This window comes from Zingiber officinale, chromosome 1A, assembly GCF_018446385.1.
Source record: "Zingiber officinale cultivar Zhangliang chromosome 1A, Zo_v1.1, whole genome shotgun sequence".
Taxonomy (NCBI): domain Eukaryota; kingdom Viridiplantae; phylum Streptophyta; class Magnoliopsida; order Zingiberales; family Zingiberaceae; genus Zingiber; species Zingiber officinale.
In genome coordinates, this window is record NC_055987.1 from 168,774,256 (window position 1) to 168,846,344 (window position 72,089).

At 39.1% G+C, this 72,089-nt stretch overlaps 2 protein-coding genes across 3 annotated transcripts; both read right to left on the reverse strand.

Moving 5' to 3' along the window:
- Positions 1-239: 239 nt before the first annotated feature.
- Positions 240-28,296, reverse strand: LOC122038369 (plant UBX domain-containing protein 8-like). Of its 2 annotated transcripts, none has more exons than XM_042598087.1 (11): positions 28,074-28,296; positions 25,441-25,502; positions 24,797-25,331; positions 24,634-24,708; positions 24,462-24,559; positions 19,367-19,616; positions 19,113-19,280; positions 18,877-19,041; positions 13,357-13,500; positions 13,215-13,271; positions 240-502 (listed from the first exon to the last, which is right to left on the reverse strand). In XM_042598087.1, the coding sequence occupies exons 1-11, from the start codon at positions 28,155-28,157 to the stop codon at positions 395-397; spliced, it is 1,746 nt and encodes a 581-aa protein (XP_042454021.1). In that variant the 5' UTR covers positions 28,158-28,296; the 3' UTR covers positions 240-394. The 2 variants fall into 2 exon arrangements, with proteins under 2 accessions (XP_042454021.1, XP_042454022.1); XM_042598088.1 differs by lacking the exon at positions 240-502 and adding an exon at positions 7,180-7,322.
- Positions 28,297-60,472: 32,176 nt separating this feature from the next.
- Positions 60,473-64,681, reverse strand: LOC122038370 (ORM1-like protein 3). Its single transcript, XM_042598090.1, has 3 exons — positions 63,703-64,681; positions 62,930-63,078; positions 60,473-60,911 (listed from the first exon to the last, which is right to left on the reverse strand). The coding sequence occupies exons 1-3, from the start codon at positions 63,886-63,888 to the stop codon at positions 60,779-60,781; spliced, it is 468 nt and encodes a 155-aa protein (XP_042454024.1). The 5' UTR covers positions 63,889-64,681; the 3' UTR covers positions 60,473-60,778.
- Positions 64,682-72,089: the final 7,408 nt, after the last annotated feature.

Consider the following 72,089-nt stretch of genomic DNA (forward strand, 5'->3'; position numbering starts at 1 on the left):
AATGCATAATGACCATCCGTTTGCATGGAACTTGGCCACACACAAGATATTATCCTACAATATCCAAAGAAAAACATATTAGTTTCTTATTAATTTCCTCTCCTCTTAATCACACTATGGGTAGCAAACCTGGTCCAGTATTTTTTGTGTTTTATATAGAAGGAATTCGATTTCAATTTAAAAGCAAACAAAGCCAAGTAATAATTCTGGAGTAGCATTCGCACGAGTGAGGCGAATCGAGCAAAACATAAACAAGGGACGATTGGGAAAGACAGCTGAAGTATTAACAAGGAGCAAGCTACAATTTTAACAAGATGTTTCTTTGTAGCTATCAAACGCGATATTCAAGTGCTGGTTGTTGAAGTTATTCCCAACATGTTATCAAGAACAGTTTTTAGATCAACTCTAGGAATAATGCTTCTTGCTTACTGGTCAGACCCAGCTCACTTAAAGAAAGTCCGCTGTCTCCGTCAGTGAAGGCACGACGAGGGTATGGTCTAACCTGTCAATTTGTAGGAGTAAATTGAGTCAACAACTTTCAAACTGGCATTAAGCAAATAAATGAAAGATCCACGTATCAATACAATAATACAAGTGTATAATAATAGCATAACATGGTAGAGATAAACGGGAAAGTTCCCCTTCCAATATGCCAATGATTTTTAACTTAAAACACATACAAACAGATACTTGTGAGCCCATAAAATGATGGGCATATGCAAAATGGCATTGCAAAGTTCAAAATGACCCATACGATGGCGGGGCATATGCAAGATAACATTGAAAAGTTCAAGAAAACAAAGCAAAGAGAACTGCAGAAACACCACCATGAATACACATAGCAGAATAACAATTCGTGTAACTATCAGTAACATGCAAGAATATGTAAGCCCGCACATTTGAATGATCATCTTGGACTTTCAAATTTGCTAGGAGTTAGATGAGCCCCCTTTTGTGACCCGGTTATGAATACTGAAACCATACCAACTCAATTGCATGCCTGATTATTTACTTTGAGTTGACAACAAATTTTAAACTTTCTCCGGCATCAAAAGTCCCTGAATCTACACAATGACTAAACCTTCACAACTCTCTATAACAATTCCTTATGAGCTACGCACCATTATATTATACATTTTCCGTATGCTTAGCCATTAACAAAAAATATAAATCCCAGTATTAAAATGTCCTGAAAAATCAACTTCAATATTGCACATGGTAAAATAATTTATTCATTTAGTAAAAGATAATAATTTATTCATTATAGTAAAAGATAATTATGCTCACCTCAAACGTCCCTCACAGTATGTCCCTAGGTTATGTGAAGGGAGGTAAATCACGGAGTCAGCTTATTGCCGACCGCCAAGCATAAAATAATTTATTCATGCTAAGACAGAATAGACATCCATCAAACGTCATCAGTAGTCACTTCTATGGTTTACCCACAAGACGAATAGTTTACCCCCTTAAAATCCTAATATCAATTTTTATGTAATCAGTCATTGTTCAAGTATTCTACTAAAAATGAAATCCAGAACATAATACATTGCACTTAATGTTGATTGCTAGTGTCACCAGTATTCACTGGATTCCAACTTGATTTCAAATCTGGCGCACTAGGAAACTAAAGAAGGCCTGTTTTTTTCAGCTAGATATTATGACACTGCAAGGTTCAAATAGAAATTTCAATAATTTAGCATGGGTCGAAAATACAAAGTGAAACAGCATTGAACAAGAAGAATATGACGGACAGTTAACCTATGTCAACTACCAAGCCAGTTATAGTTGTGATTAGCTGATCTATTACAACCAAGTAGATAATGTTTGATTATCTGTATTATGAACCTAGGGACCAGATTATAAATACCAGATGGTATAGGATATATAATATAAATTGTAAAATGTATAGTTACAAAGATGAATATACATACAAGTAGTGGGGACTACTTAACATTGTTTCCCCACTATCTAACATAGTATTCAAACCACCACCATTGTTATACCAATCCATGCTGGCTTGATTTCCATTCAATCAACCTCCGACAGTGATACTTCAGCTTTGATTTGATCTCCATCTGTAAACCCCATGCGCAACGACTGCTCTACAATACAATCCTACTTGAGGTTGCCACATGATGCTGCCCTTTGCATGAGATGTCTGCCACTTGAGACCCTCTGCACTGTAACTCCTACACAATGTTCTTCTATGCTGCTTCCGACACCTCCCATCCTCTGTGCATTTGCATCCAGTCGAACAATTGTGCTACACCTTGGGTAGCTTCCAGCAACACCTCTCATTATCTGCTGTCCTCCCACAGAAATGGATGTTGCCTCCCATTCTCTCCATGCAGCTACATCCTACCAAAGCTCCTTACACTCATCCAACGTCATCTCCCATCTAGCATGACTTTTTTTTCCAATGTCATTGCCCTTTCTAGCATCGACTACAAGCCTTCAGGAAATTAATACCTAGTTATACTTGGTCTCTTAGCAGTTCATTCATTCCAGCCTCATGAGAATCTTTCATTGTTTCCTCTCCTACTAGAAGATTTAATCACAAGCTAGGCATCTATGTGCAAGTGACATTTCTCAGACCTATGACATGACCAATAAATTGAGTAAACTCTTTGAATAGTCGCAATCAAACACCGAGATGATACTCAGATTGGTGGATTCCACACCCACCTGACCATGTAGGATTGCACTAACAATGACCTCACCATCATGTTCCTTCACACTATCAATTCTGAGTAGAAGCTAGTAAAAACTTAGGTTTGGGGCAGTGGCCTAGTCAAGATTTTCAACCAACGGGAGTAAATTCAATAAATTAAAAAAAAATACAACACATGCTTTGAAAATGTTGAATAGTAACTTCATTATCAACTATATCAAACACATCTCGCTCAATATATAGTACCAAATAATCATTTATCATATCATCTCCCAACCGATTACGAAGTGAGGTTTTGATTATTTTTATTGCTGAAAACACTCTTGACATTTGCAATTGAAACAAGTAATAGCAATACTAACTTCAAAAGTAAATATATCAAAGGATACTTATCATTTTAGCAAGCTCGCTAATCCCCACAACCTCATCGAATTGATTGCTACTTCGTATGTCAAAAAATAAAGTTATCAAGTTGGTATCCAAGATGAATTAACTCCATCGAGGAGAAATCGGATGGATAAAACTTTCACCTAGTTGAAGCTGTGTTGTTAGAGGCGCGAGGCGCACCGAGGCGCAAAGGGCTCCTAGAGCCTAAGGCGCGCTCGGGGCACGCGCCTCTCGAACATGAGGTTGATTACTATTAAACTACTAACACACTCATATAATATGTCAAATATGATAACTATTAATATTCCACACACAAATATCAAATATGACAAGCAAAAGAACACCATGATAAAATTAATAAAAATTTTAAACTTTCAAGTTTCAATTTTCTAATTTAAACTAACAAAGTTCATCAAAACAACTGTAATAAGTCAAATTAATCATCATCCGCATTGTATTCTTCTTATTTATCTTCATCTTCTTCAAATTCAATTTCTTCTTCTTGTTTTTCATCTCTAAGTCTTAGAGATGAGTGTCTAATAGAGGAAGATATATTTTCCTTCTCGATTTGTTTAGACCTAGCATATGAACTACAGGTCATAGATGCAATGTTTTTTCCTCTAGTACAATATTCAGGCTCTTCAGCTCCACTAGCCATAGCAACGACATCCCATGTCAAGTCATCACCTTCAAAAATCAACTCATTTCCTTTATTATCTCTTTCTCCATCCATTCTAACCATCAACTATTCATTCCTGTCATCAATATCTATCAAATAGATGAGGGCAATCTTATCACATGCATTATACCGAAGTTTTAAGGCACGATTGTATTTCACAAATACTAAATCATTTAAACGTTGTTGAGCTAACCTATTCCCTATTCCTTTTTTTATACTGTGAATCTACAAAATGTCAAAAAATCACAATAAGTATAGTAAAATAGCCAAGAATATTTTCTACTTATAAAAGTAGCATACTAATAGTATTATACATTTATATTTATTACATACCTACTCAAATACACTCTAATTGTGCTCACAACCGGAAGTACTATAAGTGAGGCTAAGCACTTTAATAGCAAACTTTTGCAATTCTGGAGTATTTGCTCCGTAACATTCCCACCATTCTGCTAAAGATAATGCTCTTCTATGTCTAATTGTCACATTCCTCCCAAATAGCCCTTCTTCCTTTCGATATATAGAGAGTTAGGTAGTGATTTTATCTTGCTCGGCAGCACTTGAAACCAATCTCTCCATAGTTTCAAACAAACCATTCACCACTTCTCCACAGATATTTGAATCTGTGTATGAATAAAAATATTCTGGATTCAAATAATGTCCTGCAGCATGTAGAGGCCGATGAAGTTGACATTCCCATGTCGTATTAATGATCTCAAACACTTCTTTGTATTTCTCTTCTTTCTCCTTAAAGGCCTTCATAATTATTTCTTTTGCCCTATCCATAGCCTTATAAATATAGTCCATTGCAGGTTTTCTTTCGCCATCAACCAGTCTCAGAACACAGGCAAAAGGGTCATATATCCTTAAAATATGCACAATACTGCTCCAAAATCTAAGTGTCATGATGATTTTAGCTACCTTCTTCCCCGCCGCTTCTTTTGCCCATTTACTCTCTGCCCAATCTTTGAAATAAACATTTTTCTTAAATTTTACTTTTGCAGGTGCATCCTTTCAAGAGTGAAAAAAGCAGTAGCAAATCTTGTGACGCCTGTCCGACAAAACTCCTTTTGTCTTGTGAATTGCCTCAACATATTTACCATGCCAAGGTGAACATAAATGTAAGCATTCACACTCAGTGTCTTCTTTAATGTTGCTTTAAAATAAGGTCATTTCCCAATATCTTCTAAGATCAAGTTGACGCAGTGAGCAACACAAGGAGTCCAATACAAGTGTGGCCTTTTTGCTTTTAATAATTTTTCTAAAAAAAAGTTAGAAAAGTAGATAAGTTTACCAGCAAGCACATTGTTACTTGCACTATCCATAACAACTTGAACATTTGCTTCTCCAACACGCTCCACAAATCGATCAAGCAACTAAAATATTTTCTCTCCGGTCTTTGCATAATCAGAAGCATTAACCGATTCGATGAAAACTGAACCTTTAGGAGAATTCACTAAAAAATTAATCAATGGCCTCTGCCTTTTGTTTGTCCACCCATCTGCCATCAAACTACAACCATATTTGGCCCATTCTATTTCACACGACTTAATGTAATCATTTGTCACACTATCAACAGCCTTTTTTAGAAAAGGAACCCGCACCTCATGATAACTAGATCCTTTTAGACCTATACCATATTGGTCAACTAAGTCCAACATTCTTTTAAAGCTTGAATAGTTAACTGCATTAAAAGGAATTGCCGCATCATACATCCACTCAGTTATGGCCATACTAGCTTTCTCCCTCAATTCTTTCTTGCATGCCTCATTTATTGTAATTTGTCTTTCTTTATCCTTTCTATTTTCAACATTTTTTTTTTCACATTAGGCGCAAAATACGTATCCATTGGACCTATTTGTCTTAACCTTTTTTTGCATATTCACTGATCTAGAACTTGTACTTATAGGCGGCACAACTTTAGCTCCAATATCATCCATATCAATATCATCACCAAGAGGGTCTACATCCTCAAAGTCCAATGTCGCAAGTTTAGAAAGATTACTTTTCTCCGTCTTTTTCTCCATGAAATTTTTAATTTCTTTCACGTACATGAGGCGGACATTTTTTGCAAATCGTAGTATTTCGAAACCCTCCAACAAGATGTTTTGCACGATAGATATCCCCTTTTGTAACTTTTTGACTAAAGTTACAAATCAAATCATTTTTGTTATCCGGATTAACTCTTTGAAAATAATTTCATCCCGAATCTTTTGATATATATGTTAGAGTATCACTACTACCTTCCATGATAATTGAACAAGAAAATAGTCTGAAAATCAAAAACAAAATAAAAAAAGAACTTTAATGGAAAGTACTGTACTGGCAAAAGAAAAGCATTATACCAGGCGCTTACAAGTATAAAAGCAAATCATTAGTCCGAAACCTTCTAGCCTAAATGCACTGTCAAATATTAAACACATTGATTAAGGCCAATCAAAAGGGGAACTAACATGATTGACCTTGAATTTAGTGTGCACAATGGAATAATGCAATCTATTATCTATGTCACCCATGTTCAAGTTCAACTATCCGATATTAATCTTGCTATCAAGTGCAGTATTCTGAAGTGAGACTTGATGACAAAGGGGATATAGATCTAGTTATCAATCAGATGACTCAGATCATATTACAAAGTGAGAAATAAGGTTAAAGGTACAACTATGGATCTATCTATCAAATACATCAAATCATATGATGAAGTGGGAATATAAGGCTAATGAGATATAGGTGTCAGAACACTAAACACGGGACAAAAATTTGGCAGAACCGAATATTGGTACCAGCAGTCAGCAATAGAAAAGAAACCGGCAGCAACACAATCTGCAAAAATCGGACAAAGAAAAAAACAAAAATAAAAATAGGAAAAAAATATGAAAAAACACGACAAAGAAAAAGAAAAACCGGACAACAGCCAGCAAAACCGGACGACAGCAAAACCGGCAACAACACAATATGCAAATATGAAAAAAAAAACAAACAAAACCGGACAACAACACAAACACGAACCAACAACTCAACAAAGAAGAAAAAACAATGAAAAAGATGAAGAAAAGAAGATACCACAATAAAGAGAAGAAAAGAAGAAGATGAAACGAAGAAAAATTGAACAGTGAAAACGAAGAAGAGAAAAAGAAGAAGATTTCTTCGTGAAGAATAGAAAAACAAAAAAAAAAGAAAAAAAACTCATACTTGGGCGACACGCGACTCAACGACAACGGCAGCGGCGGTGGAAGGAAATACCTGGGCGACGGCGATGGTGCGACTCTTCTTCAAATTCAGGTTTCTTCTTCTTCTTGTTGCGTTCTTTTCTTCTTCCCGTTTATCCTTTTCTTCTCCGTGCCCTAATTCCCAACCAAATTGGTTTGAAATGGTTTTTTGGGTTAAAAATTCAGAAATGGTTCACATTCGCGATCGTACCTCGATCGCGCCTCAATTAAGGTGCGAAGGCGCCCTAGGCGCGCCCAAGCGCGCGCTTGATGAACAGCGCCCGCCTCGCGTGGGAGAAGGCAGTTTCCCCATCGCCGTGTGCGCCTAGCGCCTCAGGTGCGCCTTTAACAACCCGACGTTAAAGTGGCTGCTCAACTGAAATTGCAAATCTATCAATTCATAAAACAGTTCAACGCGGTAATAGTGAAGATTTGTCATTCTTTCAATATTTCATCGTGATCTCCCATGAAAGGCGAACAAGTCTTCCATGTGTGGGGTGACTACCTCATATTTAACACAATAAAGAAACTTCATTCAATAACAAATCCCAACCATCATCTCTCATGATTTGCAATTAATGTTTACTTGATCTTACAAGAATCGACAAATCATTCTAATTGAAACAACGATCCGTCGATCCCTAAGCTATTTTCTTCAACACCTATTTAAAAACACAACACAACTCAATTAATCAACCAAAGCTCAAAATTTTCAACCCTAAATGCCTAAAAAACGAACCAACAATTGAAAAGTGAGAAGGGGTTCCACTTCCACTCACCGTGCGCCACAACTTCCGAAATTGCACTCTAGGTACTGAAATCGAGCCTAAGCTTCTTCAAATCACGATTTTGAAAACAACAAGAAATGTGTCGCACGACTCATTCCAAGTCGCGATATACATCTATTACTCTTTCAATCATGGTTACCCACCTGGCATTCCTTCCCACACAACACGACTCAATTAATCAACCAAAGCTCAAAATTTTCAACCCTAAATGCCCAAAAATCGAACCAAGAATCGAAAAGTGAGATGGGGTTCCACTTCCACTCACCATGCACCACAGCTTTCGAAATTGCACTCTAGGTACTGAAATCGAGCCTAAGCATCTTCAAACCACGATTTTGGCGACGACAAGAAATGTGTCGCATGGCTCATTCCAAGTCGTGATATACATCTATTACTCTTTCTATCATGGTTACCCACCTGGCATTCCTTCCCACATAGCTATTGTGGTTTGCCAAAAGCCTTCTCCAAAGGATTCATCAGCCCACATCCAAGTTTTATTCTACTATTGCAGTTCTGCTGAGGCATATACTCATACTTCCATCAATTCCAAGTTACAACAAATATTTCATCTCAATAAAGTTGCATCTATAGCAGATGGAGATACATCGATTGACTACTTAATACATCCAGATAATTCCCCTCAATTCTTCACTAATCTTCTTGCCCACATATCCAACGATAGAATGATGTACAAGAAATTGTCTCTTCTTAATTGTGATAAGTCATGCTCTGCTTCTACACATGTATATTCCATTTTTTTCCTTCTAAGGTGATGCACTTCTTACTACTTACCGGTTGCAACATCCCCTTCATAGTTCATTTTCCTTGGGATATTCTATATCTTATTCCTTGTGGGTGTTCAACAGTACGTACTTTGGCATCTATTATCTCCTGGACAAATTACCCCAATGGTGTCCTAAGCATGTCTTTCATGGTTACTTTGCCTCAAAATGATTACGCCTTCATCTATTCACTCTTTCCAAGTCAACATAGATGCTTCCAGTTGTTACTCAATTGTTCATTCCCACATCTCTTCCAACCATAATCTGCATTCCCAACAACACACCTATGAAGGTATATAACCAAGGCCAAGACCCAAACATCCTTCAACACTTCCTCTAACTCTTTCTACCATCATCCTGAATCATGCCTCTGATTTGAATCGTCCATTGCTCTTTATCAAAGTACTCAATGATGTTCTACTTCACACTTACTTTCTCACCATTATCATATTCTACCTTTCTCTCAATTTTAGCTTCATAGCCAATTCATCTATCATGCCCTTTCAGGTTTGAGTATACGACAAGGCATGATAGACGAATGCTCTCCACTCTAATGGTACATAAGAGCTAAATCCATTTTCTCTAGTGAAGTTTATTGTTAAGCTACAATTAACTTAGAAGTCACTTGATGACTAAAGGATACACTTGGATTTGTGGAATGAATACTAATCTTTCACTAACCCATTTACAAATTCAATATCAAGAACCTTCATAATTATCATTTCACTGTGAACTGAATGGAGATACATTCTCCATAGGTTTTGTTTGGAAAATTTGACTCTACACTTCTTCGATTTAGGACTAAGAACATGAAAGATCACTAATTAGTTCACCTCACCTCTTAGGCAGACACATCCTCATTGTCTAAGTAGATCACACCATCATCACTACTGATGATTTCATCTTGCACTATACCATTTACCAGTTTGATATCAAAAGCATCTTTCATGATTATTATCTCACTGAGAACTTAATGGAATTACAATCTCCAAAGGTTTTGTTTGAAAAATTTTACACCACTTTTTCAATTTAGAAGGACTAAGATCATGAAAGAAGACTCAATAGTTCACCTCACCTCTTAGTTAAGAAGGCACATTCTCATTGTCTTAGTAGACGTCACCATCATCACTAGTGATGATTTTATAAGGATCACATCTAAGGCTACGTTTGGTTGGGTGTAATGTAATCTAACTTGTAATGTAATCAAATTTGTAATGTAATGTAATGTAATCTTGATTACATTACTACGTTTGGTAATGTAATGTATGTAATCTTTGATTACAAAGGTGATTACATTCTTTTGTTTGGTGTCCATTATTTTTTATAAGGAATGTAATTCATATTATTATAAAATGACAAAAATATCCTGTGACCTCTATCGGCGGTCGCCACACCTCTGCCAGAGTTTGCGGTAGCCATCGGCTACCAACAGCAGGCGACCGGCGGCGGCCGGAGGCCGACCGGCGACCGGCGGCGGCCGAAGGCCGACCGGCGACCGGCGATGGCCGGCGACCGGTGGCGGGCGGCGGTCGACAACAGACTAGGGGTATATTCGGCATTTAAACTTTGGTGAAACAATGACCTCGTAATGTAATCGGATTACATAGCATTTGCTTTGTAATCCAGATTACAAATCTTCACTACCTTTTGTAATCCATATTACATTACATTACAACTTTTAAATCAAACCAAACAAAATAATCGACTTTGTAATGTAATCTGGATTACATTACAAGGTAAATTACAGGCTACCAAACGCAGCCTAAAGGAATACTTTCATTAGAATTTTAAGATCAATGACTTAGGAGATCTAATGGTTGTACAGTGGGGGAATGCACTAAACACTTAGATGAATCCTAATACCAACACGAGCAACTACTATCAGATCTAGCGAACACCTCACAATTATAAAACCTGATATTTGATTTTTGGTTAATATGATTAATGAATTTCTTGAGACCCCATGTTGTTATATTTAGGAGATAGCACTACTATATGATCATTGGGAAGTGACATTAAGATAGTATGAGAAATGTCTCTTTTTGCAGGATTAAAATATTCAGCTTTGTACAAGTTCTCATAGGCATTTCACATCAAGTTATTGTATTCTTTTCGGAGGTCATCTAATTTGTTGAAAGAGCAAGAAGCAAACTCTCGTAGACAAGTAAAATACAAAGGCTGAGTTAGGATGAGATCATTTAGATCAACAAATGAATGTGCCTATAGAGACATATTGTGACAATCACATCATCATGTATATATTCTCAAATCTAAAGTTTCATGAGAAGAATTATAAAGAGATTGCCACTTTATCATAGAATGCAATTTAATTGAATCCAATTCAAATATTTTAATCCTACAATCTCCATTCACTTGCCTTTGTTTATTTTCAAATATAAGCCTACAACAATTGTATAGTCAACAGAATTTAAATTTAAAAGCAACAAGTTGCAACATAATAATAATTATTATTATTATTACACCTTCCTAATATAACTTCTCAATACCACAATGAGCATGTTACCTAAGATGTGAGCATGGGTTCTTATAGCATTCTACTAAGATTAATCCCATACTTTTCGAACACTTATGTTAAAGATTACTCAAACAACATCTGTGTTGAGATTTGATTTCTCTACAAATCTATAATTCCATCTCGACTAATCACTAGGACTTAAACTTGAACATAATTATAACTCAAACATGGACAAGTAGTGACACTTTTGAACGGTTATATAAAAAATTGGATACAAAAGAAGGGGAAAGAGACATTTATAGAATAGCTAAAGTGAGAGAAAGAAAAACAAGAGATCTTAGCCAAATAAAATGTATTAAAGATGAATGTAATAGGGTATTAGTAAACGATGGAGAAATAAAAGAACGGTGGAAGAGGTATTTTCATCAATTTTTTAATGAAGGTTTAGATGACCAACTTAACTTAGGTAATTTAATTAGATCAAATGAGCATAGAAATTTTAATTTTTATCGTAGAATTCAAGCTTCAGAAGTAAAACAAACTTTAAATGAGATGCACAATGGAAAAACCGTTGGACCAGATGATATTCCGATAGAAGTATGGAAGTGCTTAGGAAAACAAGGTATTGAATGGCTTACAAAATTATTTAACATAATATTGAAAACGAAAAAAATGTCTGATCAATGGAGGATAAGTACTCTAGTTCCCTTATATAAGAATAAAGGAGACGTACAAAATTATGCAAACTATCGGGGTATTAAACTAATGAGTCATACTATGAAACTTTGGGAAAAAGTAATAGAAAAAAGATTAAGGAATGAGACCACAGAGACAGAAAACCAATTTAGGTTCATGCCTGGAAAGTTGACAATAGAAGCTATACATCTTCTTAAACAATTAATTGAAAAACATCGAGAGCAAAAACAAGATCTACACATGGTATTCATTGACTTAGAAAAAACTTATGATAGAGTCCCAAGAGAAATTATATGGAGAATTTTAGAAAAGAGAGGTGTTAGCTTAACATATATTGAACTAATTAAGGATATGTATGATGATGTAACGACTAGAGTAAAGACTTCAGACGGAGTAACTGAAACATTTCCAATAAAAATAGGGTTACATCAAGGATCAACTCTAAGTCCTTATCTTTTTACACTAATTATGGACGAACTCACTGCGCACATTCAAAACACATTACCGTGGTGCATGTTGTTTGCAGATGATATTATTTTGGTAGATAACGTGAAGGAGTAAATGCTAAGCTAGAATTTTGGAGGGAAACACTAAAAGGGAAAGGTTTTAAACTCAGTAGATTAAAGACAGAATATATGGAATTTAAGTTTAGCAATATTAGAAATAATGAAACAATTGTTAAGATAGGAGAAGACGAGTTGCCCGAAACGGAGAAATTTAAATATTTAGGATCATTTTTACAAAATGATGGAGGGATTGAGAGAGATGTCTTACATAGAATACAAGCAGGATGAGTGAAATGGAGGGGAGCGTCGAGTGTTTTATGTGACCGTAAAGTGCCTCTTAAACTTAAAGGTAAGTTCTATAAAACCGCAGTTAGACCTGCTATGTTATATGGAGCTGAATGTTGGACTATGACTCGAGCACATGAGCAGAAGATGAGAGTTGCAGAGTTAAGGATGTTAAGGTGGATGTGTGGACATACGAAGATGGACAAAATAAGAAATGAGATCATTAGAGAGAAAGTCGGAGTTGCATCTATTGAGGAAAAACTCCGAGAGACACGTTTAAGATTATACGGACATGTACTTAGACGACCAATAAATGCTCCAGTTAGGCGATGTGAAACTATGATAAACATGCATATCAAACGAGGAAGAGGGTGACCAAAAAAGACTTGGTTAGCAACAATAAAACAAGATAAAATTTATTTAAATATAGATGATGATATAATAGGAGATAGAGCTCAATGGCGTAAACGGATTCATGCAGCCGACCCCACCTAGTGGGAAAAAGCATGGTTATTGTTGTTGTCGTCGTCTGCAATGCTTTAGCTGAAATACTCAAGCTGTAAAATGATGATCAAATATTTCTAAATAGACTTTCAGAATTAACTATTTAAAGCAGGAGAAAACTCAGACTGTAAAATGATGATCAAAATTTCTGAATATAGTAACTCAAAATTCAATGCAGCTATAAGTAATATCAGTAACATTAAAAGTCAAAGCATCAAAAATAAGTATTACCAATCTGTAGGAGCCAGGCTTAACCACCTTCCCAATATCAATGTAATCATAAAGAAACTGCAATTTTAAAGAGGAGGTATTAAATATATAACCCACAGAGATTTCACCATCTTTTGCAAAAGATTGAATCAGAGATATCTACCTGAAGCTTGTCAGATTTCAAAAAACGACGCCCTCGTCGACTGCCATCAGGCATACGCACAAGCAATGTCACAGCATTCACATCATCAGAAGGAGGCTCTTGTGGCAAAGACGATGCCTTTGCAGCAAGCTTCCTCTCAAGTTCCTGAGGTAATAAAAGTGTTACCACAACCAAAATAAAATGACATTGGTACAATACCCAATATGTATTTGTGATCAAAATAACTGGAACATTCATCTCTTCATATAAGACTCAACAAACTACTCATTGATTTGCAGACGGTTACTTTAGTCCATTAAAACAGGAGATTGAATTTGAAACTTACAATAAATTTTCAAGGCCAAAGTAATGACCAAAACAAATCAGAAAACAAAAGATCACCAGAAACAATTGAGCTATCAACAACAATAGCTTTAATTTGCAGAATATCTTTGACAAATACATAAACATAATTTATTTATCAAACCACTTAATATTTTGTGTTACTATCATAATATTCTATCAAATCTCTATTTCTCGAATGTGTCCTAGAACCATAGTTTATAAATTGCATACCGTGCCGGACGAAATAGACGAAATTTGCCATTCCACCCACCGCCTACTTGTGCTGTTAAAGGCGCGCCCGAAGCATGAGGCACACAAGGCGCTAGGAAAAACGTCTTTTCTAACGCAAGGCGGGCGTTGTTCGCCAGGCGCGTGCCTGGGCGCGCCTAGGACACCTTTGCACCTCACCTGAGGCACGATTTGTGAACATTTTCCGGATTTTTTACCATAAAAAAACATTTCATTTGATTTGGAATTAGGGCACGGAGAATAAAAAGATAGAAGGGAAGAAGAAAATAACGCAAGAAGAAGAAAGAACCCAAGCCTACCCGGAGTCTGCCACCGCCGTTGCCTTAGTTGCGTCGTCATACCCAAGTATATGTTTTTTCCATTTTTTTTTGTTTTTCTGTTCTTCACTTCTTCTCTTCTTCTTTTTCTTCTGTCATCTTCTTCTTCACTTCTTCTGTTAGCTTCTTCTATTCTTCTTCATTTCTTCGTTTTCAGTTTTTCTTCTCTTCTTCTTCTTCTCTTTTCTTCTTTTCTTCTTGCTGAGTTGCTGGCGTGTTCTTGTTGCTCTCCGGTTTTTTGTGTCCTGTTTTTTCATTTTTTCTGGTTCGTGTTCTTGCTGCTGCCTGGTTTTGTTTTTTTTGTCCTGTTTGCTGGTTCGTGTTCTTGCTGCTGCCCAGTTTTGTTTTTTTTGGTCCTGTTTGCTGGTTCGTGTTCTTGCTGCTGTCCGATTTTGCTTTTTTTGTCATGTTTTTCTTTTTGTTTTGTCCTTTTTTTCTATTGCTGGTACCGTGTTGATTTTATTTTATTTTTTTATTTTTTAGACTATTTTCTTGTTCAATTATCATGAAAGGTAGTAGTGATACTCCAATATATATATCAAAAGATCCAGTATGGAATTATTTCCAAAGAGTTAATCCAGGTAATAAAAATAATTTGATTTGTAACTTTTGTCAAAAAAAATAATAAAAGGAGATATCTATCGTGCAAAACATCTTGTTAGGGGGTTTCGAAATATTACGACTTGCAAAAGATGTCCGCTTCATGTACGTGAAGAAATTAAACATTTCATGGAGAAAAAGATAGAGAAAAGTAATCTTCCTAAGCTTGCGACATTGGACTTTGAGGATGTAGACCCTCTTGGAGATTATATTGATATGGATAATATTAAAGCTAAAGTTATGTCACCTATAAGTACAAGCTCTAGATCAGTGAATATGCAAAAAAGGCCCAGACAAATAAATCCAATGAATACGTATTTTGCTCCTAATGTGCAAAAAAAATGTTGAAAGTAGAAAGGATAAAAAGAAGCAAACTACGATAAATGAGACATACAAGAAAGAATTGAGGGAAAAAGCTTGTATGGTCATAACTAAGTGGATGTATGATGCAGCAATTCCTTTAATGTCGTTAACTATTCAAGATTCAAAAAGATGTTGGACTTGGTTGGCCAATATGGTGTAGGTCTAAAGGAACCTAGTTATCATGAGGTGCGGGTTCCTTTTATAAAAAAGGTTGTTGATAGTGTGACAAATGATTATATTAAGTCGTGTCAAGCAAACAAACGGCAGAGGACATTGATTAATTTTTCAGTGAATTCTCCTAAAGGTTCAGTTTTCATCGAATCAGTTGATGCTTCTGATTATGCAAAGACGGGAGAGAAAATATTTCAGTTGCTTGATCAATTTGTGGACTGTGTAGGAGAAGCAAATGTTGTTCAAGCTGTTACAAATAATGCAAGTAACAATGTGTTTGCTGGTAAAAATATATTTAATTATTTCTTATCAATATACTTTTTCTTATATATGTTAAACATTGCTGAGAAAGATAAAATCACTACCCAGCTCTCTATATATCAAAAGGCAGAAGGGTTATTTGGGAGGAATGTGGCAATTAGACATAGAAGAGCATTATCTCCAACAGAATGGTGGGAATGCTACGGAGCAAATACTCCAAATTTGCAAAAGTTTGCTATTCAAGTGCTTAACCTCACTTATAGTACTTCCGGTTGTGAGCACAATTAGAGTGTATTTGAGCAAGTATGTAATAAATATAAATGTATAATACTATTAGTATGTTATTTTTATAAGTAGAAAATATTCTTGGCTATTTTATTATACTTATTGTGATTTTTGACATTTTATAGATTCACAGTAAAAAAAAAGAAATAGGTTAGCTCAGTAGCGCTTAAATGATTTAGTATTTGTGAAATACAATCGTGCCTTAAAACTTTGGTATGATGCACGTGATAAGATTGACCCCCCATCTATTCGACAGATATTGATGACAGCAATGCATGATTGATGGTTAGAATGGATGGAGAAAGAGATAATAAAGGAAATGAGTTGATTTTTGAAGGTGATGACTTGACATGAGATATCGTTGCTAGGGATAGTGGAGTTGAAGAGCCTGAATATTGTACTAGAGGAAAAAATATTGCATCCATGACCTCTATTTCACATGCAAGGCCTAAACAAGTTGAGAAGGGAATACATCTTCCTCTATGAGAAACTCATCTCTGAGACTTAGAGATGATGAAGAAGAAATTAAATTTAAAGAAGATGAAGATAAAGAAGAAGAATACAACGAGGATGATCTTAAGCTTGATGATTAATTTGACTTATTATGCTTATTTTGATGAACTTCGTTAGTTTAGATTAAAAAGTTGAAACATGAAAGTTTGAAACTTTTATTAATTTTATCATGGTGTTGATTCATATTATGTCTCTTATGGCTAGTGGCTTGATATTTGTGTGTATAGAATATTAATAGTTATCATATTTGACATATTATATGAGTGTGTCAGTAGTTTAGTAATCAACCTCATGTTAAGAGGTGTGCGCCTCGGGCTCTAGGAGCCCTTTCTGCCTCGCGCCTCTAGCAACACTGTCGCCTGCCTCCCGACACTAGCATTGCAAGGTCGCGAAGATGCAGCGATCCCGAGGCGAATAGGGATAATCTAAACAAACTTAATAAAACCATTATTTGTTTTAATTTCAAAATATAATAATTTTTTTATTTATTTACCATATGATGGCGCATATTTTTTCCTTTTTTAAAAAAAAAATGTTTTATTTTTTATATTTTTAAATATTTTTGGTTAAATTTTTATTTTTAATTGATATATTTTATATTTAAAAAATACTGAAGAATATCATCATGATATGATACGATACTGAAATCATATCATTCCAGTCATAAATCGAAACTTTAATACGATCAAGATTTTAAACCATGCCAGTCATAAATAAAGATCATATTGATATAGCAACGGGTCTTTAGTTGAATTGTACCCAAGAAAGTATGAACAAGTGTAGATGAGTCAATAGGTGAGCAAAAGGTCAATTAAACAGAATTAATCGATCGAACCAACTGAATTTAAAAATTCTGTTCGGTTAATTCGAAAATTTATTTTTTTAAATATATATATATAGATTATATATGTTTTATCGGTTCGGTTTCCATTTTTAGGATCGAAATTCAGTTAAACCGAATAAATTATGTAATAGAAATTATGATTCTCTCTCCTCATGTGGCTTCTTTTTTCTCTCACGCATCTTCTCTTTCTCTCCCATTTGCTTCTCTTTCTCCTTTGCACTTCTCATATCGATGGTTGCCTCCTCTCCCCACGTTCTCCTCCTCCAGCAACCCCTCCGCCCTACCTCACCCTGGGCGGCGAACAACCACTCGTCGTCGCACCCCTCAGCCCCCAACCCTACCTTTCCACCATCTCCTGCATCGTCGTTTGATCCCACTGATATCCCCTCCGTCACCACTGAATGGATCTTCAACTTCACCACCTGCCCGCCACCCTCCGGAGCTCGTACTCCTCAAGGTTCAGGTTGAACTCTACAACTACCATGGCTTCGGCATGAGCATCATGGAGATGAGTTCGATTCCATCATCAACTCTGATTCCTCCTCACAATCCCTAGGTTATCCCTTCGCTTCCTATTCCTCCTCGTCTTTAGATTAAGTTATTCTTCGATCAGGACAGCAACCCTCGATCCATATCAAGTGAGTTGTTTCTTGCTTTTTCTATCTTTTTTGGTGGCGATTCTAAAATCTTAGTTAATTCGGTCTTTGGTTGGTTCAATTAACTCAAAAAAAATGATTTATTCGGTATCAGTTAATTCGATTCAATTCGGTTTTAATCGAATACTCACTCCTAGTCAATACATCTATTCACGGTTTAAAATATCGACCCATTTTGGAATTTCGATTTATGACAAGGCTTCAGTATTGTATTGTTTCATATAGATATGGTTTTGATATTTTTTTAAATATAAAATATATTAATTAAAATTAAAAGATTTAATCTAAATATTAAAAAAAATAGAAATACAAAAAAAGAAAAAAAAAATTAATTTTTAAAAAAAGAAACAAAAAATCCAGGATCGCTAAGCTTAGCGACCCCGTGAAGGTCGCAAGGTCATGGCACCCACACGATCCTACCGAGGTCGCTGCAGGATTGCAGCGCCTCCACGATCCCACAGCGAGTGCCGGGCTACTAGCGAAATGGCAAATTCCGGCCATTTCACCCAGCACAATATCAAATTTAAAACCATGCATCTATTCCATTCATTATATATTCACTACCTCCATTTTGATATATAAAGGCAATTTTAAATTCTTGATGCACTAAAATGAGCAACAAAGTCAATAATGATTAAGCAAATGTCTAATTGGAATGCAAAAAAATCTATAGAACCAAAAGAAAATCCTAAGGTACATAACTAAAAAAATAGAAGGTACCAAGAAGATTTATTCTAAGTTGCTCTCGGGTTAATATCAGTATCATCCAATCTATGCAAAGGTAGCAAAAAAACGTTCAGCGTGCTGAATGCAAATTTGAGTTTGATAAATGTACGTAATTCAGGTTAAAAATGAATTTCTGCACTATGATAGTTAATCAAGATATATTCTATAGTAATTTTATCTATCAATGGAGACATATATAAGCATGTCTTACCTCTTCTTCGAGATGCTTCCTATAAGTTTCTGCTTCTTCATATCTCTTCTTTTGAAGGGCGGCCTCCTTGGCATTGGCCTCTTCTAAACTACGGAGCTCAGCATCCTGCTGAGCCTTCAATTCTTTTTCTCTATCTGCTTGAAGTGATGCAAGATACTCATCATCCTGTGATCATGAAAACATTACTTTATTTGGCCACATCAACGATGAGTGAATAAATAAAGGACATATCCAACCTGTTGCTCCCTTAACAAGCGTTGTGCCATAAGTGTAGGGGAAGGAGGACGAGGTATTTGGCGAGCTGGGTATTCAAACTGAAACCCTCTTTCATCAGGAATACCACCAAACATTGCAGCCTCAAGCATGACAGCTTCATCATGCTCTTGAGAAGAAATTCCACCCCACTAAATTGAAAAATGAAAACAGAATTTTAGATTTATGCAAATCAAGGATAATACAAAGAACAAACAGAATCTTTCATAATTAATGCCTGATCTCTCTCAAAAGAATGGCCATTAAGCTGGGGGTCTTGATCAATATCAAGCCTTGGAGGATCTGAAGCACTATAGCTTGGCTGTCCAGAGCCTGTAGGTTCTGCAATTACAGGAGCAAGTTGCCTGGAACGGTGTCTCAATAAAGGTTGCTCCTCCATGTCCTCAGTTTCATCCAAGACTAGTGGACTTTTTCCTTCTGTATTCACTTGAACTGAAGTTCCACTTTCTGCTGAACCAAACCCATGCCTCCAACAACCAAAAAATATATATAGTAAGGAGAGTCCATTATTTAACCAATTCATATGATATACCAAATGTTTCTTACAAAAAGAAAAAGGAAGAAAATCCATAGCTAATCTATCAAGAAGCTTGGTTTGGTGAATATTTTGTTGGCCTGGCTGTCAAAATGTATGCACTAAAATAATATATATGTTCACGAACCCAAAACAGATTGCCTGGCTAATGAAACATCAAGAGAAATCCAGAAAATGCAACTTCTCTTAGCAAGGAATGACTATTGGTCTAAGATACCATTTCAACAATTATCACATTTCAAATTATCAATGACTATATACATGCAATTTAATGAAGGAAAGTCTTAGTGCAATGATAAAATTGATGTCGTGTCACTAGTTCGAATCTCGGAAACAACCTCCTGCAAAGCAAGATAAGATTGTGTACAATAAATCTTTCCCCGGGACCCCGCATTCGCGGGAGCTTCGTGCACCAGGTTGTCTTTTTTATATACATTCAGTTTAATCAACTTTAGTCAATTTAAACTGAAATAGTAATCTTAGTGTCATAAAATCTATCGAAGCTGCAACATTTAAAAGACTGAAGAAGGTCCTCAGGGAAATTCAACTATAAAAGAGATTTACTACTCTTCAAAATTGTGTCCCATCTTGGCACACGTGAGATGTTGATCATGTTCCAATGTTATATTATTTAAAAAATTTCAAAAGGGTAATTGTAATTTCTAAAACTCTTTGGGTTTTTTTTTTTTTTGCAAAACTGCATTAAAAACTCGCAACCTTATTCTCCAAAAATGACGAAACCATTCATCGCCGCCCTTTCCCTCTCTCACCTTCTCTCGTCCTAACTCCTTCCCTCCTCATGCCACTAACACCGATCGCATTGTAACCGTTTCGCCACCGCCATTACAATTGTACGCCAACGTTGTTGTCACAGCAACCCCGTGACATCACTGCCCTCGCTTTTTGCGAACGCAACCTCAACCGAGAGTCCTTCAACCGGAGTAATTTGAACCCTTTGCTCAAGTGAAGATTTTCCTATTTGTTTCATTGTATCATCTTGTGCATTAAATACAAAATATTAATGATATTAATTAGCTATAATAAGATTTTCAAAAAATGGAAATTATTGACAAGTTGCTTCAGTATGAAATGAAAAATAAATAAACAAATTGTAGTGGATAAATTCTTTGAGATTTAACGTATACTTTTGCTAGGTAGAAATTAGTGTAAATCCATTCTTCTATTGCTTGATAGTGTCTTTTATGTTTGGTTGTCCTTTTTTACATTCTGATTATCTATCTAATTGTTGTTGCTTTATTAAAATTTATTGATTAAATTTCCAATAAACAACTTGAAATTTAAAGGTAACATAGGGAAGCTTAGTTCCTTTAGAGAAATATAGGTGATCAAATAACATAATTAATTATGTTGATCTAGTCACATACAAATTAATAATGCAAGACAATTTTGACTTTGGGCTGGTAAGAAATTATGTAATTTCTCAACTAAATTAACATGGAAATGAATGCAACCCTTGTACCATAGAGCTAAGGTTCTATAATTTCTAAGAGGTACAAGATTTCTTATGCTAGAATGAGAATTTAATAAATTTTCATAATTGAAAAACATTGATTTTGCGCGCTAAAGGAGTTGCGCGAACACGTAGTGAATTAAAAAAGTAATTAATTATCTAAATTGTATAGCATTAGCTTCGCACCAAGAAAGAACCCTTAAGTATTTTCGTGTGTTTCCAGTATGGTTTAAAATCTCAAACTGTATCAGAATGACCGGAACGATACGGTTTGTGTCATGCCGGTATGGTTTCAATATTTTTTAAATATTATATATTATTAAAAATAAAATATTTAACATAAATCTTTAAAAAATAAAAATAAAAAATATATGGAATTGTAATACTCTCATATGATAAATAAATAAATAATTTATTATATATTTTTTAAATTAAAATAGATAAAATATATAGTTAATGAGATAATTTTATTAGGGTTTAATTAAACCTATTTAGATTATACCTATCATAACTAGAAGTTGATTAAGTTTATTAACATAAGTTCTAATTAAAAAATATCCAACCCCCGCTTCTCATGACGCCTTGCACTGCGAGGTCGCGCAGCCGATGGCCCCTCCGTCGCTACCGACGGGGCTACGCTACCCCTTCATCGTAGCCGACGAGACCGTGCTACCCCTCCACCGCGATCGACTTGGTGACCCTTCCACCGCAGTCCAAGAGGTCACACGCTACATCCACACACCTCCTGTCGGGTGTGCCGATCGATGGGCGAAACGAAATGTTTCACCCATTTCGTCTTATATGGCACGAGATTTCAAATACTTGTTTAGGATTTAGTCATATTGTGTGAGATGCTTTACTCACTAAGTGGATTGTGGATTGTTCATCTTATTATTAGTGTGAGGGAAGTGAATTGTGGGTTATTCACCCAATATATGTATGTATAGGTGCACATACATGATGCATTTCAATGCGAGTGGATTGTAGGTTGTTTACTCTCATATATCCTTATATATATATATATATATATATATATATATATGTATGTATAGGTGCACATACATGATGCATTTCAATGCGAGTGGATTGTAGGTTGTTTACTCTCATATATCCTTATATATATATATATATATATATATATATATATATGATGTGATGTTCATGTATCATGTGGATTATGGATCTTTATCTTTCTATATATGGCATCTTTTAGTGTGTGGGCTACGCGTTGTTCACCCACTTAATAAATTGTGTTGATTCTCGTTTAAGGTAAAATTACAATTTGCATAACATTGAAAAGGGGAAACAAAGAGAATTGAAGCAATTAATTAAAAAGCGAATGAAAGAAAAATAACAAGATCAGAAGAATGATTAAATGATGCTAAAAATATGAAAACAGAAACTATAAATTATGTTGTTGCTTTCTATTGATTTGGTTTGGGGCACTTCTTTTCTTTCACCATTTTACACTATGTGCTCAATCGCCCTTTTTCCTTTTGACTTCCAAATTCACAGATTTAGGTGATTTATTATAGGATGATTTTGGTCAAAGATGCTCAGCGAGAATATTGAAAATGGTTTCTATCAGCAAGAGTATTGGAACGGTTTCTATTAGAGTCCATAGATTATTTTCTTTTATTTTATTGCAGGGATTGCTACTCATATGTGTTTTTGGTATTTTGGTACTTAAGTGCATTTTTTCATTTGCCACTCATCGTGAATCTAGCAAAGTCATTATTTGAGTTAGGACATAGTATTATCATTTTTCGATATCATTTAATAAATTATTAAGTATTCATATTTGTACAGCCTAATGCACCCTTGGGGGCGTTACCTGATTTTGATATAGTGACAGATAATTATCCAAGCAGGAAGGATATCCCGTATATACGGATGGAAGTCAGATCATGACAACTCCGATATAAGACAGTTGTGAATTCAAATTTTAAAAGAGATGTTGATACAAGAATATCTGAACAATTCAATTAAAATGGGTAAAAAATTAAGGAAACATTGTTTTCATGTATGCCAATCAAATGAAAAAATATATGTGCTCAACATCTATTTCACTTGTTCATACAATCTTTATCCGCTAACCAATACATGAACCAATCCTAAAGAACGAGCTCAAGATGATCATTTTTCAATTATAAACTGATCAATCAACATATATAGAAATTCAACATCCAGCCCAGTAAAATTTTCAAGCCTTAGCAGTGATGAGATGCCAAACATGTTAATATGGGTATTACATGAAAAGAGATGCTGAAAATAGGAAACAATCTAGCAACTTCTGTTCAATCTCTAGACACCATTCTTTGCATTACCACACCACCATCATGCCTATGTTGGCATATCAACATAACAAGTAATTCATTAAAACATGAACCAAAATTCTTAATGGCACAGGAACAACAAAAATATTTGGCAAATAAGATTTTTAGAAATGGTAAATCTTTGTGAATTGTTTCCTCCATCCGTGTCACTGAAATTATGATGTACAAGTAAAATCACATCAATAAAAAAAATAACATTAAAGTGAAACCGACAAGGACAAAATAATTTGGCCTATTGTTTAAGTTCCTCCATTTTGCTGTCATTAAGGAACAAGAATATATTGTGGCAAGCCAATCTTCAACTGCTTGTTTCTTCAGCTACATCTTTGTTGTTACTAATAAAACGAAGATGTAGATTCATCTGAAATGTCAACACTTTGGCTTCCATCCTTAAGTTTCTAAAAATGAGTTGCATTTGTGAAATATTGACTTAAGCCTCTACAAGAAGGCAATGCAGGCAAAGCAACCAAGAAACTTCTCCCCAAAGAAAAAGGATGACATACTTCAGCATATTTAGGTAAATGCAGGTATCACCCCATATATCCTAAATCTTATTAAGTGCTTGGAGTATTTCAAGAACTAAAACAAATCTAGTTATTTATCATTCTCTGCCTGTCTACTATACAGAAGAAAGTGAAAAGGTAATGGATATCCTTTCCCATTAAATTCAAGAATCTTTCTTTTAGAAGTTACAAGTGAACATGCTTTCCCCATATCAAACGAATCGTTAATTACATCCCTCTAGTACATCAGTTCATTTCTAGTTAATCTCAAAAAGCTAAAATAAGATCAGCCAAATAACATGAGGCCCTGACTTAAAGAAATTATGGATAAAATCTTTTGTGGATTAGAAACAAGAAACCATTGATTCACATTTTATCAAGATGTTTATTTTTTTATTGTGAATTAGAAAATAACTACAAAAAATGAGAGCAACCACTGAGAGAGAAAGAAAGTGAGAGATATACACCTTGTATCAAATGCAGCAGCAGATCTAGCCTCTTCTACTTCCATAAAAGATGGATCCTCCCCAAACTGTCCGCGCAATGCTCTTTCTTCCTCTGCTGCCTGTATTTTAGCAAAAACAACATAGATAGATAAGATAATGACTCTGAACTACAGTAAGAAAGCAAAATAGACACCTCCAAGGACAGTGAGACTGCTCGTGCAAGATCAGTATCATCTTGTGCAGGTGATTTTTGGTGACTTTCCAAGTCCTATAACACCATGGTAGAAAAAATAACCAATAAGAAATATGATAAAATTTCAGCTAAAGTTTAACAAATTAACAAACTATTCATATACATGTTGCTCAGCTTCTCGCTTGGAGGCTTCAATAGCAGCTCTGATCATTTCTTCTTCTATATCATTGTTATAGTCAATATCAACCACTGGAGAAATGGTTGATCCAATATGATTATCAAAAGTGGTACCCCTGAAGGTATTAGTACTATGATCAACATGATCCATGTCCTCATCTTCATCATTGATAATAACAGTGCCACGAATCTCCTGATAGTCTGCAGTTTCATTTCCAGTTACATCTTCAATCCTAGGTCCAATACCAGAAGTGCCAACTTCTCTATTGTCATCCTTGAATTCAATGGGCACTTCCCTCACTTCCCTTGGGTGTGAAACCCGAGGGCCATGTGTAGGGAAACCAGAAGCATCTCTTCCATCAAAAAGGTTTGAAAAAAGGCCAAAGGTTGAATCAAGAATAGAGTATGGGTTCATATCTCGCGAAGAAGGAAATAATGGAAGAGAGGGCCTTGGAGGCTGATTCTCAAGAGGATCATCTATGTTCACAAAATCCTCATGACGAGCAACTCCTTGATTCATGCTGTATATTAGAGAGTGGTCAGCAACAAACAATTTCATGATAAAAACGATCATTTCTGAAGTCACAGATACTATGCATTGAGAAACTAGCAAAACATATTAATACATACTTAACCCTGTCTATTTCACCAAAATGAGCGTTAATAGCACTGTTCAGATCCCCATCATGTTCCTGAATGTCATTGAATAGATATTAATAGCAGAAAGTTCAATTACTGATTGAAGAAAGATAATCTCATCTAATAGGTTGGGATAAGGAAGACAAAAGCTCAAAACCTCAGTAAATATCATGAAATCAGGCTCTCACAATCATACAATTAAGCATATAACAGCAGACATATTTACAAATATACATACTACAATCTGATAGTTCCTTTAATGAATTGAACACTTTTAATTGTAATAAACAGAATATAGCTATTCCTAGAGCTAAGATTGAAATGCATTTTCACAAAAATTTGGATAAGCACACAAACTAAGCTACATATCTTTTTTACCATGCGGTACTATGAAAAGTTTGAAATCTCAAGCTGAAGTAGCGTTTTAGTCCCCAACCAGTTTGAGACATGCAAGGAATGCCAAGTGTGAGTGCTGAAGGTGTGTCAGACACCAGAAAAAGAGGAGAGGGAGGAATGAGAAATAGGACATGATCTGTTTTTTTTGGATGTCAAGGAGGAAGACTTGCAGAAATCACACCGCCGCGTGGAGGACTCTTGCGAAAGACTCGCAAAGTCAGCAGAGGCTTCCAGATGTCACATCAAGGTTCATTGAGGACCCACAGAGTCAAGACTCTACTTCTTTTTTGCTTGTGGAAGCCTTGCAAAGTCAGTCATGGAGTCGGCCAAGGGTTCTAGATGTCTCAAAGAGGTTTGGTGAGGTGCAAAAATGACTCACAAAGTCTGGACTCCACTTTTTTTTTTTCTTATAGAAGACTCACAGAACCAATCGAGGGTTCTGTACATTGTGTCAAAGATTGTCGAGGGTTAAGTGGTTACAAGATGTTTTGTGTGTTGGTAGGCAAGCAAAATTTTCCAATATTGAATAGCACATAACAAAATTTTAAATAGTTGGCACTAAGTCAATAATATTGTTAACAACAAGCATGAAAATCATCTCCTGAAAATTAGTTTTTCTGCACATGCAAATAAAAAATAAAACTCTTTAGTTAAACTTTGAAATGACGCTAGTTTCTTAATCTAAGTCATTTTTCAAAAATAACGATATTCTCCTAGTGGCTTTCTCATTCTTGAATTAGAGTGATATCTAGTGCTAAAGGGTAAAATCCAACAGCAAAAAAAGACATCACAGTACTGTTTGCTCACTACTTGCCCACGCTAACGTCACCTAGAATTGAGATAAATTCATTCAACGTCCTAAGGATGTTAGTACCTTTATCATTTATACCATTATCATCTTCAAAACCAATATTTGGAGAAAGAGGGGGTAAAATCTATTGGTGAAAATTTCTGAGTTGAGGCCTAGTGAGATAGTAGATTTCTCTCGATCGTCAAGTGGCTGATCCTGCCTTTGGCAGACATTGGCAAGCATAAAGGATGAATAGTAAGAGTGGGAATCATCCCCTGGTGAAATCAATGAGAAACTACGAGCATGCTTTAGGATGATATTGAGAAGTGAAGAAGTAAACCTAGATTTAATAAGAAAGAAGGCCAATTGTAATCTGAAATTCCAATCAAGTATGAAATTTAACTGATAGCATAAAATGGATTGACAATTTGATGAAATGGCAATACAGAATTAAGAGAAAATCAAAAAATAAGAAACTCTAGACAACAATAACTACTAGAACTGGAGCTGTGAGATTTAGAAACAATTTTCAGCAGGAAGGTACATCAAGGGGAATCACAAATGGTGAGAAAATCCTGGTGTAGGCCCTTGTTGTGAAGTCAAGGATTAACAGGACCAACTTTTCTCTCTACCAAGTCATCCAATAGGCTATAACCATAAATTCTAAAGTCATATAATCTTTTACAATATTGCATTTCATCTTAGAGCCTGTTTAGGAGCAAGGCGATAATTCAATAAAGCTTTAACCTGACTAACAGGAAACTGAAAACAAAAACTTGCTAGAGAAAGCCAACTATGTTCAATAATAGAATTAGGAAATCATTGTCAACCATATACACAAAATACTTATACTAATACAAACGAGCAGAGATGTGTGTTTTTTTCCAGTTTTTTCATTAAGCTTGACCTCGTTGCTAACTAGATGACTCCATGGAAGTTCATGTCAACAGCTCAGAAGTTTCTAAAAAAGTGCCAAATAATACTGCCATTATTCCAGAAAGAAAGTAAAAAAAAAAAGAGATCAGAATTCAGAAGCGGAAAGATTAAGCTGTGAAAAAAAAGTTAACATAGTAAGAATATTAAATGAGAATTGCAAATCCACCAAGCTAAAATCAACATTAAAACCTTGATTTTGAACTAGATAGGAGAATCCAACATCTTCCTAGCAACGAACAAAGTGCAACAAAATTTATCACTCCCGTCAGGAAGAAACGACATTCACACAATCCTGGCTTAGCTAGAACTCACAAAAGAGACACATATTCCACACGCCCATCCAATGGGTAGAAACTTAACGTAAGTTAACTATTATCCCCCGGGAAACAGGAATCAAGCTCGCAAACTGCAGAAGGGGAACGACAAGCCTAACACCGAATCAACAGAGCAAGAAGGGAAATCGATGAAAACCTCATCGAGGCGACACGAGAAGGGATCGTACCTCGAGCTTCTGCAGCGCGATGAGCTCGGAGGCGCCAGTTATGCTGATGAAGGTGTCGATCGCTTCGCGTGAGGGCCTCGCCATCTCGCCCGCACTGATCAGTGTTGAGAATGAGGTAGAGGCGATTCAAAATGAAGGGCGAGGAAGCAATCAAAGCGGTGGCCGGCGAACAGACGGCATTAGAAGGCCTTGGAGCGGAAGATCAAGAGGCGGCGGAGAGTGTTAAAAGGGCTTGGTTGCTTGAGGGAGGGGGAGAGGAGCCCGCCATCGTTGGATCTACTTCATGATTCGTGTGATCTGAGTGGCGTAGCACGACGAGGCGGAGACAGGTCGGCGTAACACCAAACAGCACATTCGCGACTGGGCTCCACGTGGACTGGAATTTAAATGACCAACGAATGCATGTTCTGGCAACGTTGCCGGTAAAATATTACTTAAGATATACGAAATACGAGTAATCGGTTTAAAAATGAGAGAATACAAATTTAAAAAAAAAAACCAAAATAGCCGGAGGCTTCCCGTCGCTTCTAGATCACTTAATATAGGACTCTTCTTCGATAGAATAAAATTTGATTAAAACGTCCAAAAAAAAAAAAAAAAAAAAGAGTTAAATGATGAGAATAACTATGGGTATGAATTTGATAGTAAGATGGAATGAGAATAGGAATAAAAATGAAATCTATCAAGTTATATGGGTTTGGTTGATTCCCATAAATATGATAATCATTCCCAAAATGTGATTCCCAAACCCACAATCCAAACACTATCTTTTACTATCATTCCATTCCCTCATTCTCAAACTCATCAACCAAATACCCCTGAAATAATGGTATGATAATAGGGTCCTTTTTCCGTGAGAGGGAGATGAATTATGTATAATTTTAAAAACTCCTGTTTTCTGATTTTAAAATGATAATACGATCATTTTTGCGTGGGAGGGAGATGAATTATGTATAATTTTTAAAATTCTTGTTTTCCAATTTTAAAATTAAAAGACTAACCAAAAGTCAAGTGCATAATAAATCTAGAAAAAATAGAACACAATGAATTACTTAGTTCATAGTACAGAAATTGTTATACTAAGATTCACATCCTCGGGACATTTTTAAAGGACAATCCATTAAATTTTTTTCTGAAGAAATTTCAGACAGAGATATCGAATATAAAGATGAGGAAAATATAGCAACCTATACTTTTCTTATGTAAGTATACTAATAATTACAAACTAAATGTTTACCAATACTACGAGCTCGATGTCGTTATGGTTGTTGCTGTAAAAACTTGCTCAAGCATAAATTCAACGTAGTAGAGTTGCAACATAGCAGTTGTAAGAGGGCGATGAAGCAGAATCGAGTTGAAGCTTATAATAGAATTGATGATGAGAATTATGGTCGAAGACTTCTTTTGTAAGGCATTTGGGGCACCTCGGTTCATCCGGGCCACCTCCATACATGCTAATTGGATCTGAAACTTTAGCAGTTATCAGCTTTAGGATGCCTCCTATAGATTTGAGGCGCCTCCAATGCGCCAAAGCTCATCCTTCATGCTTATCAACTCTGTGGCGCCTCTAATCATCCGAGGTGCCTCCACTGCTTCCTCTTCAGAGCACTCTCCTTCACTTGAGGCACCTCCAGTCATCCAAGGTGCCTCTGCGCCTCTAGTTTGCTGGGAATACAATCAAAACTTCATATTAGAAAGATAGAAAAAATCATGAATTTACAAGGATGAAGATATCTCCATTGGCATAAGGTCTTTTGGGTAAAGTAAAAAATAAAATCATGAGGGCTTAAGTCCAAAATCGACAATATCGTACTATTTTAGAGATATTTAAATTCTTTTAGACACAACAAATTGTATCAGAGTCATGATTCAAATCAGATGTCATGTAGGATGACCATGAACAAAGTTGATGAGAGGCCCGGAGCAGTTCAAGAGTGATCGAATACTTATGGGAAGGTTCGAAGTAGGTCAAAATGATCGGATGCTTGCGAGGAGACCCAAAGTAGGTCAACAATAATCGAATGCTTACGGAGACGCCCGAAATAAGTCAAGAATGATCGGATCTTGCAAAGAGACTCAGATTATGAGAGTAATAGTGGTTCTTTATTTGAGGGGAGGGGTGTTGGGAATACAATCAAAGTCTCACATTAAAAAGACATGAAAAAGATCATGAGTTTAAAATGATGAAAATATCTTTATTAGTATAAGACTTTTTTGGTAAAGTCAAAAAATAAAATCATAAGGACTTAGGTCCAAAGTGGACAATATCATACTATTATAAATATATCTAAATTTTTTTTGATCTAAAATAGTCATCTGAGGCCCCACCAATAATTTGAGGTACCTCCATGCCTCCAGTCATCCGAAGCACCTCTAATAATATGAGGTGTCTCCAATGACTTTTCCTGCATTTGTTAACTTAAAACTAATGTCCCTATAAGATCGTGTTAAAATCACATATGCATGAAATTAAAATGTATTATATCTATGAATTAAACCATGTCTAACTAAGACCAGAATCTAATCTTGGTCTCAACTTAGATTTTTAAGTTGGATCTAAGTTGGACCAATGCCTACATTCCCACTTGTACTCATCCTCACTGAAACCCTCTCTCTAATTTCTTATCTTCACTTACCATTTGCAGACTTATCTCCTTGACTATGATCTAATGACCCACTAGGACTTCCTATTAGATACTCATTTGGACTTCAATCAGTGGTCTAATCCTACCGACCTAACTGAACTTTCTACTAGATATTTAGTCCTCTTTGTCCTATCTAGGATTCCTACCAGTTATCTGATTCTCCGACTTAACTGGACTTTAGCCTGATATCTTATACCATATACTCATCAAGTCTTTTAACTTGTACACTTAGTCAACACATTAAATCACAACATGATTTGACTTTGAACCTTCAACAACATCAAAATATATGTTCAATTTTGGTGTTTCCTACCAACAAATATGTCTTCTTAGTTTTTTTTAGGTATTTAAGTATAAGTCTCAACTTAGTGAATTAATAGATGAATTTCTCTTAATGGACGGTTGACTTAAAAACGTCGAGTTGATGGGTCACTCGCAGCGAGCGCTTTCTTATTTATCCTAGTGATCGATGAAACATCTCTGTTGAGCAGATTGATCACCCTTAAGATTAATTAGTGTAAATTGAATATCTAGTATCAATTAAAAAAATTTGATTAAGACAAATTGTATAGATCAGAATTAAGTAATTTTTCAAATGACACTTCTAAAATTTCAGAATGCTCAAAAGGTGCACTTAGGTTTCATCTTTTCCAAAAGACATATCTCATTCTTATTTTACCCCTTTTGTTATCAGCTTACCTCATTTCTAAGTATCTGAGTCACAATTCTAAAAAAATAATTTTTTGATTTGGATGTATTAAGTAAAGTTTAGCCACGTTTTTACCTTACCTATTCTTGTTTTATACGCAACAGTTTCATCACAAAACACACATTCCCATGAGATTTCAATAGAATAAAAATACTAGTGAGAACACTAGACTCTTAAAGGTGATCCGAAACTTCAATGCCACTAAAACTATGAAGACTAGATGGTCGAAGACTTGGTGTTCTTCGAAGAAGACTAATCGAGGTTTCAGCATAGCATCTCATTTGACATTCATTGATTTTCTCATGTATATATTATACCGAATATTGTTCTCATTTATTTATTTATTTATATCAATTATGCTGGTGTTGGAAGTACTATCTAATCAAACTTATGTTTTGATATTGACAAAGTTTAAAGTTAAGCTATGTTGTTGTTCTAATAAGTTGAACTGACTGTACAGAAAAATTCTAAGTAATTTTAGGTAAAGGAAAGTCCTAGTTGAGGCTAAGCAGGTGGAAAGTCCTAGTTAATGTTAGGTAAAAAAGTCATAGTCCAAGAGATTGGGCAAAGTCTTGACGGGTCGAAGACATTGGGTGAAATTCTAGGGTCGAGGGCGCTAGGTGAAAATCCTGGGGGTCGCGGACATCAGGTGGAAGACTGGACGGATCAGGATCGGACGTCCAACATAAAGTCCTGATATCTTGAACACTGAGTCAAAGTTCAATCAGTCTGGATGATTGGTTTGAAAAAAAAAATAATCTCTCTTGAGAGAAGTAGGCGAGGATGTGTTCCCCGAAAAGGGAATAGTAGGTGTTCATCCGACATAGAGTTTCAATAAAACTCAAGATCATGACCGGACAATCTAGAGGCTATCAAAATCATACTTTATATATATATATATATGATCCTGTCCGAACGCTGAGTCAATGGACGCTGGAGACATGGTGCTCTCCGCTGTCTTCGACTGGCTGAACGAATTTCCGGCAAACATGCAAGGAAGTCGAGCCGGGAAGGGGTTCCCGGCGACGACCCTCCGACGCTTAAGTCAGGCAAGAGGAAAACGATGAAGTGGCTCCAAAGATGAGGAATCGCCTACCTCCGGCGAAGTTTGAGGGCTCCTATATAGAGCTATGGGGAGGCTTATGCACACCTACCGAGGCATACACGTGTCCTTTACCATACCTTAGTACGGGCTTACCAGAGGAGCATGCCTGACACCATACTGCTACAGTCCGAGCACCTCTCTGATGGGACGGCAGAACCTTCCGTCGTAGGTTTCTGCGTATGGCTTGGTCGTCGAACATGCATGTTGTCAGAAGATGTTCCCCAATGTCCCCTTGTCCTTGTCTCCTTTTTCCCCGCGCTGAGCGTCCAGCCGCTCGACAGGCACATCACTTCCGACCTGGCGTAGGTGTTGGCCCGACCGGGGAGATTCCCGGTCGGGTGCTTGGCAGATATTGTTCCTGCCCGTGTTGCCCTATGCCTCGGTCGAGCGGACTACCCGCTCGACCCGGCGACCCTTTTCACCACGAGCGTCGGAAACCCGACTCCCCGTCGGGTTGTCTTTGATTCCGCTCGGACCCGTTCGGCCGGTCGACCCAACCCTTCTCCGATCGGCTGGACCTCATGCTGACCCTTTTGACTTTTGACCTCTACGTGTCATTGGCTCCCCTCAAAGGGGGTCCCCCGTCCTTACCGCCGGATCACTTGCCTCCCCTTCAAGTCTAGTCGAAGGAGGCGATTAGTCCGACTGACTGGACCTCCAGTTTCGCCGAGCGGCGTCTCTGTGAAACTATCCTCCGTTCGACCCCCACAGGGGTAGCTATGACGTCAGTCAACGCCAACCTTCCTTAGATCTCTTCGAAATTTGCGCCAATCTTCGACATTAAGGCCGGGCATGCGCTCTGTGCCTTGTGAAGGCGCTCATTAAATGCACTCTAGTGGCCGAATGCCACGTGGCGCTGCTGCCGTCATCATACGACAATGGCGTCGCGGGCGACGAGACCGAGGCGGCTTGAAATGGATGGCCCGATAGAGTCCTTGGTTTTTGCGACCTGCATCCGACGGCTGAGGTCGTTCGGGCCCAACCCTATAAAGCTCTCGCCTTCTTCCTCCGCCGCATTCCTGCTTTCGCGTGCCCAGAAGTTTTCCCTGTCGTTCCTGCTCCGGTGATCCTGCTGTTGCTTCTTCCGGCGACCTCTCGCATTCTTCCTTCGATCTTCGTCTGCTTCCGTAAGGTCCTTCTGCCATCTTCTTTTCATTTCTTGTTTTTCCTCGTGCTTTCTTCTTCGCTTCGCGTTCTCGTCTCCTGGTTACGATTCGGTTCCCTCTCTTAAACTTTTTGCCCTTTCGTCCATCTCTTGCTCCTTTTCCCACTCGGCTTATGGCCAACTCTTCTCAACCTCAAGACCCAGCTCTCGACCCATGGTATACTACCATGAAGTCGCAGTTCAATCGGCACGACGCCGAGATTCTGATGGACAATTTTGACATTCCCTCTGACTTTGAACTTATCTTACCCTCCCCCTCCGCTCGGCCACAAAAACCGCCGCGCGGAGCTATCTGTTTTTTCCGCGACCAGTTCATAGCCGGTCTGCGCTTTCCACTTCATCCCTTTATCGTAGAAGTCTGTAATTTTTTCGGCATTCCGCTTGGAAGCTTAGTCCCTAACACCTTCCGTCTTCTATGTGGCGTTGTTGTCTTATTCAGAATCCACAACATTCCCCTCCGACCGGAGGTCTTCTACTATTTTTATTATCTTAAACAGTCCGAGTTAGGTACTTACATGTTCCAGGCTCGGCCCGGTTTAGTCTTCTTTAATAAACTGTCCTCTTCCAATAAACATTGGAAAGAGTACTACTTCTATCTTCGTCTTCCCGAACAGGCCCTTTTCCGAACCAGTGGCAGGTCGGACCGCCAACCTCCCCTGAGCTAAAGAGGTTCAAGACCCGACCGGACTATCTTCACGCTGCCAACATGTTAGCCGGTCTGAAGTTCGACATCAATAAGTTCTTACCTGAAGGGGTGATGTACATATTTGGCCTGAGTCCGATCCGGACTCACCTCCCGAACAGCTTCGGTAAGAATTTTACTTGTGCATTCGCCTTGATTGCTAACTGATTTTCTCCTTGTTCCTTTGCAACGGATATTGTCATGGAGTCCGTGATGGCCGGGATTTTGAAGAGGAAAGCAGCGGCGCTCGAGGCTGTAGCTGTCAAGGAGATGGAGTCGCTTGGCATTGAGCCAGTTGGCTCACACGAAGGGGAGAGCGAGACCCACGAGGAGTCGGCCACTCAAGCCTCTCCCCGGGATGTGGCAAGAGGTGCCACCCCCAGCAGGGGACCAACCGTCCAGGAGGAAGGCTCTGCTCAGGAGGAAGAGCGCCCTCTCCGACAAAAGAGGCGCCGAACGGAGACACCACTTTGATCAGCCACTTCCGCGGTCCAGCCGTCCGAACGGACCACCGCCGATTCTCGCGGCAAAGCCCCAGCGGTTGAGGCGATCTCGTCCGATCGGACCCCATCCCAACTGGACGCGTCCACGGACCCCCTCGAGGCCATACCTGTCAGCGCCCTTCCGCCCTCTCCCCACCGAGTCCAACGCTCGGCCATTTTGTCCAAGTTTTCTGCACCGGCCTCTGATCCTTCACCAGCTTCCGCTCAGACGACTCCCGGTCGGCGCCGTACCATCAGGGTCGCCCTACATCTCCCCACCGAAGAGTTGATGCTCGAGTCCGATCGACCAACCGCGCCTGAGCACATGATCACCATGAAGGGGCCCCTAGCCGAGATGTGGGCCGACGCTCGGGCACGTGTCGCAATGATTCCACTCGGCAATCTGGCCAACAACCATATGCAGCAGGCCACTGGGGTAACTATGTTTTCTCTGGAGTCTTCTACGCGCTTTCTCCGATCGGCTATTAATGCTTTTATTTATGTCAGAGATGGGTAGAGGAGATCGTTGTCTCCAATCATCTGGCCATGGTGGACGAAGAGTTAAAGAGGTTAAGGAGTTCGGGTGACGCGCCCTCCCAGGGTCCTTCATACGCCGAGCTACAGAAAGAACTCAAGAAGACCCAAGATCTATTGGCGGCTGAGCAAAAGAAGACGGCCGCCCAGGCCCATACTATGGTCGAACTCGAATGACAGGTCAAGTCACTTGACCAGAAAATAAGCCTTGCCACCGATCGGAAGAAGACGGCCATCGTCGATCTGGAGAAGAAAAATGTCGAGGCTCCAGGCCTGGAGCAACGGGTCAATGAGCTGATGGAGCAGCTGGATGGCGAGAAGGCGAGCCGCTCGGGCGAAGCCATCAAACATAAGGACGAGCTGAAGAAATTACAGGAGGCTCTTGAAGATTCCCAAGCTACCTTCAAGGAGTACCAGGAGGCTGAGTCCGGCCGAGTCGCAGCCCTGAGGCTGAAGCACATCCGCTCGACCGAATTTTCAGAAAAAGTGTGCGAGCGGATGTATACTGCCTTTGAACTTGCCAGCACCGCCACGACGGACTATCTGAAGTCCAAGGGTCAGCTCCCTGACTCCACCAGCATCCCGACCCAAGACTATGCGGCGCTCCTTAGCACCATCCCTAAGGACCTTTATGATTTTCTGGAATAGAAGTCTTTATGTAATTCGGCCGTTCGGCCACAAACTTCCCTTTTTGTAATTCGACTGCTCGGCCTTGATTCCTCTGATTTCAATGAAAAATTTATTTGTGTTGTGCAACTTCATTTTTACTTTGCATGCTTGTGGGTAATTGGTCGGGGCCTATGATACACAACTCGGCCAACTAGGCCTCCCGAGCGGGCGTAGGTGGCATATGACTTGTCACTACTTTCCCTTGCCGCTCCTCTTCAAGCGTCTTTCATTCCGGTCGAGGGGTTTATAGTCGCCGGTCTGACTCTCGAGTTTAACGTCGGAGCTCGACGGTCTTCCGGCCAGAGGGTTTATAGTCGCCAGTCCGACTCTCGATATTTAACGTTGGAGCTTGATGATCTTCCGGCCGGAGGGTTTATAGTCGCCGGTCCGACTCTCGATATTTAACGTCGGAGCTCGACGGTCTTCCAGCCGGAGGGTTTATAGTCGCCGGTCCGACTCCCTATATTTAACGTTGGAGCTCGACGGTCTTCCGGCCGGAGGGTTTATAGTCGCCGGTCCGACTCTCGATATTTAACGTCGGAGCTCGAAGGTCTTCCGGCCGGAGGGTTTATAGTCGCCGGTCCGACTCCCAATATTTAACGTCGGAGCTCGACGGTCTTCCGGCCGGAGGGTTTATAGTCGCCGGTCGGACTCCCGATATTTAACGTCGGAGCTCGACGATCTTCCGACCGGAGGGTTTATAGTCGCCGGTCCGACTCTCGATATTTAACGTCGGAGCTCGACGGTCTTCCAGCCGGAGGGTTTATAGTCGCCGATCCGACTCTCGATATTTAACGTCGGAGCTCGACGACGTTCAAGGCTAATTTCAACACGGATGATATATGCCCTGCCGAGCGGTGAATAATGCCAAATGCATTTTATCACTTTGCTTCATGCATTAAAAGGACACAGGCGACCAAGACATACATAAAATGAATTACATCGGCGCACCTTTCACCCAGCTCGGTACGACTGGAGATGATTTGCGCTCCACGGTTGATCCAGCTGTCGTCTGTCTTCATCCTCCAAATAATAGGCACCCGAGCGGAGTTTTTCGATGACTTTGAAAGGGCCCACCCAGGGAGCCTCCAGCTTGCCAACGTCCCCGACCGGCTTTACTTTCTTCCATACTAGGTCGCCGACCTGGAATTCTCTAGGGATTACGCGCCGGTTGTAGTTCTGCTTTATTCTCTGCTGGTATGCCATCAGCCGGACGGACGCCTTGGCTCGCTCCTCGTCGATCAAGTCCAAATCCATCTTCCTCCGCTCGGCATTGTCATCATCATAGTTCTGGATCCGGACGGACTCTACGCCGACTTCAACTGGGATAACTGCTTCGCCTCCGTACACTAAATGGAATGGCGTGACGCCCGTTCCCTCCTTTGGGGTCGTGCGGATAGCCCATAGGGCGCCCGGCAGCTCGTCCACCCAGCTTCCTCCTATGTGGTTAAGTCGAGCCCGAAGAATTCTGAGGATTTCTCGGTTGGTTACTTCAACTTGGCCGTTGCTCTGGGGATACACCACGGAAGTAAAGTGTTATTCGATGCCATAACTTTTGCACCATTCTTCGAGCTGCTTCCCGACGAACTGTCGCCCGTTATCAGATATGAGCCGGCGAGGAATGCCGAACCGACAGATTATATGCTGCCAGATAAACCTTTTGACCATCTGCTCGGTGATCTTGGCCAGTGGCTCGGCCTCCACCCATTTGGAAAAGTAGTCGACCGCCACTAGTAGAAACTTCCGCTGACCGGACGCCATAGGGAACGGACCTACGATATCCATTCCCCACTGATCGAACAGACAGGACACTGTAGATGCTTTCATTTCCTCCGCCGGTCGGTGGGAGACGTTGTGGTACTTCTGGCAGGAGAGGCACGTCGCGACGGTCTGAGCAGCGTCTGCTTGCAGGGTTGGCCAGAAGTACCCGGCCAGCAGGATCTTCCTAACCAGCGATCGCCCGCCCGGATGTCCTCCGCACGATCCTTGGTGCACTTCCTGTAGGACGTACTCCGCGTCCTCCGAGCTCACACATTTCAAAAGTGGGCGGGAGAAAGCCTTCTTGTAGAGTTGGTCTCCAACGAGTGTGAACCGGCCGACTCTCCTTCTCAATAGCTGGGCTTCCTCCCAATTGGACGGTGTCGCACCTGAGCGCAGAAACTCCATAATGACTGTCCTCCAATCGCTCGGGAATGCGAGGCCCTCCATCCGGTCAATGTGCGCCACCAAGGATACTTGCTCAATTGGCTGCTGGATGACGACTGGTGATATTGAACTTGCAAGCTTAGCTAACTCATCTACCGCCTGGTTCTCTGCTCGGGGTATCTTCTAGATAATGACTTCTCTGAAGTGGGTCTTGAGCTTTTCGAAGGCCTCAATGTAGAGCTTGAGCCGAGCGTTGTTAATCTCAAAAGTGCCCGAGAGCTGCTGGGCGGCCAGCTGAGAGTCTGAATGGATTGTCACCCGACCGACTCCTACATGTCGGGCTGCCTGCAAGCCGGCTATGAGGGCCTCATACTCCGCTTCATTATTTATGGTTTTGTAGTTCAGTCGGACGGATAGGTGCATCCGTTCTTCTTGGGGAGAGAGTAATAGCACACCAATCCCGCTCCCGAGCCGAGTGGACGATCCATCCACAAATATTTTCCACATAGCTTCGGGCTCGGGATTTTGCACTTCGGTAACAAAATCTGCTACGAACTGCGCCTTTATCGCCGAATGGGGTTGATACTGAATGTCAAATTCACTTAACTCCGTTGTCCATTTGATGAGCCGTCCGGACGCTTCTGGGTTCAGCAACACTCTTCCCAATGGGTTATTTGTCCGGACGATGATTGTATGTGCTAGGAAATAAGGACAAAGTCTCTAAGCGGCGAGGACCAAAGCAAAAGTCAGCTTCTCGAGCCCAGTGTAGCGAGATTCAACATCTTTTAGAATATGGCTCAAGAAGTACACGGGTTGTTCTCCACCGCTCGTCCTCACTAATACCGAGCCTACTGTCTGCTCGGTTGAAGATAAATAAAAACAGAGCGGCTCACCTACAGCTGGCTTGGCTAGCACGGGCAAGGAGTTCAGGTATGTCTTCAGCTCCTCAAACGCCCGATCACATTCCTCGTCCCAAAGAAACTTAGTAGCTTTGCGTAGGATCTTGAAAAAAGGGAGACTCCGGTCGGCAGTCTTAGAGATGAATCTTGATAATGCAGTTATCCGCCCTGTCAGGCGCTGTACTTTCCTCAGATTTCTTGAGGGCGGCATATCTTGCAACGCTTTTACCTTGCTAGGATTTGCCTCTATTCCCCGCTCGGTCACTATATAGCCCAAGAAACGTCCGCCTTTTGCTCCGAACAAACATTTCTGAGGGTTCAGATTGACTCCATACTTCCTCAGCGTTTGGAAGGTCTCCTCCATGTCCGTAAAAAGATCAGCCGCTCGGACAGACTTGATGAGAATATCATCCACGTACACTTCTAAATTATGTCCGATCTGCTCCTTGAATACTTTGTTCATCAAGCGCTGGTAGGTTGCTCCCGCGTTCTTCAGTCCGAACGACATTACATTGTAACAGTAAGTGTCGTCGGCTGTGACGAAGCTGACCTTCTCTTGATCTTCTCGGGCGAGCGGTACCTGATGGTAGCCCTGATAGGCGTCTAGCATGCATATCATCTCGCACCCCGCTGTGGAGTCCACCAGTTGATCAATCCGGGGCAGAGGGTAGAAATCCTTTGAGCATGCTTTGTTGAGATCCCGAAAATCGATGCAAACCCTCCACTTGTTGCCCGGCTTGGAGACTAGCACTACATTTGCGAGCCAGCTCGGGAACTGGACCTCCCTTATATGGCCGACCTCTAGGAGCTTCTCGACCTCCGCTCGGATGATGGCGTTTTGTTCGGCGCTAAAGTCCCTCTTCCTTTGCTTCACCGACCGAGCGTCCGATCGGACGTGAAGCTCATGCTGTGCTATACTTGGCGAAATTCCCGGCAACTCATGCGTCGACCAAACGAAGACGTCGCAATTTCTCTGGAGACATTTGATCACCTCCTTTTTCTGGCTTGCCTCCAGATCGACCGCAATGAATGTGGTGGCCTCCGATCGGGTCGGGTGGATCTGCACCTCTTCTTTTTCTTCATAAACCAAAGAAGGTGATTTTTCGGTTATGGCGTTCACCTCGATCCGTGGCATCTTCCGTGCGGAATTAGCTTCGGCTCGGACCATTTCGACGTAGCATCGCCGAGCCGCCAGCTGATCTCCTTGCACTTCTCCAACTTTATCTTCAACTGGGAACTTAATTTTCTGGTAGAAGGTGGAGACGGCCGCTCGGAACTCACTGAGCGCTGGTCTCCCCAGGATAACATTGTATGCTGAGGGAGAGTCGACCACGACGAAGTTGGCAGTCCGCGTCCTTCTGAGCGGCTCTTCTCCTAGCGAAATAGCCAGTCTGACCTGTCCGACAGGTAGAACTTCATTGCCCGTAAACCCGTAGAGGGGGGTTGTCATGGGCAGCAACTCAGCTCGATCAATTTGCAGTTGGTCGAAAGCCTTTTTAACCGAGCTGCCTGTATCGATGAAAATGCGGTGAATAGTATAGTTAGCTATTATCGCTTTGATGATGAGGGCGTCATCATGTGGCACTTCGACTCCCTCAAGGTCCCTGGGCCCGAAGCTGATTTCGGGCCCGCTCGCCCGTTCTTGACTGCAGTCGACCGCATGGATCTTGAGTTGCCTGACACTCGCTTTCCTCGCTCTGTTAGAGTCACCTCCGGTCGGTCCGCCAGCGATGATGTTGATTTCACCCCGGGACGTGTTGCTTCTATTTTCTTCCTCTCATGCGGACGACCTAGGCCGCTCCTTGGATACCCAGGGATTGTCCTCGTGCCTCTGAGGATGATACTGCTCGGGAGACTTTCTGATATCCGCCGACCGGCTTCATGGTGTCACTGTCGCCCGTCGGGCGATGTCGATCGACGACTGCCACTCCGGGGAGCGGGGTGGGCGATTAGGGGAAGGTTTCGGCAATCTCGGGTGTTATGCGTGTCGGTCCGGTGGAACGAGCAAAGCATAGGGGTCCATATCTTCTTTTTTGGTTTGGGCCGCTCGGCGGCTACCTCTTGGATGGCGTGGGACCTTGCGTGGTGAGGGCGGACTGCTTCGGCTCGCGGTCCTCTGGGCGGCTGGTGGCCAGTGAGCGGCTTCCGCTCGGCAGGGGCTAGCCGCTCAGTTGGAGCTTCTTTTCTTCGGGCCGCCTGGGCTTCCTCCACATTAATGTACTCATTGGCCCGATGTAACATATGATCATAGTCTCGGGGCGGCTTTCGAATAAGTGAAAAGGAAGAAGTCACCGTCCACGAGACCTTGTGTGAACGCATTCATCATTGTTTCTGTGGTGGCTGTTGGAATATCCATTGCCACCCGGTTGAATCGTTGGATGTAAGCTCGAAGCGACTCCCTGGGCTCTTGCTTGATGGCAAATAGACTGACACTGGTCTTCTGGTAACGCCGACTGCTCGCAAAATGATGGAGAAAAGCGATGCGGAACTCTTTAAAGCTGGTGATGGATCCGTCTGGCAGCCTCCGGAACCATCGTTGCGCCAATCCCGAGAGGGTGGTAAGGAACACCCGGTATTTCACTCCATCTGTGTATTGATGTAGTATAGCTGTGTTGGCGAACTTACCTAGATGGTTGTCCGGGTCGGTGGTTCCGCTGTATTCCCCGATCGCGGGGGGCACATAATGCTTTGGCAGAGGGTCCCGCAGGATGACCTCTGAAAACTGCCGGTTGATCCGCTCAGGGGAGGCGTCCGTTCGGGGAGCCTTGCCTTTTCTGTAGTCTCGCCTGGGCGCCTCGTCGGATGAAGATCCTCGATCAAGGTCAGCTGGTGCGACTTCAGGAGGAGTACAGAATAGGGCCCGATGAAATGGAACCGGGGCAGGCGGTGCTTCTCCTTGGATGCCGATCGGATCCTTATCTCGGCCCCATGCTGAGATGTTCTCCGGTCCGAACTCTGCTGCCGCTCGGCCTCCTGACGCTGACGTCGCTTGTTGCTCCAGTCGCTCGGCTTGAGACTTCTGTTTCTGTTGCTCCACGAGCTTAGCTGCTCTTGCCTCGATTAGAGTGTCGAGCTCCTCCTAGGAGAGCATCACGGTGTGAGGTCGTCCAGCTTCGTCATCTCGTCCGCTCTGATGCAGGTGCGTTCTCACAGACGGCGCTAATTTGATCCTGTCCGAACGCTGAGTCGATGGATGCTGGGGACGTGGCGCTCTCCGCTGTCTTCGACTGGCTGAACGAATCTCCGGCGAACCTGCAAGGAAGTCGAGCTGGGAAGGGGTTCCCGGCGACAACCCTCCAACGCTCAAGTCAGGCAAGAGGAAAACGATGAAGTGGCTCCAAAGATGAGGGATCGCCTACCTCCGGCGAAGTCTGAGGGCTCCTATATAGAGCTATGGGGAGGCTTATGCACACCTACCGAAGCGTACACGTGTCCTTTACCATACCTTAGTACGGGCTTACCAGAGGAGCATGTCTGACACCATACTGCTACAGTCCGAGCACCTCTCTGATGGGACGGCAGAACCTTCCGTCGTAGGATTCTGCGTATGGCTTGGTCGTCAAACATGCCTGTTGTTAGAAGATGTTCCCCAATGTCCCCTTGTCCTTGTCTCCTTTTTCCCCGCGCTGAGCGTCCAGCCGCTCGACAGGCACATCACTTCCGACCTGGCGTAGGTGTTGACATGCCTGTTGTCAGAAGATGTTCCCCAATGTCCCCTTGTCCTTGTCTCCTTTTTCCCCGCGCTGAGCGTCCAGCCGCTCGACAGGCACATCACTTCCGACCTGGCGTAGGTGTTGGCCCGACCGGGGAGATTCCCGGTCGGGTGCTCGGCTGATATTGTTCCTGCCCGTGTTGCTCTATGCCTCGGCCGAGCGGACTACCCGCTCGACCCGGCGACCCTTTTCACCACGAGCGTCGGAAACCCGACTCCCTGTCGGGTTGTCTTTGATTCCACTCGGACCCGTTCGGCCGGTCGACCCAACCCTTCTCCGATCGGCCGGACCTCATGCTGACCCTTTTGACTTTTGACCTCTACGTGTCATTGGCTCCCCTCAAAGGGGGTCCCCCGTCCTTACCGCCGGATCAATATATATATTATTTATTGCATAGACTAACTCTTTTTTCAAGAAAGACAAATACTGAAAAAAGGTAGTCTGAGCGTCATGAAGGGATCCTGACGCCCGATATCCCTTTCGAGCGCCTAAAGCTGCTCCGGGCACCCGGGATATGAAGCATCAACCCGGGCGAGCGCCTGGCCAGGCACCCGAGCGGTCCGGGTACCCAGAGGTGCTCCAAGTGCCCGGACGACCAAAACTCATTGACATGCTAAGCTAGAGTGTGACGACTGGTCGACCCACGTCAGCGGTCCAGGCGCCCAGATGTGGATAAACTTTGAGGATAACGTTTCGACGAGAGTTTTCCATGTCAGCACAGTCCAGACACCTGGGAGGACATCCAAGCACCCGAGAGGGCATCTAGGCGACCGAACGGGGCTATAAAAAAAGGCTTTGACCAGCAGCTTCAATAGATCATTCTAAACATCTTCCGCTTCTGTGCACTGCTCCGATAAAGTCTCTACGAGGCTCGAAAATTGTTCCGATGATGACTACACTACAGATCTGATTCTCCAAGTCGTCGGTATTAATTTTATTATTCAAGTTACGTGTACTTAAATTGTAATCATTCTTGTAATTTTCCAATTGATTAGTAATTGCCCAATGAAAACACTCTCATGTGTCAACCTTAGAGTAGAAGTTGTCATAGGCTCTGTCATGTTAGCATTGTCTTTTCGTCTCTTTCTTTATTCCGCTACACTTATTTTTTACGTGAGTATTTTCTGATAATGTGAAAGCTTCGAGCACTATTCACCCCCCTTTTAACGTAACAATCCGACAAATTATAATACAAAAGATTGTTTTATGATTTTTTTTTTTCTATTTCTATATAGTTGAGGTTTTTGTAAAGTTGACACGGTAAATACAATCATCCAATTGTAAATGATTAGTTTTCTTATATGAGATATTATATGGTGAGAAAATTGAAATATATATAGAGAGAGGGGGATGATACCCTGCACAATCCTAGGTGACTCTTACAGGTCCAAGCACCCTAATGCCCGACCTCCCCTATTCACTTTTGAGAATCGGGGGGTCCGGGCAGGTATCCAGGCGTTCAGACTTGTGAGGATCGCCCAGTGGTGTGCATGTAAGAGTGTGTCGAGTAAAATATATAAGTTCGTCCATCTTATTAGTCATTTTTTTTATGTTTTTACAAGTTAGTGCTTAAATTTCTAAAATTTTCAAAATTTAGAAGATGTACAGTAGTTTCAAATCGTAACTTAGTGGTACTAAATATTATATTCTAGCACTAATAAGGTGATGAATTTTCTTCTGTGGTGTTGGAATATAAATTCTAGCACTATTCTAGTGCTGAACTTTTGTTATGGTGCTGATGATTTAAAAATTTAGTATCATATTAGTTATGTGTCAATTAGCACAAAATCATAACATCATTTACGAGGCTTAGGACCAAACTTGTACACCATATCTACCTTCTTCATACTCATTTCTTCCATTTCAGGTCAAATTTTTAGAAATTTAAATCCTTTATCTCCATCAATAAGCTTCAGTTAAAATTTATTAATGGACTTAGCAAGTTCCGATCAGACCCATTCTAAGTTCTGTAGATTTCGTCATTGCTTCTCAATCTAAATTTGTCCTCATCATCTTGAAGCATTCACAGCAAAAGCTTTTTAAACTTTTAGAACACTTTGGTTCTATTCTTTGAATAAAAACACCATAATGTATGTGTCAGTTGACAGACTACCATAATTTCACTTATGGATCTCAGGACCAAAATTGCACTCCATGTATACCTTCTACACACTTACCTCTTCCATCTTGTGAAAAAATTTCAAAAATCCAAATAACCTAGGTCTATCAAAGGATTTCGGTCAAAACTCATTGATGGACCTAAAGAGTTTTGATCAGACTCATTCTAAGTGATACAAGTTTCTAAAGTGCTCCAGAGTCTATATGTGCCTAGAGATATTGGTTTGAAGCCATAAATAGTAGTGATAAAAAAGTTTTCAAAGTTTTAGATTTTAAGAGAATTGACACATACACATAATGTATTCCAGGGATGTCAAAACTAGGTATGGACTCCATAAATACCTTATACACATTCATCTCTTCCATTACATATAAACTTTTTAGAAATTCAAGTCCCCTAAGTCTATCAATAGATTTTTATCAAAACTCATTGATGGACTTATTGATATTAGAAGTACTAGCTAATCAAACCTGTGTTTTGATATTGACAAAAATTCAAAGTTAAGTTATGTTGTGATCTAACAAGTTGAACTAAGTGTGTAAGAAAGTCCTAAGTGATCTTAGACAAAGTGAAAGTCCTAGTTGAGGCTAGGCAATAGGTAGAAAAGTCCTAGCTATGGTTAAACAACGAAGTTCTGGTCCATAGGATTACGCAAAGACTTGGCAGGTCGAGAACGTTGGGCGAAATCCTAGAGTTGATAACACTAGGTGATGTTAGTGCAGTTGACACCAATGATCAAACCTAAATTTTGATGAATGACAAGTGAATTAAAGCTAGATGTGTGATCTAATCTTTCTACCAAGTGTGCAGGACTTGATTAGTCTGATACTAGGCTGAAATCCAGCTAGATCTGGAGGACCTGATAGCTGGTGTAAAAGTCCAGAGAGGTTAAGGAGTGACCTATATCTGGCAGAAATTCCAGTTGGGTCCGCGGGATATGATAGCTGGCCGAAGTCAAGTTGGGTCTATGTACTTAACAATTGATAGGAAGACCTGGTGGGCCAAGGAAGAGTCAAGCAATTCTGCAGGGTAAGTAAGGTAAGTCTCCGGAGAAGAGTATTCTAGTGAGGACGAGTCCTAATTAGGAACTTTAGGTGCAGGTTCAATTTAGGTCCATTTTAGATATCTAAACTGAGACATTTACTAGATCCTAGTTATAGACAGATAGGAATGAAGTTATAAATTGATCATATTTTATAATTGTGCTAACCTGATTTTACATATTACATTTTATTTTTGGACTAACATGTATATTCAGGAGTTAGAAAAGCAAAATCATCCTTAATGGATAATGCTCAAGGAGCCTTCAGTGTTATTGAAGGCGCCTCAGATGCTCAGTCGAAGAGTCTGCGTGGGAGGGCGCAAAGGTGCCTTCCATACAAAGGAAAGCACCCTGGACAAGTACTGGAAGGTGCCTTAGAGAACCTTGAATGTGCCTTCGATCAGATAAGACAAAGGTCTTCATCAACGATAAGGAGCAGCTTTGTTAGGATAAAACCTTGAGGGTTGAAGGTGCCTCTAGTGTTATGGAAGGCGCCTTCGATGCTCTATAAATGAGAGGTTCGGCCAGTGCTTCATGCACATCTCTTCTACAAGCTTTTGCGCAACCGTTCGACACTCCGACCGCTCCAACTTCGTGTTGCTTCTTTACTACGACGCTACTGCGTCCGACTACTGCTGAGGAGTCATCTAACACCAAGCTTGATTTGACTATCTTCAAAAGTGTTGGGTGACGAAAGTTTATTTTTGTATTTAATTATTGCTCAAGGAAAGTATAGCTTGTTACAGTTATCTTGATTTTTATTACACTCGATCCCCTCTTCTGGCGGTTCTGGAAGAGGTCATTAGTGGATTATTCGTCGATAGGTCTGCGAGACCTGACTCTTGGAGTAAGAGTCTTCGACGACTCCGAACTAAGTAACCGGCTGAGTTCGTGTGCTTGTTTTATTTTCATGTTTAGTTTTTTCTCTGTGTACTTATTTTATAAAATGAAAAAGATAAGTTTTTTAAAACCATGTTATTCACTCCCCCTCCCTCTCACGTGTGTTATGATCCTACAAGTGAAAGCCCTGGGGGTTGCAGATACCAGGCGGGAAATCCTAGGGTCAAGGACACTAGGTGAAAGTCTCGAGATCTCGGATGTTGAGCAAAACTCTAGACAGTCTGGAGAACTGCTCTGGTAAAAGATAATCTCTCTTGGGATAAATAGGTGAGGAAGCATTCCCTGAAGAGGGAATAGTAAGCATGGGCCCGACCTAGAGTTTCAACAAAACTCAAAGTCAGAACCAGATAGTCTGAATACTGTCAAATGAGTTGTTATTTATTTTTTTTTTTTTGCCTTTGTGTTAACACTCATGCAGGAAAGAAGATGCTAGAAAAGAGTTGGGCTTCCGATTGCCCAGAGGTGCTCCGGGCGCCTGAGTCAGGGCCTTCGAGGGAGCATCGGGCAAGTACTCAGACGATCTAGGGGCCCGGAGTTGCTCCTGGCACCCAGACTGGTAAAATTCATCTTCAAGATGAGTTGAAGTGCGATGACTGGCCGTCCACATCAGTGGTCCAAGCGCCTAGAGGAAGTTCGGGCTCCCAGACATGGATAAACTTCTCGGATGAAGTTTCGATGAGAGCTTACTATGTCAGCACACTCTAGGTGCCCGGGAGGGGATCCAGACACCTGGATGGGGTTATAAAAGGAGGGTTCGACCAGCAGCTCAAATACATCAATTCGAACAAATTTCTCTCCTACGCACTGCTCGACAGACGACTCTATGACACCCAAACACTGCTCCGATGATAACTATGCTAAAGATCTCTTCCTCTAAGTTGTCGGTATTTCTTTTATTGTATAAGTTACTTGCATTCAAATTATAATTGGCTTTGTAACTATTTGATTAATTAGTGATTGCCCAATTAAAGCACTCTCACGTGTGGGTCTTAGAGCAGGAGTTGTCACAGGCTCCGTACCAAGTAAAAATTGGCATTGCGTTAGTGTTGTTTGTTTACTCTTACTTTTTAATTCCGATGTGTTTACTCAATCGTGTTTTTTGAAAAAAGACATGAAAAGCTACGAGCATTATGATGGGACCCATTGGCCGACTAGAAGAGAGGTTGAATAGCCTCTACACAAAAAAAAATAAAACAAACAAACCTTTCTTGGACAACTAACTTAAATAACGAACACTTGCATTAAATAAATAAATCAAACAGACAGAGGCTTAGAGAGTTTTTACTTGGTTATAATCGAGGAAGTTGTTAATCCAAGGAAATGAAGTACACTACTTTCTCCTTCAGGCGCAGAAGCCTCTTTACAGTAATAAAAACTCAAAAAAGAAGAAGCTAAATGAAAACTGGAATGTGTACAAGTGTTATTACAAGAATGCTTGTTCTATTTAGCTTCTGCGCTCAAGGTTATATTTATAGCCTTCGTCGGGGTGCCTGGAAGGGTTCCAGACACCTAGAGAGGGATAGAATTCTATCCCCGGTGCGTCGATCAAAGTCCATATCGATCATGATAAACTTGAGGTTTCGGGCGCTCGGAATGGGTCTGGTCACCCGAACCCACAAAGTCAACTTAGTTGACTTTTTCGATCCGGATCCTCTGCTCTGGTTCTGCTCGCCTCGGTCCCGGTCTTCCGATCTAGCCCCGCTCACTTGGGTGATTTCAGTCATCCGGAATAAAGCTCACCCGAACCCAACTTCCAGCCTTCTTATGCAGGCTTCCGCTCTGGTTTCTCGTCCCTCAGAATCGTCGTGTGCTTCCTTCTTGTCCGCCAGCATACTCATTCGCAGCTCTTCATCCCTCGGATGTACCGAGGCCGTTGGCTCTCTCCCGTGCCTACCTTCTCGCTAGCTACGTCTCTTGCTCCTCAAGCAATCTTCCACTCCGTCTTTTCGTCCCTCAGAAATATCGCACGCTTCCTTCTCGTTCGTCGGTGAACTCTTCCACATCGCCTCGTCTCTCATACGCACCCAGCCCGTAGGCTCTCTCCCGTGTCGTCCTTCTCGCTGGCTGCATCTTCTGTTCAACTTCCTATGCTCCTAAGTTCCTACATACTTAGACATTGGGTCAAACATAACAGGACTTAATTTAACTTGTTTGATCACATCAAAGTAACCTTGGGGTACCAACAATCTCCCCCTTTTTGATGTGAGCAACTCAAGTTAAGTTAGGGTAAACAACTATAAATTTAGAACAATAAATTTTGTAATAAAGTATAAAAAGTAAAAAAAAAAAAAATTAAGCTACCTCCCCCTAAACTTAATTATCCTTTCTCTGGTTTTGATCACATGAAAAATAAGGTACCAAAAAAAAATCTAAGGGTAACGTTTATAAAACTTTGATTTTCAAATAATTTTGAAAAATTTATCAATATTTTTGAAAATATTGAAAATAATTTTGATAGCACTAATAATGCAATAATTTTCGAAAAATTTTCTAAGTAAAAAAAAATTATGGTAGCATCTGATTGTCTTTTTCTTTTTACCCTGCGGATGGTTATTTTTTTTATTTAAATAACTTTTTAAAATGTCTTACCATTATTACCATTTCATCGTCATCGAGAGAGGATTTTGACTCATGTTCATCTCTCGTTGCCTTGAAGACGATGTTGTGCTTCGGCTCCTTCGTACCTGCATATCTCGATTCATGCACTTCAAAAGTTGAAAATAATTCTTCTAAGGTAATAGATTCTCAGTCCTTAGAGATATAGAAGGCATTTACTAGTTATGCCCATTTTGTATTTCTAGGGAATGCATTAAGAGCGTACCTTAGCGAATCTCAATTGCTTACCTTTTCTCCGAGATTCGAAAGCTCGGTGATGAGTTCCTTAATCTTCGAGTAAATATGCATAATCGTTTTGTCTTCTTCAAATCATAGGTTGGTGAGCTGATTATGAAGTAAGTCCTGTCTCGCAAGCTTGGCTTCAGACGTCCCTTCGTGTATCTCAAGAAACTTCTCCCAAAGATCCTTTGTTGAGCTGTAGGTGTCGATCTAGTTGACTTCTTGTGGTGGAAGGACACTCAGCAGATGGAACTTTGCTTTGTCGTTTACCACGTAGTTGGCTTGCTCTTTCTTCATCCATTGGTATTCTACCTTTTCCTCAGGTGCTACAAAACCAAACTTTATTATTAAAAGTAGTTCAAAGTTGATTTTAAAGAATACCTGCATTCGCTTTTTCTAGCTAGCGAACTCCCCCTCGAACTTCGATAGGTATTGGTGGATCGAAAGCGCTAGAGGGGGGTTTGAATAGTACTCATGACTTTCACTTTCGTTTCGGAATACTTAAGAATAAAACACAGTGGAAAAGTAAATAAAAACATACGAACACCAATATTTACTTGGTTCGAAACATAGGGCGACTCCTACTCCAAGGTCCGCACTCGTTGAGCGTTTACTTTGGAAAATCACTATAAGTTCACAACAGTACAATTTTAGAGTACATCAATTAAGTATAGTAAAAAATATATATCAACAACTTTACAAATAGGAAATTCGAGGCTTCAGGTTGTCGGCTTTATCAGGTGATTCTTTGAGCAGTGCACAGAAGATGGATCGTGTTTTCGTTGTTGTTCCTTGTTGCTGCTCGAGACTGCCATTTATAGCCTATGGAGGGTGCCTCCAATACCATGGAGGGCACCCTCAACCCTGCCAAAAATACAGCGTCGATAAGCCTTGACTTCTTCATGGCTTATCCTCCTGAGGGCACCTCCAACTGCATGAAGGGTGCCCTCTGCTCAGCGTCCAGGGCACCCTCTGCTTAGTGTCCAGGGCACCCTCTGCCCTGCTGCACGGAGGTCTTCAACTAGTGGCCAAAGGCACCTCCAAGCTCCATGGAGGGCACCTCAGGACTGTTTATCCAAGGCTTTTGCTTCTTTTTCACCCCCTGCAAGATGGGTTAGTACAAAACGCATCATGTAAGACAGAGTTTAGCACAATAAAATAAATTAAACATAAGAATTTGACAGCCATTAGTTTGTCCGGTTCTGTTTTCGGATTTTCGATCGAAAATCCTAGGTCAAACCGACGCCTATTGTTCCCTCACCAAGAAGCGCGTTATCACCTTCTCCACTCATGAGAGTTTACCTGTTGTCAGTTGATCCTCCAGACCAACTGGACTTTTGCTCAACACCCAAGGCTCTAGGACTTTCCACTGGACGTCTGCTCCACGACTTGCCCAGTCTTTCACCTGCTTCGCGACACCGGGACTTTCCACCTAGAGTCCTCGACTCTAGGACTTTTGCCCGAAGCTCTCAACCCGCCAAGACTTTCCTCTTAGGGTTACCACCCCCTAGGACCTAGGGTTACCACCCCCTAGGACCTAGGGTTACCTCCCCCTAGGGTTTTTCACCTACCTAACCGCAGCTAGGACTTTTGTCTAAGTACACTTAGAACTTTTCTGCAAACTCATTCAAACACATTAGATAATAAATAACTTAACTTTGAACCCTTTGACATATTCAAAAGACAGGTTTGATCGTCGGATACTTCCTGCACCAACAGATATATGGTCGGTCTGACCATTGATTCGGTGCTTCAATCGACGGTTAGTCCTCATAAAGTGTCCTGGCTCTAATGTCACTTGATAGGATCCGTTGGCCTGCTAGAATGGGGGTTGAATAGCCTCTGCACAAAAAAATAAAACAAATGAACCTTTCTCAGACAACTAACTTAAATAACGAACACTTGCATTAAATAAAGAAATCAAATAGACAGAGACTCAGAGAGTTTTTACTTGGTTACAACCGGGGAAGTTGTTAATCCAAGGAAATGAAGTGCACTACTTTCTCCTTCAGACGGAGAAGTCTCTTTACAACAATAAAAGCTCAGAAAAGAAGAAGCTAAATGAAAACTGGGATGTGTACAAGTGTTATTGTAAGAATGCTTATTCTATTTAGCTTCTGGAACATAGGCTGTATTTATAGCCTTGGTTGGGGTATCTGGAGCCTTTCCAGGCGCCTGGACTGGGATAAAATTCTATCCCCGGTGCGTCGATCAAAGTCCACGTTGATCATGATAAACTTGAGGTTGCGAGCACCCTGACCTATAAAGTCAACCTAGTTGACTTTTTAGGCTCAGGCCCTCTGCTCCGGTTATGCTCGCCTCAGTCCCAATCTTCCACTCCGGCTTCGTTCGCTGGGGTGATTTCAGCCATCCGGAATAGAGCTCACCCGAACCCAACTTCCGGCCTTCTCAAGTAGGTATTCTCTCTAGCTTCTCGTCCTTTGGAATCATCGCGTGCTTCCTTCTCGCCTGCCAGCATACTCATCCGCAGCTCTTCATCCCTCTGGCGCACTGAGCTCGTCGGCTCTCTCCCGTGCCGACCTTCTCGCTAGCTGCATCGCTTGCTCCTCAAGCAATCTTCCGCTCTGGCTTATTGTCCTTTAGAAATACCGCACACTCTCTTCTCGTCCGCTGGTGTACTCTTCCACAGTGCCTCGTCCCTCTGACGCAACGAGCCCGTCGATTCTCTCCCGTGTCGTCCTTCTCGCTAGTTGCATCTTCTGCTCGACTTCCTGTGCTCCTAAGTTTCTGCATACTTAGACACAGGATCTAACACAACAGGATTTAACTTAACTTGTTTGATCACATCAAAACAATCTTGGGGTACCAACACATTATTCACCCTCCTCTAGCGCAACGATCCTATAGGACTTAACCTATTCAAATTAAACTCATTCCAACTACTGTGTGTTTATTAGATGCATCAAAGTTCAAATGTGACATTCTTTACTATTTTAAGGTCTTTCTAGTAGTGGCCAAAAGGTTTGAAACTTTTAGCACTATAGTGGTATTGATCTTCAAAAACTAGCACTACCTTGTGTGAAAAGAATAGAACACTATGGTGTTGATTTCGGAATACCAGCACCACAGTGGTGTTGATATTCCGAAACCATCACCATAATGTCTGTGTCTATTGACACACAACCATAACTTTGCTTATGAATCTCAGGACCAGTATTGCACACCATGTATACCTTTTACACAGTCATCTCTTCCATCTTATGGTAAATTTTTAAAAAATCAAGTCCCCTAGGTCAATCAATTTCAGTCAAAACTCATTGATGGAGTTAGCAAGCTCAGATTGAACTCATTCGAAAACATGGACTAAAACTTGTTAATGGACCTAGAGTATTTAGATCGAAACCCATCAATGGTTTGACGATATTAGCACCATTGTGGTACTATTTTTTAAAGACCAATACCATAGTGGTCAGGAACTTTCAAAAGCTTTTGAACACAGTTAAAAATGTCTTTAAAGAGAATTGAGGGCACACTTAGACTCCGGGGCACTGAAGGAACCCACAGGAGTTGGAATGAGTTCAATCTAAGCTTGCTAAGTCTATCAATGAATTTTAACTGAAATCTAGTTATGAACTTAGGGGATTTAGATTTCTAAAATGTTATAATGAAATGGAGGATCTAAGTGTGGAGAATGTATATATGGTGTGCAATCCTAATTATGAGTTTTTAAATTAAAGTTAGAGGTTTGTGTTAATTAACACAAATTCTGAAACTTAATAAACACCGTTGGGAATGCTTCGATAAGATAATGAAGGTCAGACTTGAACTCAGGTGCATTGTTGGAACTCACACAAGTTGGAATGAGTTTAATCTGAGCTTGTTAACTTCATCAATAGATTTTAATCGAAACTCATTGATGGACCTACAATAATAAAAAATCAGAATTTTGGACATGTATTGGAAGAGGGTAGTGTAGAGAAGATAGATATGTTATTAAATCATGGTTCTAATTCTCCTACAATAAGTTATGGGTCGATGTTAATTGTCACAAACTCTGGTGTTGATTTCATAAAACCAATGCCATTGTGGTGCTAGTTTACCAAAAATCATTAGCACAATATTTGTTCTTCTTAGTAAGGCTGGTGTTGGTTTGGGGATATCAACACCACTATGGTGTTAATTTTCGAAGACCAACACAAAAGTGATAAGGAACTTCAAAAACTTTTGAACATTGTTGAAAATGTCTTTAAAGAGTAATTGAGGACACACTTAGACTCTGGGACACTGAAGGAACCCACAAGAGTTGGAATGGATTCAATCTGAACTCGCTAAGTCCATCAATGAATTTTGATTAAAACCATTAATAGATTTAGGAGATTTAGATTCCTAAAAAGTTACGATTAGATGGAAGATCTAAGTGTAGAGAATGTATATATGGTGTGCATTACTAGTTTTAAGCTTCTAAATTAAAGTTAGAGGTCCATGTGAATTGACATAAATTTCTGAAACTTAATAAGCACCATTGGGAATGCTTCGAGATGATAATGGAGGGCAAACTTAAACTCAAGTGCACTATAGGAATCCACACTAGTTGAAATGAGTTCAATTTGAGCTTGTTAACTCCATCAATGTGTTTTGATCGAAACTCATTCATGGACCTAGAGTAATCGAAAATTAGAAATCTGGACATGTATTGGAAAGGATAGTGTAGAGAAGGTGGATATGCTATTAAATCATGGCCCTAATCCCTAATTCTCCTACAAGAAGTTATGAGCCGATGCCAATTACCACAAACATTGGCATTGGTTTAGTAAATACAGCACTTATAGTGCTAGTTTGTTAGAAACTAACACCACAATATTTGTTCTTCTTAGTAAGAATGGTGCTATTTTAAGGATATCAACACCCCTGCGGTGCTAGTTTTTGAAGATCAACACCACAATGGTCAGAAACTTTTCAAAAACTTTTGAACACTGTTGAAAATGTCTTCGAAGAGTAACTAAGGTCACACTTAGACTTTGTGGCACTGAAGGAATTCACAGGAGTTGGAATGAGTATTCATTCTTAGTTTGCTAATTTCATTAATGGGGTTTGATCGAAATCCATTGATGAACCTATTAGATTTTTAAAAAGTTAGAATGTGATGGAAGATCTAAGTGTGAAGAATATATATATGGTGTGTAATCCTAGTTCTAAGCTTCTAAATTAAAGTTAGAGGTTTGTGTCAATTAACACAAATTTTGAAACTTAATAAGCACAGTTGGAAACTCTTTGAGATGATAACAAAGGGCAGACTTGGATTCACATGCACTACAGGAATCCACACAAGTTGGAATGTGTTAAATCTGAGTTTACTAACTCCATCAAAGGGTTTTAACCTAAACCCATTGATGGAATTAGAGTAATTAGAAATTACAAATCTGGACATGTATTAGAAGAGGGTAGTGTAGAGAAGGTAAATATGTTATCAAATCATGGGTCTGATTCTCTTTCAAAAAGTTATGGGTCGATATCAATTGCCACAAACCCTAGTGTTGGTTTTATAAAACTAGCACCATTATTGTCTTGGTTTTTCAGAAACTAGCATCATAGTGTTAAGACTAGCCTTCGTGTCAATAGACATTGTGTATTCTATTGGTCTTGACAGTAAAATGATTCTTATGACAATTCAATATAAACTTCATAATTCATATATAATATTGTTTAATAATCAATTAACAATATAAATAGCATAGCCATAATATAATTATTCAATACAATTATTAAGATTGTTACAAATACAATATACAAATCACACAAGACTAATAAAACTATAGCTTTATTGTATTGTACAAATATAGAAATACAACTAACATAATTACACAATTTTAGATTTACAATCCCACCCAATTGTTCTTATTACAACAAGATGGATAATTAAATAGAATTTTTTTAGAATTTGTCCCTCAAAATTGATACTGATACATTAATTCTATTTTTTTTTAATATATGCTTGTTTGAAATCCATCTTCAAATTATATAACAAATATCTATGTATTACATCACAAAAAAACATACTCATTGTTGTAAATAACACGAGTAATTTAGAATTTTAAATTTACATATTTATATTGTTTATTTTTACTTACCTGACTTTTTATTATGGATAATCAACTGTAACAAAGATTCATTTGTCAATGGAATGCTAATATTCTACATCAGGATGAATAGCATCAAGTTTTTCAGGAGAATATTCTATTAATTCTGAGACCTATAAAAATAAAATGGAAAAACTAATATAAATTGTAATTTATACTACAATACTAATATAAACATGAACATTGTATACTCACCACTGCTTCAAATTCATGTTGAATTACCATTATATGCAAGAGACTTGTAATGATTAAAAGTCATTGCCTTTGTGTCGATAGACAACAAGTGAAGTGTGCATTGTCTGTGGTAATAGGTATAAAAGTATATCTAACTTTTTCTCTTCCATATCAATTTTTTAAGATATGTGTCATGACACACTCCCATAAACATTTTAATGTTGTCTATAATTGTGCAAAGAGATATATAAATAACCAATTAATATAATATATTCAATCATATATATTCTTAGATAATTTAAATTCCTTACAGTGAGATTAGGTGAACATTAATATATAGACTTATTATATAACCTACTAGACGAGAAGACCCCCTAAATAGAATCAAATAATAGATGTCAATTAATTCCCCTATTGTAAAAATATTACTATTTACACCAGAAAAGAAGAAGTTATAATTAAACAAAAAGATGTTTCCTCTCAAACCAATTCTGTTTAGGTTTGCAAAGAAAATCAATTACTTTCAATAAGGTAAATATGAAAATGGTTAATTATTAAACTTGTGACATAATTAAATTAATTATCTAATGAGGTGTTCAAACTACTATACTTTCATTTTTCCAATGTATTTAATAAATAGGTCACATATTCATCTTGTTTTTCTTTTTGGAAGTCTTAAATTATTTTTTGACATACTACTATAAAAAAAACACATGTATATCGATAATTGAAATTAAACTACTTAAACTAATTAATGTATAAATACAAACTTACGACAATGACTTTGAATCTCATGTTGTTATGCTTAGCAATCCTTGCTACCTCCTTCCAGGCCTCTTCTTCATAATTGTATTCAATAATTAATATAATATATCTCTCTTCTTATGTATCATCCGTATTAATTTTTTTTCTTTTCCCCTATCCATAACAGTTTCTGCTCCTTATCTTATAATGCTTTCAAAAGGCTTGTGAATTTGCATCTTATTTCTCTTCTTATCAGGTAAAAGCCTGTGTCATATAGGACTATCAATAGGAGTATCCATGCAATCATAACAAGTTTGATCATGTCCTCTCCTAGTCCTAGTTATAGAAGCAATTGGCTTAGGGTAAGGATCCACTGTAAGGCCGCTTGATTCTGCCAAGATGCTTTGATTTTGTATTATTTTAAGTAATTCTTTTACCCTTTCACTTAGCTTCATATTCTCCATTGTTAGATCCTTGATTCAGATATGATGATTCACTATCACTTAGGCATTTGGCTTCTATATCATGTAATGGTGATGTCTCTAATAGATGTGGAGTATCAACGAGATAAGGGTGATTCTCAACCAATGTATTTTCAGAAAGAGTAGAGACTAGTTAGATAATAGCCTATAAAATTAGAAAAATTTATTTAAAAACTACAAATGAAAGAAATTTTGGTGATAATCTTTGTGAGACTTGGTCCAACAAGGCTCTTACCTTACTAATATGTGAAGGAGTATACCTTCACTTATTTATTCGTGTACCTTCAATATTATATGATTTTTAGATTATGACATGCTTCAAAAACCATGTTTGCTCTATATAAAAAATATATTAAATTTACCATTTAAAAAGAAACTTATAGACAAAAGTCCATCAAATCTCTTTAGGTAAGGAATTGAGGTGGCCGTTTGATATGCCATACTTGGTGAAAAAAGGTCCTCGATGGTAGATAATTGGGGATCAATGAATTGATAGATAGCTTCAAACCAATTGAATCTACTTAGATTTTCAAAATCATAAATATATATATATATACCAGGTATCTAATTATTCGAATCGACTAATCTTAAGGGTGACCGGTCTGATCCCATGGAAGTTTTCTATCAGCTATCAGGGTAAATTAGGAAACGCTCATGAAGACTCATCCAGATGACCAACATCCTTAGACCCACTTCTTACTAGAGAAAAAATCTTTTACAATGTATTGCAGTTGAGATTTAAAATTTAGATTCCTTGGTTATCCATTGAAGGGCATAACCATTTCCCAGGAGCCTAATGAAACCTTATATGTTCTATAAGAAAATAACACATAGATAATTATATGCAAAATGTATAATTTACTAAATACTAAAATATCATCATCTACTTCAACTCTATGAGAATACATTTTAAACAACTCAATTCTTAATTTAGTAGGTCTTTTTTATTAGAGAATTGAGCAAGAAAGAGGTCATCTGATGTATTAGTTGAGTTCATAGGAACGGAAGTACTTCTGTATATAGTACCAAGCAACAGAGACAATATCTTCTAGTGAAAGTAACTAGGACACTTGAAAATCTAAAAGATTAGTTTTTTATTATGTGTTAATCAAATTGAAAAAATGAGGTTTCTCTAACTTTCAAACCTAGAAGATGTACCTAAAAATCTAAAAGTTTGAGATACTGAATCTCAGCTTTGAAATATATTTATCAATAGATCATAAATTTGATAAATATCTTGTATGTCCAAAAAAATAAAGAGGGATTGTTTAAGGATCGCTTTGTGTCGATCATGTAAATCAACAAACCCACGATGCTTTTCATTCATGGTTGGAGCGTAAGAATCATTAAAGTGACATAAAACACTAGTTCATTGGAGTTTCTATCCAACATCAATTGATGACTATAATTTTTTAAAATTTAAATTATTAAGATGAAAAAATAAATATGCAAATGCACAAATAATAATTATAAGATTTGGACATTGACATAACACTATGTCCTCTAACTTCTCTATCTTTAGCAATATATTAGTGCTAGTTTCATATTGAAGCACCACAATGATGCTAATTTTTCAAGAAAGAACCACGATGGTTGGTCTGACTTTTCTATTTTTCAAAATCGGGTGGTATTAATTTTTGAACAACAACACCATAGTGGTATTAGATTTTGAAAATCGAGCAACACAGTGATGTTGGTTTCGGAAGTCCAGCACCACAGTGATGCTCATTCTTGAAATTCAGAACCACCTTGTTCAAAATACTAGAGAATTAGAATTGCTTTTTGGAGTGGTGTTGTTCTTTGAAATCTAGCACCAAGATGGTGCTAGTTTATGAAATTATGTCTCATAGTGGTGCTGATTCTTGAAATTTAGGATGTGTTGTTTGAAATCCAACACGTGTTGGTTTTTAAAATCCAATAAATTTTGATCAAAACTCATCGATGGATTTACAAACCCTAAAACCTAAATAAAGTGGTTGTTAGAAACTATGAAACCCTAAACCCAATACAAAACCAAAGACATGTGCAAGAGATGAGGACTACATTAGAAACTGAATACATACTTTTGGATACGATCGAGATGGAGAGGTTGAAACACCTTCTTGCGCCATTGTAAATTAGGAGCACATTTTACAATAGGAGAAGAGGGAAATGACTAGTGTTGGCGTCAGGACACAAGATGATAAAACAAACTAAATGCTAAACTCGAACGGGAGAAGGAAAACTTATAAGTAGGTGAGTTTTGATGAAAACTCTTACTCACTTATCACGAGCTAAGAGGTGAAAAAGATGATCTGTATGTAGGGTTTCGACTGTTGAGGTTTTCGTGGATGAGAGAGAGATTGCTTTTGAAGGGTTAAAATGTTTATTTTCCTCGAGGAGAGAGAGAAGATATTTGCTTTCCCGCACATAAAGATGCCAAGGTTACGTGCATTCGAATCAATGAAACATTGCCCTCTTTTAAATGTTAAATGTGACTCTGGATACCTTAGATAACACGAATGAAATCAGCTATTAACGAGAGGAGTAAAATGAGAATGTGATGAAATTTACTATTAAAATCAAATCGATTTAAAATTGATTAATTTAATCAATTATTAAATTAATCAAAAAATTTTAATAGATATATTGATGATATTACAATTTTTTATACTAGATATAATGACGATGTTACCTAGTGATATTGAACAGTCGAGTCAAACTCTCACTAATTTATCATCTGATTCAGATATATTAATAGATTATAATCTACCATTTAACATCCGATTCAGATATATTAATAGATTATAATCAAACGAACTGATAACGTTTCAATTTAATAAGTTTACCGAATCAAATAAATAAAATAACAAATATTTAAAAAACCTAAAATTTTAAATTATCCGTATCGAACTTTCGTATTGATTAGTTAATTAGTTCTAGTGGATTTTACTACCCCTACATACGTCTCAGTCACCCATTTAAATGATATCATATTATGTTTCCTTTTTTATGTTTTAAATCTAAAAAAAGGTTTAGATCAAAACCGAAATAATTCTAATCAAACAAATATACATTTATGATTTCAGCTAAATCAAAACAGAACTAAAATTTTATTCGAAACGATTAGCTTTGCATGAAGAAATTGCAGATCCATTCTTTAAAGAAGCTAGAAATCAATTTTCATTACAAAACAGATGTCACTCTATGCTACACAATGCTTCAGATGTCAGTCAACCTCTTATGCAAAGTTTGCCTTTGTTGCAATCCAACCATAATGAGAATTTAACAGAGCTGCATGCTTTTGGCATTTTATTCAATCAATCTCTTTCCGTTTCTTCAGGGAAAGAAACTAGAAACAGATACATAATCCTGATTGAGTTCGAGAGCAAGATTTATATCCAAGGAAACATAGGTATGGTCGTATTCGACTAACTCAGTCAGCACCTTACAGATATCTAAATCAGAGACACAAGAAAAAACATTGCTGCAACTTTAGTACCGTGGACAAACATAAACGATGACTTCAGTTGATTGGCGATGGACGAATAAGATCCGACATCATTGATATGCTGCAGCATCAGTTAACCATTGATTCCGAAGATCCGGACCTTGTGCATGTTGGGGAACTTGGCAATCACCAATACCGCCACTGCAAGAGTATTCAGGAATAGCATTGGGTGTCGGTAGTCAGTTGTGTGTGACGCTATAAGATACCTGCCCAATCCAGAACACACACATAAAAGTAGAAACAAAGGGAAGAGATGAGAATAATTGTGCTCGAGTTTTTTAAACAGTCAAGTAACTTGAGTCTTAGTTGGTTATTAGAGTTCTTTAGAAGAGTTCTACAGGATTAAATTGACCAAGAACCATGAATCTAGTAGCTAAACAACCATAACCCTCTTCTATCATGCCCTGTATTATCATGCAAGAGTTTCTACATGCAATCACATGAACAGTAAGAAAAGGAACACTACCAATAGCAAATAATTAGGCTACATTTTTCAACCTTTGCAACACCTTTTCAGGTTCAAACCATAATTTATGTCGAGCTCAGGCTATGTTTGTCAATTCAAGTTCAAGAATTTGACTGAGGTACAGATCGAAATGTCTGATGCATGACACAACTATTTCTAAAATTCCTTATGCGTGATCCGCACAGATATAAGGGGTAAATGAAGATATCAAAAGTTTAGTATAAACAGTCGGGACAAGTGTATGTCAGACCTTGTTTTCAAATATAGCATTTCTTGCTGCATTGCAAGCTTTATCAAAATATCAGATTAAATCTAACAGCTACAATCAAATGTTCTTGTTTTTTTATATTACCAAACAACAAAGATTAGAAAAAAAAACAATTTTCTACCAACAATTTTTCTTTCTTTTATTGCCCTACCATACCCCTCCTCTTTTCTTTAGTGGGGCTGACAAATTTCAGCTATGTTACTCAGACTTGTTTACAGGCGTAACCTGGTTGTGAATCCGAGTGTCTGATGTGGATGTTTATTACAAGTTTTTAGATGAATAGGAATATCCAGTACAAGTTTTCAGCATTGATCTAGAATCTAGATATTTTCAGTAAGTTCTATTCCTATGCATTAGTGATTAGCAAGTTGATACTATATCAAAAATACACCAACATACTTGTTCCACTTCTGTTAGCCGACCCCACCTAGTGGAATAATGACTAGTTGTTGTATTAATTCATGTTTCAATTGCCATACTCTTGTATAAATCATACAATATTTGATGCAATGACATATCTCCCAACTCTTCTTTGTTAATTCACTTGGTTATTCTTGAATATTGGGTTTTCGGTCCCACCATCATGTGGTACACACCACCTTATAAATGAAGAAATTACCAAAGATCAATATCTAAGCAAACAGTTTCTGGTACAACTAAACTAAACCAGCATTAGTTCTTATAGACCTTGGATATGTTCCATCTTCCTGACTTTCTCTTTGAAACTAAATGCCAAAACAGGACTTCCAAGAATCTAGCCTTGAACTACTCTGAAATAGGTGAATCACCAAATACAGCACAAGTGAATCTAGTTTTTGGTTTCATCCCTGTTATGCCTGCTTCAGAAAATCATTAGACAGAAGCTTCCAACCCTGAAAATTGTGCTAGTTCCACTTTTAATTGGCAAACCTTGCATGGAATCCCAATCCCAAAATCACTCTTTCCTAAGGTCACTTGCTAAAGGGAAGAGCCCAACTTTGATCACTATGAAAAAGCAAGGTAGAGAGAGGTGATTTCAACTTGAACAAAAACAGAAATTGGAAACCGCATTCTCTAATCATGTGCTCTATACTTTTCCAAGGTAAATCTAATATGGGAATTTAGAAAAGACGACAGATAAACACACCTAAAAGACAAAGTTGAATGTGCTAAACAACTATTTGAAGAACTTACTAAAATACATGAATATCATCTATGGAAATTGCATGTTGTGAATTTTTCTAAATTTCCACAGAAGACGGTTCCTGGGCATGGGTGCCATAAGCAAATACAGAACCAAAATTTGACTTATGAGAATTGCAACAATAAACATAAACAAACTTAGAATTGCAACAATAAACATAATCAAGCTTAGAATTGCAACAAGAAACATAACAAGTAAGTGTTAGCAGTTAACACCATCTTGCCTATTGACATAAATAGCAACTACCAAGATAGTTTTTATGTGGAAAATTGAAACCATTGGTGGAATTTAGAAGCATAATACTTACAGGACAACAGGTACCACAGTCAAAAATTTCCTGTTACGTGTTAGTTGCTTGCCATTATCTATCTGCTCCCACCAGGTCAAGTTATTATATATACCCTGATCTTCGGCGAACGGAGTACCCTTTTTCCAGTGGAAGAAGTAATATGTGACCTGACAAACAATCCAGTTAAAAATTACACGCAGAAAGGCAAAAAGGCCACATATGAGAATATTCGCAATTAAGTAAACATAGAAAACTTGTAAGCAAACAAGCTCGGGATACACAAAAATCAGTTAATTCTTAGGAAATTGACCTATCTCAGATCAAGATAAAATAGCAGGTGTAGATTGCAAGGACAACGTGCTTGTGGATCAGTAAGTGCAGCGATTAAAATACCTGAACATTTCATAAATAAGAAAGGCATATCGAAGCATCCTGCGACCAACACAACACAAATCTTTTACTTAAATTGCTCACGAAAATAAAGAGGATGCCAAATTGTAATTACTAATCCCAACTCCTCCACCGCATTGTATAGCATCGATCAAACCTAACCAGTTTGGAGAGGGAAAAAACGATCATTTGGCCATCAAAAAATGTTCCTCCGAGGTTATTTCTAAAATGCTCGCACCTTTGATCCACATGCTATGTTCTAATCATCGAATCAAATAAGCCACAACATCTCCAAACTCAACAATCAGAAACCCTACTTTTGTGAACATTGGGAACGAGATCATGATAGGGGCAAAAGATCAAAACATTGGGGATGAGGAAGGGAAATCGGTGCCACATACCGAGAAGTGGAAGAGATTGACGACGGTCCAAGCCATGCCAGCGGAGCAGCCGAAGAAGGAGAGGACGAGGAGCCAGGAGAAGAAGAGGATGAATATGTAGGTGGTCCAGACGCCGGGGTACATGAACCACTCAGTGTTCTTGTTCAGATCCGGCGGAGGCACCGTGTGCACGTAGAGCTTCACCATGGCGTCGCCGCTTACACCTCCTCCTCCGTCAGGGTGGTCAGATACGGAGCTTCTGGGCGAGAGGGGGAGGGGAAGGGGGAAGGAGAGGAGGATTTATACCAGAAGGAGAAATGGAGAAAGGATCGATGGTTCAAAGGTTGGCGTTTGGCTGTTGGTGCGAGCAGGCGTGGAATCCGTTGCTGGGTCTCCGTCGGCGTCTGCGGACGAGATCAGACGGCAAGGCAAGGACGAAGCCAATTCTTTCGCTTTCCAACATGTGAGCAAATTGCAATTCACCCCCTACATTTTATTTATTTACTTTTCAACACATTTCCTAAAATTTCGATCGCGTCTAAAACCACTAAGATCAACAGCAGCATTGGCATGCCCTAAAACGAGAGAGACGCATGCCGGAGGCGGAGAGAAATCGATTGATTTGCGCAAAGAAGAAGGTGGAGGAAACAGAGATGGACCTCCATCTCGCGGAAATCTCACAAAGCGTCGTTCAAGGAGGCGACCATGGGCCACGAGGACTTGGAAAGCTCCAACGACGAAGGGAGGGAGAAGTTCAAGACCATGGGAGGAAGATGGAGAGCAACAATCATTGTGAAACTGGACCTGCCTCTGACTGATGATACAGGCTGCGATTTCTTCATTGCAAAACTGGAGAACACGGATGAGGACAATCATATGCTCACTGATGGACCTTGATTATCTCGGATCGCTATCTACCAGTTCATTCGTAGATGAACTCCCAAGAAGTCCAAAGCTTTCAAAGCTTAACAAATAGAGAAATTTAAGAGGTTTTGATAAATTGGCAGATGTTTGGCCGGTGATGGAGAAGTCTGAGAGGCCTTACTAATAAGGCCTCAGATGTCATGGAGATGGACGCCTTAATTGGTGTGGGTTTGTACTCACAAAGATAAATGAGATTTTATTATTATTATTATTAATTTAGGTACCCAGACGATTAATTCCGAAGGCATACGACCTTTTCTCCTGATTTATCTATTAGATAAATTTGAAGGAATATCATCCGTTGCATCACACTGGAGTTAGGATAAATGAGATATTTCATAATAGGTAGAGGAGAAAAATCTTAGAAAAAAAAATGTAAGGATAGATATATAAATTTATATTTTATTTTTATTTCTTTAGGTCCATCATTTTATATATCTACCTTTAAATTTTTTCTTGAAGTTTCTTTTCTCTACCTATCATTTTACTTAGTTTAATGACTTAGAGATTCACAACAAAGTTAATTTAAAGATAAGAGAAAGAGTGATACACAGTGGTGTAACTAGGATTTTAATTTAAGAAGGGTGATTTTTAAAAATTTTAAAATTTAGTATAGGTCAATTTTCATAATCTAAAATCTAAATTTTAAATTTAAGGAGATAAAAACGAACTTAAATTTAAAATTTTTTATATTAATACTGATCCTGTCCGAATCGCTGAACCAATGGACGCTGGGCACGTGACGCTCTCCTAGTCGATGACGTGGGCCTCCGTCTAGTCTCACGAAGCTCCGACGAACCTGCACAGAAGTCGGGCCGGGAAGGGGTTCCCGGCGGCGACCCTCCGACGCTCAAGTCAGGCAAGCAAACAGTGAAAAGAGTGGCTCCCAAGGTCTTGAACGCGTACCTCTGGCGAAGTACGAGGCTCTTTATATAGAGTGGTGAAGGAGCTCCTGCACGTCCACCGAGACACATACGTCTCCGCAACCCACACCTCAGTATGTGTCTGTCAGAAAGCTTACCTGGCGCCATACTGCTACAGTCCAAGCACGTCTTCGATGGGATAGGAGAACACCTAGCTGTCAGACTAGGAGTATGGCCTAGCCCTAGAGCTTGACAGCTGTCAGAAGATGTTCCTGTCCTTCTTTACCCACCACCGGCCGGGACGTCCGGCCGGCCGGCTGGACGAAGAGCGTCGTCCGGACAGCCCTCATCCCCTGTCATTTGCATTGATATGCTGGGGAGACTTCCGGGCGGGTGCTACGTAAGGACTGTTAGCAGTATGTCACCTTCCCTTAGGCCTTCCGCTCGGCTCTTAGCTATTGTTTCAACTGAGCGTCGGAACCTCGACCCCTGTCAGGGCACCTTTTACTGTTGGATGCTCATCGGTCGGCCGATCGGTTTATCCTTTTCTCCCAAGTCCGGTCGGCTCACCCTTCTCCGATGGACCCCCCGGCCCTTTGATCTCCACGTGGCGTTGACCCCTCGCAATGGGGTCCCCTGCCTTGACCACCGGATCAAATACTAAGTTCTAGTTGAAGCAATAATCCGTCGATCCCAAGAGTTTATCGATGACTCAAAATTGGAAAATCATTTGTGATATTATTTTCTTATAATATTTAACATTCCTACCTCGATAATAGGGTAGGACACATTAGTGTTGTAGTGTGTAGAGAGAGAAGAAGAATGAGAAAATTTTCTCAAAAAAATACCATAATTCATTTTAAATTGATCAGAAATTTTAAATTTGATTCGATCATAACTTGACCAAATCAACTCCAAATTAATCCTAGTTTAAACCAACGTAATCATTATCTCTGTGCCTACCCGTTGGATTTAGTTCTAATCCAATCCAATTTTTATTTAGCACCCTCACTTCATGTTCTACATTTAATTTATCAATTTATTATTATATATTTTGTTTTCAAAATTCAATATTTAACTTTCACGGTATTTTCTCCTAAAAGTGGTATCAATGTATAACTTAGGCAAAGAGTTTTCTAAATATATGATCAATTTTAAATTTTCAACTATGAACGATGATGAATCAATCAGTCAAAGTAGCGTTGAGGACTTTTTAAATATATATTATTAATTTTTTTTTTAAATTCTAGAGGGGACATTCGCATCCAGTAGGGATCCTCTGATCCGCAAATTACGGACCAGGGAATGGTCCACTGATGTGGACCCTTGATTTGGATGGATCCCACCTATTTAAAGATGGATCCATCCAAATCAAGGGTTCTCATGTAATGGGTCATCCCCTGATCCATAATTTGCGGACCAGAAGATCTACTCTCATTCACATCCCCTCCTCACAATGTGGCTACGCCCTTAATGATACAGGGCAAATTTGAAAAGCTTAGTGCATATGAGGGATTAAAGGTCCAACGAAATATATTCAAATGCCAACCGATCAAACATACCCTAAATTTTTCATAAATAGAAAAGTATTATTTTCTACTCCGAGTGTTGGATTAGTTGAATTTTAAAATCAACTTGTGTCTTTAAATTTGGCTAACAAAATATCAAAATGCACATCAACCATTATTTAATTGCACAATAGCTATTGCATCAAAGTCCGTAAAAAAACAGTCTCATAAGAGTTATAATTTTAATAAACTATCAAATACATTGTACCACAACTATGAAATAAATCGCTATAAGCAACTAATAAGAGTGACAAACCACTTAGATTATCTTTAATCCATAACACCGTATTTAATATAGTTTTTATACTAAAATAGTATAATTTTAACCTCAAATACTATTTCAGCTCTAATCCACTTACACCATATATCACACTAAAATAAAATATTCTTTAAATCATAAGTGTTTTATTAGTATCATTTTTATCTGTAGTTTAGTGTTACTCATATTTTTAAGTTTTTATTAGTTATATTTTGATTTAGTGTCATTTTTATTTTTATTTTATATGTCAGTGTAATAGGTAATGTATTTTATATTTATGTATAGCAAAATTTTTAATATTTTATTGTATTTTTTTTAATAAAATTAGTGATATAATTTATAAATGTAATTATAATTAAATATAATAAATAAATTAAAAATAATAATTTCAATAAATTAAATCTTTACAAATATGTATAATAAAATTAAAATATGCTACTAAATACAATTAATTTAAATTTATAATAAATATTTAACATTCCTATAAGGAAAGATAAAGAAAATAATAATTATAAATTAATTATATTTAATTTTATTAATTATATAATAATATAATAAGATTAAAAAAAATAAAAACCCTCTCCCACATCATGCTGTACTATTCACATCATCATATTTGGTGTGTGAATTTGGTGTATGGATTATAGAGGTTTGGTGTTATTTTAATACTAAATATGTTGTTTTGGTGTATGATTTGGAGATGGTCTTAATGTTCCAAAACTACTAACTAAAATGTCTGAAAATTGTGTCATTAGCCCTAGCACAGTGCAACAGGAGAGATAGGGTGGTTAAATCATGCAACGAGGGTTTAATTTTCTGACATATCACAAGCACGAAGTGCTCGAATTACTTGTGATGTTGTGCAAATTAGGAAAAAGTTGTTCATCTCCAGGATTAATCAGAACGAAGGTCTGGATACCTGGTTTAAAAAAAAGTATCATTATTGATTAACAAGTCATGACAACTTTTACACCATTTTTACTACAACCTAACATTGACACTTAGTAGACATTCTTATAACCTGTAAGTATAAAGATTTTGTAGAAGTCATACAAATATTCATGTTGTATATGAAAATCATAGCTGGTAGTGTCTGCCTTAGGATTGACATCGGCATTACTTTTAATCAAAAATTTAAAAACAACCTGCCTCGGTAATATAGAAATTGTAACATAAAGTCAGCCTTTACATTCCTAACATAAAAAAAAGTACATCATTTTCACTATTCGACGAATTAAATTACATTTCCCTAACTAAATTAAGAAACTCTTAGTTGCAGCAGAATTCTAGTCCTTCTATCCTTAATTGGAGCATGTTCACCATCCCCGAACTCGATTTGCTCTCTATCCTTGATCTCATTCTCGGTACCACTTTTGTCTCTAACGAAACGACTTGTAAGGGGGTGAGTGATTTGGAAATCACTCAGTAGGCGGGGGATAAAACATAAATTCTGTAATTATTACCAATTAGTAGTAACAATAACAAACAAAGAGTTTAGACACAAATTTTCACGTAGGCACTTAAATTAAATCATGTTTCTCATGACTTAACTGATATCAACCCTCTAGAGTTATCCCTTCTAAAGGAGAGGTCGGAGATCAGAAACATTGCAGATGTCAGAAGTTAGACATGTTCATAATATGTATGTCTACCATTTAGTTCATGATCAATCTAGTACCCAAAATTATGGAAATAACAGTAATAAGTGATTAGAAATATTTAAAAGTAAAACAAATTAATTTTCAGAAAATAAAAACTATTATTTTCAAAAAATCTAGAATTTTTAGAGAAACAAATTTTGCAAAAATTAGAAGTCTGACTCGTTCCTTAGAAGTTGCTACAGTGGTGACCTCTTCTTCCTTGTCCAAAATGAATCTACCAGAGTTCTGTTTTTTATTACTATCAAACCTTCCCTCCGATAGGTGTGAGGTTATTTATAGTGATGGGGTGAAGATTTGATCTCCCACTAACCTTACTACTTCCACCTTCTATTATCCCACTAACTCTATCCTTTCCACTATTTTTATTATCTAAGTGTTTCGAGTTTCACTAATTCCATCCTTTCCACTCCTTCCATTATTCGGCCGGTCTTCATAGGTAGACTATAATCAATTCTTTATAAGTAATTTATCTTTATGTATAGATAGGGTTGATGGTTGATATGAAGCTAAATTTGAAGGTTGCCTTAAGGATAATTATGCCAAAGATAAATGCTTTTCCATTTAGATTGTTTTGTAAATTTGATTATTGTCACTTGAGAGTTCTACCACTTCTCTTAAATAAAAGACGGTTTGATATAAACAATATTAATTCTATTGTATGCTATGGTAAGAGAATGTTTCTATGATTCAATTTCATGATTATAAAATCATATATATAATAATAATTTTATTATTGCTTTAAGACTCTTATTATTCTAAAATCAACTATTTTCCTCTCAACTTTGCAGTGTATTTACTTTGAACTTGTCATGACCATTACACATTGCGAATCAAAAGTGACATGACATGAACTTCTCCAACCTGCCTTATATGTTAGGGCATGTATCGATCCTTTTGCTCGTTGATTCACTAAACCAATTGATCTTGTCCGAAATCTGAGTTAGATGAAGGTTAGTTGAGATTACATCGGTGTTAATGGAGAGACAACTTGGACATACCTAGCGTATATGCATCGGAAAGACGGACCCCCACGTGGAGCTTAAGGACAGTAGTGACAAGACAGACGGTACTTAGGCTCTGCGCAGACTCAGGCAAGCACACGGAATGTTAGAGACCAGAAACCAGGGAAAAAGTTCCCGACTTAGGCCCTCCGATGCTCAAGTCAAGTACTTTTTTTCAGAAGAATAGTGTATGAAGGAAAAAAGAACTATAGAAGACGAGTACGAATGAGCGCGTACCTGCTCAAGGGAGAGGACCTCCCTTTTTATATGACAATGCATACCTCTGGAGCCTGACCGATGTCCGAGAATGTTAGGTGTCAAAGCTTGTGGAGTGATGGAGGGCACGTGGTGCCCTCTCATTGGTTGAAAGAAGGTTCCATTCTCAGGGAATGCCCGACCATTGGAATATTCCATGGCTGATGATAGTTATTCTCTGACAGACGGTTACGATTCCCTGACATTGTTTGTCGCTTACGCTTTTTGTCCTGCCCGGGTTTAGCTACGAACAACTCGGGATAACGGTTCGGGTGTGCCACCTGACTCGAGTTTTGATGAGGAGAACGAGCTGTGGTGAGGGTCCCATCTTTCATGCTTGGATCACTGAAGGGTCGACTGGGAATTGTCTTACTGAAAGTACCAGGCCTAACTATGCGACCCAAGTTGAGGAAACTAGACCAGTCGGGGTAGGTCAAGTATTACTCCAGGCTGCATCTTATAGCTCAGATCTGGGACCCTGATATGTCTATACTTGACCAGGAATTATGTGACTAGTGACATAAGACGGTCTAACTCCTTCTTTCTCCTAACTATTGACTGTCACACCCCCTTCACTTCTGACTACTATGCCCTCTTGAGTTCTGACTATCACATCCCCTTGACTTCTAACTGTCTGGTCTTATTGGGCCCCGCCTTTATGTACCATATCACATGCCTCCCCTCCAAGTCTAGTCGAAGGAGACTCAAGTCCGACTGACTAGACCCAAACTCAAGTTTTATTTACTTCGCCATTATGACTATAAGTGCTACTTCTTTTCGGTAGATCATCGGTATTGTAATCTGTTTAATTGCTCAATCAACCTCGAGAGAAGGGCCACTTTAATCTCTACATAAGTTGACTTCTCCCCTCTTCCTCTTAAAAAGGGTTTGACCTCCACCCACAGAGACATACTTTCCTTTAACTAACATCCCCTAATCATGGAGTTGAACTCCGAGTTTGATGAACTGTAACACCTTCGCTAGCAACTGGCTCATATGACCCAACTTCTTGCCCAGAAGGATACAACCTTAGCCGAGATGGCGCAGGAGAGGGATCTTCAGTCTTCCCTTCTAGGGAAATTTAAGAACTCTGGCTAGTTGCTAAATCGCAGGCCCGTGTTGAGGTAGCACTGAAATAGAAAGTCCATTCAGACCTGGAGAGCCAAGCTCAATTCATGATCTATTTGAAAGAGAAATATGCCTATTTCATGTCTCTTTTGTAGGAAGAAGCAAATATTAAAGATGAAATAATTACTCAATAATAGCGTATTCTTCAATTGACTCAAGTTGAGCTAGAACAGGCTCGAATTCCTCTTGAGAAAGCAGGTCAAGCAGAACGCTTTTGCCCGAGGTGTCAACTCATGGCTGGCACAGGAAGAAAATTCTAAGCATTTAGATGACCTCTATGTTCTTACTGATTTAAGAATGAGATTTTGAGGGGCGCTCTCCTATAATTTATCAATTAAATGTAGATCTGATAGGGTTTAAGTCTTTATTCCGGTCTCTTTACTCCTTTCCCACTAGAACTCCCTTGTTTCATGCAGACATCTTAAACAGAAAGGGCAATCTTGAATACCCATGAATTACGTGATGATAGCGACGCTAATTACCCCCAGAAAAACTACTTCTCTGAGCCATGGCAAGGACCCTACTCGTCTATCACCTCTAATGTGGTGAGTTTAAAATACTGACCAAGAGGTAGTTGGTGAAGGCCTTGCTTTCTTATAATCCGCGCGGGGGTAAGAGTATAGCGTAGGATCGAAAAGAATTTAGATATCTCCACAATGACATGATATTGTCCACTTTGGGCCTAAGCCCTCATAGTTTTGCTCTTGGGCTCTACCCAAAAGGCCTCATGCCAATGGAGATATCTTTCT

What these genes read in the sequence shown, in the direction of transcription:
- LOC122038370 (XM_042598090.1), bottom strand. Translation starts at nt 63,888, where the DNA reads ATGGTGAAGCTCTACGTGCACACGGTGCCTCCGCCGGATCTGAACAAG. An exon ending in TCAATCTCTTCCACTTCTCG is followed by an intron (nt 63,079 to 63,702) that starts GTATGTGGCACC and finishes ATTGTTTGTCAG; the next exon opens with GTCACATATTACTTCTTCCA. An exon ending in ACTGTGGTACCTGTTGTCCT is followed by an intron (nt 60,912 to 62,929) that starts GTAAGTATTATG and finishes TGGATTGGGCAG; the next exon opens with GTATCTTATAGCGTCACACA.
- LOC122038369 (XM_042598087.1), bottom strand. Translation starts at nt 28,157, where the DNA reads ATGGCGAGGCCCTCACGCGAAGCGATCGACACCTTCATCAGCATAACT. An exon ending in ATTCTTTTGAGAGAGATCAG is followed by an intron (nt 19,281 to 19,366) that starts GCATTAATTATG and finishes TTTTCAATTTAG; the next exon opens with TGGGGTGGAATTTCTTCTCA. An exon ending in GGAAGCATCTCGAAGAAGAG is followed by an intron (nt 13,501 to 18,876) that starts GTAAGACATGCT and finishes TTATTACCTCAG; the next exon opens with GAACTTGAGAGGAAGCTTGC.